The sequence below is a fragment of the Schistocerca americana genome, chromosome 4 (genome assembly GCF_021461395.2).
Source record: "Schistocerca americana isolate TAMUIC-IGC-003095 chromosome 4, iqSchAmer2.1, whole genome shotgun sequence".
Taxonomy (NCBI): Eukaryota; Metazoa; Arthropoda; class Insecta; order Orthoptera; family Acrididae; genus Schistocerca; species Schistocerca americana.
The window spans coordinates 730,199,865-730,271,953 of NC_060122.1; the positions used below are offsets into that span (position 1 = coordinate 730,199,865).

The 72,089-nt window shown below is 44.0% G+C and overlaps 1 non-coding gene and 3 pseudogenes across 1 annotated transcript; 3 read left to right on the top strand and 1 right to left on the bottom strand.

Annotated features, from left to right (window-relative positions):
• Nucleotides 1-19,839: 19,839 nt before the first annotated feature.
• Nucleotides 19,840-19,957, top strand: LOC124614153 (annotated as a pseudogene).
• Nucleotides 19,958-40,392: 20,435 nt separating this feature from the next.
• Nucleotides 40,393-40,510, top strand: LOC124614115 (annotated as a pseudogene).
• A 7,746-nt stretch (nt 40,511-48,256) lies between these two features.
• On the bottom strand, nt 48,257-48,331 carry Trnat-ugu. Its single transcript has one exon. It is a non-coding gene; the product is annotated as a tRNA-Thr (tRNA).
• Nucleotides 48,332-49,470: 1,139 nt separating this feature from the next.
• LOC124614137 lies at nt 49,471-49,588 on the top strand (annotated as a pseudogene).
• Nucleotides 49,589-72,089: the final 22,501 nt, after the last annotated feature.

The following is a 72,089-nucleotide window of genomic DNA, read 5'->3' on the forward strand; positions in this document are numbered from 1 at the left end:
ATTGCGATTTAATTTAAGATTAGAAACAAATTTCACCATACAGTTTGTAGTGACAGTCACTAAGCAAAATAGTTACACAGTTCAGGTACAAATTTTGTGAAGACGGATTTCTCTCTCTCAAAACTTCTCACTCGATAGACTCAACAGTACACAGCCAAATTGGCAGACATAGTGCCTTGGATAGACCTAAAGTAAAGCAGTTATAGATATAAAAATATGTAACACAATTCGGAATTAGAATTTGATTTTCAATTTTACAAGATGCTAGAAGAATAGCAGGAAATTTTGAAGCATGACAAAATATCTAATTCATTTATAGACTTATGTGTACACATTTTATGTAACTCTGTTATCATCTTGAAACAGTTAGTTAAAATACATGAAAGCAAGATTTCCGGTTTTAAAGAGATATGTCACACAATTGATACACCGATTACAAAATTTAGTACATACGTTCATTTTAAATATGATGTGTCGGATTACCTGCTTGGGTAAAAATAAAAATTCTTACATATTATGGTGTAAGAATGAAAGAGTGTGCTTTTGAAATTCTCATTCTGTCATGTGGGTATATGTTTTATTAAAAATTGTAGATAATGCCAGTACAAATTCTATAGTTACTGCAAGTATTTTCCTATTACATCCAAGGCTATTCCTCTATACCTGAGGTAAAATAAAAAATATGTCTTATTTAATCGGAAATTATTTGCCAAATAAAATTATTTCAGCACCATTTACGAGAGGTCAACAACGGCGGTGCGTGAGGATTCTTTAGAACCTCTCAGATAAGTCAAACGTGTAGAATAACAAACAGTACCTTCTGATCAAAGACACATTTCAAGTGAAATGGCAGGGGAGCTCTAAAGACACAACTGGATTTTTTGTAGTACCAATTTCTTTAATGAGCGTCGAATAACATATGAAAATTACCAAAATGCTTGTAAATATATTGGCAATTTAATTTCATTTCCACTTATTGCTATTGCTACACAGTGAAATCCTTCTTAGTAACCATTAACGGGAGGAAGCATTGGTCCTAACCTAACTTTTATGCTGTATGTACAAAACGTCTTAATTTTGGTATGAATAGTCATAGAAGTGCGGATATTTAGACTGGTAACGGTTTTGGAAATTGGTGAAGAACGATGCAATCAAACCATTTACTGAAAATCGTTCTCCTTGTTTTAAAATGTTCATGCTAAATCGTGATTACTTTCTGGACTGAATTAATTCCATGTTTGAGCGGTAGCTTTGAAATCAGTGATTAACGGCAAGATTTGTTCGTGTGTAGTAAGAACGCTTCAGGGGAGACACTGCTGAAGGCGGTTTGATGATTTCGCACGAAAATGCACTTTTTGTAGAAGCACATACAACACATTCTTAGTAAAACGTGGAATAAAGTGTTATTCTGTGGCAAACTATGGAAAGTGGATGCTTACAAAATAAAAATCACAATCAGTGCTATTGCATTATTCCAGGCACCGGTACAGTTCCTTAAATGCATTTAGACATTAAAAAGAAATCACAGCTTTGGCAACACAATGAGTTTACATTCTAAAAAAAAAACTTGTGATATACCACTAACATTCACTTTATGTTAGGTGTTAAAATTCAGTTTAAGTTTTGGTGCGAACAAATAGGAATTTCGTCCCGATCTCCACTGATTTTACAAGATGGCGATTTCCATCATGCAACACAGAAACGTCGATGGGGCGCTGTCTTGAAATAATTTTGTGTTTATCTGCGTTTCCTTTCTGGGTCAACAATATCTATTTCGGGCGTACGTCATGCCAGTAAACGTTTGACATATTTCTTACTATTACTTCTGCGAGAGAAGATCCCTTGCCAATTACATTGGACTTGGCACAGCTGATTTGCGCATCTGCCTCAGTCGATCACAAAATGCGATTTTGTAAACGTCTATATAGCAACGACTCGGTGTTGTCGTATGACTACAAACGGATATTGTTTCCGAGAGTAGCCGCATGCACTTCCCTCCTAAATGCTGCACCAAAGCTTGCAACCAACAACTCTACCAGAACGCACGACAATAGTTTTCCTTACTCTTATAACATGTGTGAAATGAACTTTTGTGAGAGACTACATTATGCAATGGATGGAAGCATATGGTTGCAAGAACTACTGCAGACCACATTATTGGCAGTGTCATAAGCGACTTGGTCGTTGTGGTGTGGATTACAGAGCAACATCTGGAAATTTTTGGAAGGTACTGTTGCTGAGTTCCCCTGAAAGGAAAACTGATATAAATTTACTCTTCCCTTGTAAAGTAAACATCTGCAGTAACACCAGTGCAGATGAAAAATAGATATTTTCAACATTTTCTTCTCGTTTTACTGTGAGGATCAGTGTAATTTACAATTACAAAAGAGTTTACTTCTAGTGCAGTTTTAGGACGTAAACAGATGGAAGAATAAAATTTACGTATTTTCCTCTTCATAGTCTCTAGCACCAACACCATTTGATTTTCCTGTCTACTAAGTGAGTGAAATGTTTCAAAACTTCTACCGACGTATTAGTTTTTCCTTTGATTGCTTATGTGAATAGTGCACTCCGTTGTGCGGCTAGTTCTTTCTATGTCATTCACTTATATGAGTGGATTGATAGAAGGAAGCCATTCCCGTCTTTCAGGAAGCCTGTTGTAACTAATTCCACGTATCTTTGATTTGTATTCCCCTCTGACGTCTAGCTACTGGTGCACAGCCAGAGCCAAGCTAATTCGACTGCTATTTTCTCTCAAGGTAATTTCCAAAACTATTTCTTTCTTGTTTACACGTAATTTAAAATGACCTTCTGGCTAATACTGCTGCGGAAGCCCATGCACAACTCGCCATCGAAGCAAGTGCAACGAACATCCGCTCAGTATAGCCTCATCAATAATGCTACATCTCCACAAAGATTTCAACAGTATCTTCAACGAATGGTCTTACTTCCAATACGCTATAGACTCTCCATGAAGGTTTTGTGAGTCATAAGTCTGTTTGAGGTTTCATTGTGATACACCCAAAAAGTATCTCTTATATTGTGTTATTGGAGGTAAGAGTTATAGTAAGCTATACAAGAGAATTTAACTGAATGTAGGAAGGAGAAATGAATAACTGTAGTGGGAAACCAACATTGAAACATTAGCAGTAGATGGTCGAGGATGCTAGCTGGAGTATATATGGAGTGGTTAAAAGTTAGCTCAAGTTATAAATATTTGGAGAACGGAATGAAAGAGTTGTAAGTCTAGCAAAATTTCACAACTGATTGAACAGTTTACCGTTCACTGACCGTTGAATAATAATGAAATAAGTGAGCCATGATGTTACTATGCGCTCATGCTCTATATGAAGGCTCTGGTATTACTTGACTTGCCTGCAGCCTCTGAACCAGTTTCGTATGCTGCATAGGCCTACTTGCATTAATCCACCCTGTGTTAAGTTTTGACGTCTCACAAGTTCTACATTTAACACGAAGTCACTCTCACCTGAGTGTGGAGACAAATAGAGAGGATACGCTCATAGGTCTCTGTAGTGGAGAATATCTTGAATGTTGTCATCACCAATACTTATGGATACAGAGCATCCACGAAAGAAATCCGGTTTCTTTTACTAGTCAATCCATTTATCTGTATTCCATTAATCAGTGATTACCGTGAAATACAGAATTTCGTCGTGATTCTCATCTTTGTTACAGTCAGATTCCTACAAGAATTCATGATTCCATTCTGTAATCTACAACCAAATATTTTTAATTTCGGAATGAGTGTATCTTCATCCCAACATTTATCTGACACACTCATGTTTGTACGATAAAAATCTTTGTTGCATCTAAAGTTCCATCGCACATGAGCACTTCTGATGGCTACGTATCTACGTCTGCAAGTGAATGTTGAAATAAAGAAGCATTCATCGCACAACTGAAAACAGCTAAAAGTGACAAAACAATTCAAAACTTCGAGATCTTTATTGCGTCTATGGGGCCTTGGCACAATAACTGACGAAGGTTTTCTCTTCTTTAGTTCTTTGAAAGCACTTTGGTGACCTTGTTTTACACCATAATAGGACAGATTCCTCGTTACTGTTGAATATTCAGGTCACGGTTGTAGTGGAGTTACTAAGGCTACTCCATGATATCGAAGCAATACAGAGCCGGGTAGCCAGATTTGTTGCTGGTAGGTTCGAACAACACGGAAGTTTTACAGACATAGTTCGGGATTCAAATGCGAATCCCACGAGGGAATGTTATGTTCTTTTAGAGGAACACTACTGAGAAAATTTGGAGAACCAGCATTTGAAGCTGACTGTAGAACGATCCCACTGTCTTCAACATACATTTCGCATGGCAGTCAGACGTTCTGACCACACAGCGGACATTAGCTGTGGTACAGGGTGCCAGCCATACCAACCGTACAGTGGCTTGTAAAATTGGATGAACGGCCTTCTCTGTCTTGCTTTCTGGTCTGGTATATAATTTACGTAATGTGAAAAAGGACTTTTCCTGACTGCAAATGAAAAAACTCAAAGGAGGCAGGTACTCTGTTTGAAAGTGGCATTTACTGTAAGTATTGATCGCTGGAAAGTTGAAGTACCGGGTGTCCATGATTAAATTGCATTTACTCACAGATGTGCCAGGCACTCCCTCTGCCAGGCACTTAAATGTGATTTGCAGAGTATCCATGTAGATGTAGACGTACCGGGTGATCAAAAAGTCAGTATAAATTTGAAAACTGAATAAATCACGGAATAATGTAGATGGAGAGGTACAAATTGACACAAATGCTTGGAATGACATGAGGTTTTATTAGAACCAAAAAAATACAAAAGTTCAAAAAATGTCCAACGGATGGAGCTTCATCTGATAACAATAGCAATAATTAGCATAACAAAGTAAGACAAAGCAAAGATGATGTTCTTCACAGGAAATACTCCATATGTCCAGCATCATTCCTCAACAATAGCTGTAGTCAAGGAATAATGATGTGAACAGCACTGTAAAGCATGTCCGGAGTTATGGTGAGGCATTGGCGTCGGATGTTGTCTTTCATCAGCCCTAGGGATGTCGGTGGATCACGATACACTTGCGACGTCAGGTAACCCCAAAGCCAATAAACGCACGGACTGAGGTCTGGGGACCTGGGAGGCCAAGCATGACGAAAGTGGCGGCTAAGCACACGATCATCACCAAACGACGCGCGCAAGACATCTTTCACGCGTCTAGCAATATGGGGTGGTTCTAATGAAACCCCTTGTCATTCCAAACATGTGTGTCAATTTTTACCTCTCTCTCTATTCTGTGGTTTATTAAGTTTTCAAATTTATTCTGACTTCTTGATCACCTGGTAGATGTTGAGCGTGGGCTGTAATTATCGTATGGCAGCGAAACTTGGTAGATACACGAATTCCTTAATCTGGAATGGATATACTCGAGGAAAAAATAGTTCCAATTGTAGCCACCAGGTGCAAGTCTGGCTCTGTATAGCTTCTCGTTGACATCTCTGATGCTCGTACTGAGCATATCGTGTAAGGCGTGGTTAACAGGAAACTTTACATGACGCCTTTCTCTCTCGTTCGACCTTCTCCGTCCATACCTCAGTCCTAATCCATAACATGTGGTTCTAGGCGCTACAGTCTGGAACCGCGCCACCACTACGGTCGGAGGTTCGAATCCTGCTTCGGGCATGGATGTGTGTGATGTCCTTAGGTTAGTTGGGTTTAAGTAGTTCTAAGTCAGACGTTAAGTCCCATAGTGCTCAGAGCCATTTGAACCATAACATGTGGAAATAGTTCTATGCGTCATTCTTGCATTCACAGCGCCAGATTTGTACCTGGTGGCCAAAAATGTAACTATTTTTGCTGTGTAATTCGGTTCCGCACTATCGCATTACAATGTCTAAAACGTTTCGCTGCCATGGGATAATTACAGCCAACACTGGATCTCCGTGAGTAGCTACAGTTTAATTATAAACACCTGTTATATGCCATCATCCTCAATCAGTGAAAATCCTCCCAGTAAATTTACCATCAGCTGGTAGCAGCCAGTCTCCAGTGGTCACAACTATTACCACCTTTGCTGAACTGAGGACGCCGAGTGTGAATGGGTTGGGAGAACGTTCTCACAGACGAGATGAACGGTGCTTTGAGGTATGTCCCAGCTTCCCCAGCTGGCGCGGCGTCCTCGTCGAGCAGACCAGGCTCCCGCGGCTATCGCAGGAAGTGCGAGGTCTCGCAGCGCGGCTGCGGCCTGGGCGTGATGAAGCGCGGGTGGAAGGGCCCGAGCGCGGCCTCGTTGGTGGAGGATGGCGGCGGCGGCTGCTGGGTCCTGCCGGCACGCAGCCGGGGCGCCCAGTGGCCGCAGGCGAGCGCGCGCCGGTTCAGCGCCCAGTAGAGCAGCGGCGCCGCAGCCGAGTGCGCGTGACCCAGCAGCAGCAGCCGACGCGCCGCCCCCGCCGCCACCCCCGGAGCGCCCAAGTGTGCCGCCGCCACTGCCGCCGCCGCAGCGTGCGGTAGCCAGCAGCCAGCGAACAGCGCCAGCTGCGCCGCCAGCATGCGTGCCAGGCGCCTCCGGCTGCGGAGGGACTGCGGCCTGGAAGGAGACGGTAGTCATAAAACTACCGTAGACTACCGTGGGCTGTTGCGAGTCAGCGCGGACTACGGTAGTATCCCGAGTAGCCTTAGTCAAGAGGCAGCCAAGGTTTCGGCTCGCGGGACGTGCGCAACTTGAGTGCCGAAGTGCTCAGCCTTGCTTCACATTTCCCCCCACCTCCACCACACGCTGTCTGAGCGAGAGGAGGGTGAGGACGGGAAACTGTGAACACGCTGCATTTAAATGGAAGTGCAGTCGCACGGTATACAGCTTGGTCTTACTTGTATTTCACATTTCTCAACAATACAGACTGCAAATAAACAAGTTTTCAGTGTTATATAATTAATTTTGTGGCAACGGCCTTGACGCAGTGCTTACACCGGTTCCCGTGAGATCACCGAAGCTAAGCGCTTTCGGGCGTGGTCGGCACTTGGATCGGTGACCATGCACTGTTGCCATTTTTCGGGGTGCACTCAGCCTCGTGATGCTCGTGCTACTCGACCGAATAATAGCGGCTTCGGTCATGAATACCATCGTAACGACCGGTAGAGCGGTGTGCTGACCCCACGCCCCTCCTATCCGCATCCTCACTGAGGATGACACGTTGGTCGGATGGTCCCGGTAGGCCACTCGTGGCCTGACGAAAAAGTGCTTTTTGTGATATATAATTAGTTTTATCGTGATGAAGACCTAATATGTTTCGTATCTGGCACAAACTGTCGTCATACAGACAGTCGCAGGAGGAGGAGGAGAGTAGTGTTTAACGTCCCATCGACAACGAGGTCATTAGAGACGGAGCACAAGCTCGGGTTAGGGAAGGATGGGGAAGGAAATCGGCCGTGCCCTTTCAAAGGAACCATCCCGGCATTTGCCTGAAGTGATATAGGGAAATCACGGAAAACCTAAATCAGGATGGCCGGACGCGGGATTGAACCGTCGTCCTTCCGAATGCGAGTCCAGCGTGCTAACCACTGCGCCACCTCGCTCGGTTCAGAGTCGCAGACAATTTCACAGAGTTTCGCAATCAAGATGCCACATAATCATGACACTTAGTTTCATACTCGTAAAAAGGTCTTTCACATAAATATGTCGATCGAAATGTTGAAGCACTTTTGCTGCCTCAGTACGGAGACTGGGAAACTCTGCCTGCCGGCCGGAGTGGCCGTGTGGTTCTAGGCGCTACAGTCTCGAACCGAGCGACCGCTACGGTCGCAGGTTCGAATCCTGCCTCTGGAATGAATGTGTGTGATGTCCTTAGGTTAGTTAGGTTTAATTAGTTCTAAGTTCTAGGGGACTGATGACCTCAGAAGTTAAGTCGCATAGTGCTCAGAGCCATTTGAACCATTTTTGAAACTCTGCCTGTGGAAAGCAATGTAGACATCCTTGACAGATTTAACATAAAAAGATTTGTCATTGAAACTTTAATTACCTCTCAGGTCAATCAGTTACATTTCCACACACGCAGTGGTGCTTACAACTGAAACGGCAAACAGTGTCTAAAACAGCTCGGAAACAGACGTAAGGTTCATCAGGTTACCTGAAAGTGGGTGCACTCAGCGACTGTAATTTATAAATGATAGAGCGCAACAATCAGTCGTCCTTTTTTGCAGGTTTTATTACGCAGATCCAGATTTCGGCTATTGCCTAGCCATTATCAATACATTATTTTTTAGTAGAGTAGTAGTCAAAGAACTGTGACTGACGCCCGAACAACAGGGAACTAACATGATGCATGTTTAAGAAATAATGCACTGATAATGGGTAGGTACTAGCCGAAATCTGGCTCAAAATGGTTCAAATGGCTCTGAGTACTATGGGACTTAACTTCTGAGGTCATCAGTTCCCTAGAACTTAGAACTACTTAAACCTAACTAACCTACGGACATCACACACATCCATGCCCGAGGCGGGATTCGAACCTGCGACCGTAGCGGTCGTGCGGTCCCAGACTGTAGCGCCTAGAACCGCTCGGCCACTCCGGGCGGCCCGAAATCTGGATTTAAGTAATAAAACCTGCAAAAAAAAAAAAAAGGGCGACTGATTGCTGCCCTCCATCATTTATAAAAAAAAGATGTATGGTTGACATTGTCCTAAAAATCTTTGTAAAAGTACTCTCGCACTTCTTTCAAGGACACCGTGAATTCTTCAAACCTCGCGTTTTCGTTAACGCCAGTGAGCTTACGTAACTGGACTCTGTCAAAACGTGTCCCTTCTACAACGTGATTTTCTTTTCAAACATATCGCCATCAAAGCAGAAAGAAGTTACTTTGCAGAGTGTCACTGTGGCAGTGTGCAGTCAACTCCAGTTGTAACGCGAAATCTACACTCCATTCCGCATGTTCTACTTTTCGTTCTTGCACTCCTTTCTTCATCATAAATTCAACGATAGAGAGTTTTAAGTCGAGAAGTTGCTCCAGGCATGCCCCTTGACTTAACCAACATACTTTCCAGTAATAGATGAAGTATCCATACACTTCATTGAGTCCCATTGAAAACTGTTTCAGCTGAATATGGAGTAATGTGTGCGACGTCAGAAATTTTATTATTCGTACTATCAATCCCTACATGTGCTCCAGGCCTGTAAATTTAGCTGGACAAAGTGCCTTTTGGTGTACCAGAACGATGAGTTCTGTTTGCCGATCGATGTAATTTTTTGCTCATTCATTCTCAGCTAGATCTTTAAATTCATTCTGCATCGTATTGTACACTGAAGTGCTTAAGAAACTGTTATAGGCATGCGTACACAATACAGGGATATGTAAACAGGCAGAATACAGCGCTACGGTCGGCGACGCCTATATAAGACAACAAGTGTTTCGTGCAGTTGTTAGGTGGGACACAGCATTTCCGAGGTAACGATGAAGTGGGGACTTACCAGTACTACCATTTCCCAAGTGTACCTTGAATATTAGGAGTCCTGTAAAACATCAAACCTCCGACATCGCTGCGGCCGGAAAGTGATCCTGCAAGAATGGGACCAAGAGAATCGTTCAACGTGACAGAAGTGCAACACTTCAGCAAATTGCTGCAGATTCCAATACTGGGCCATCAACAAGTGTCAGCGTGCGAACCATTCAACGAATCAATATGGGCTTTCGGCCCAGTCGTGTACCGTTGGACGCTTACGGCTACGGAGAACACCTCATGAATCCATGGACACTGCGGGTCGGCAGGAGACTTTTTAAGCTAGTGGAGACTGTAATGGGGTGGAGCGTGTGAAACTGGAGTGATATGGGGCCCTTTATACGTCTAGATACGACCCTGGCAGGTGACACGTACCTACTAACCATCCTGTCTGATCACCTGCATCCATTCATGTCCATTTTGCATTTCGACAGACTTGGGCAATTCCAGCGGGACACCGGCTGTCGTAACCGAGCGGTTCTAGGCGCTTCAGTCTGGAACCGTGCAACCGCTACGGTCGTAGGTTCGAATCCTGCCTCGGGCACGGATGTATGTGATGTCCTTAGGTTAGTTAGGTTTAAGTAGTTCTAAGTTCTTGGGAACTGATGACCTCAGTTGTTAAGTCCCATAGTGTTCAGAGCCATTTTTTTTCAGCGGGACAATGCGACACCCCACACGTCCAGAATTGCTACAGAGTGGCTCCAGAAACATTGCTAGGAGTTTAAACACTTCCGCTGCTTACCAGATTCCCCAGATATGAACATTATTGAGCATATCTGGGATGCCTTGCAACGTGCTCCTCACTAGAGATCTCCATCCCAGGTACTCTTACGGATTTATGGGCATCCCTGTAGGATTCACGGTATAAATTCCCTTCAGGACTACTTCAGACATTAGTCGAGTCCATGCGGCACTTCTGCGAGCTCACTGTAGCCCTACGCGATATTAAGCAGGAGTTCCATTTTATTGGGCTCTTCAATGTATAAAGCATGTTCTTGTTATTTATAAACAATTTTTCCACCTATCGATAATAATAGAACATTCTTGCCTTTCATCATTACGAAGAACTTCGTATTGGGTACAAAATAACATCATAATTAAATATATATTTTGTATGCTTGTGCATGTAAACTATACTTGCACCAAAAGTAGCTGCTTTGGTTACATAAAAGCGCAGATGTTGCACAACCAACTACACTCCTGGAAATGGAAAAAAGAACACATTGACACTGGTGTGTCAGACCCACCATACTTGCTCCGGACACTGCGAGAGGGCTGTACAAGCAATGATCACACGCACGGCACAGCGGACACACCAGGAACCGCGGTGTTGGCTGTCGAATGGCGCTAGCTGCGCAGCATTTGTGCACCGCCGCCGTCAGTGTCAGCCAGTTTGCCGTGGCATACGGAGCTCCATCGCAGTCTTTAACACTGGTAGCATGCCGCGACAGCGTGGACGTGGACCATATGTGCAGTTGACGGACTTTGAGCAGGGCGTATAGTGGGCATGCGGGAGGCCGGGTGGACGTACCGCCGAATTGCTCAACACGTGGGGCGTGAGGTCTCCACAGTACATCGATGTTGTCGCCAGTGGTCGGCGGAAGGTGCACGTGCCCGTCGACCTGGGACCGGACCGCAGCGACGCACGGATGCACGCCAAGGCCGTAGGATCCTACGCAGTGCCGTAGGGGACCGCACCGCCACTTCCCAGCAAATTAGGGACACTGTTGCTCCTGGGGTATCGGCGAGGACCATTCGCAACCGTCTCCATGAAGCTGGGCTACGGTCCCGCACACCGTTAGGCCGTCTTCCGCTCACGCCCCAACATCGTGCAGCCCGCCTCCAGTGGTGTCGCGACAGGTGTGAATGGAGGGACGAATGGAGACGTGTCGTCTTCAGCGATGAGAGTCGCTTCTGCCTTGGTGCCAATGATGGTCGTATGCGTGTTTGGCGCCGTGCAGGTGAGCGCCACAATCAGGACTGCATACGACCGAGGCACACAGGGCCAACACCCGGCATCATGGTGTGGGGAGCGATCTCCTACACTGGCCGTACACCACTGGTGATCGTCGAGGGGACACTGAATAGTGCACGGTACATCCAAACCGTCATCGAACCCACCGTTCTACCATTCCTAGACCGGCAAGGGAACTTGCTGTTCCAACAGGACAGTGCACGTCCGCATGTATCCCGTGCCACCCAACGTGCTCTAGAAGGTGTAAGTCAACTACCCTGGCCAACAAGATCTCCGGATCTGTCCCCCATTGAGCATGTTTGGGACTGGATGAAGCGTCGTCTCACGCAGTCTGCACGTCCAGCACGAACGCTGGTCCAACTGAGGCGCCAGGTGGAAATGGCATGGCAAGCCGTTCCACAGGACTACATCCAGCATCTCTACGATCGTCTCCATGGGAGAATAGCAGCCTGCATTGCTGCGAAAGGTGGATATACACTGTAATAGTGCCGACATTGTGCATGCTCTGTTGCCTGTGTCTATGTGCCTGTGGTTCTGTCAGTGTGATCATCAATAGTTTCCTGCCGTTATGTAGACAGGAGTGACACCACCAGCAGTCGACCAATGGTGTAAACGGCCATATGATGACCCCTACGTCGGGTTGAAACCGGCTGGCGGCATTATAACAATAATAAATGCGATTAAGACTGTTCTTGAATTATTGATTAATCATACTAATCGCTGCTTCTCTCCACAACCATGTTGTACAAAAAACCGGTCACGATGGCTGACAACCGCGGTGTGCTGACCACCTGCCTCTCCAGATCCGCATCCAGTGATGCGAAGCGGCTGAGGATGACACGGCGTTCGGTCGGTACCGTTGGGCCTTCTGAGTTTCTTGACTCCTGTATTCCGACTCTGTATCGCATATAGCGCCCCTTAATCTCAATTCACCGATCGGTGTTTATGGATGTTAGGTGTTGTGACATGAAGTAACGCCGTGTGAGTGGACAGGTATTTGATGGTGATGTCGCCTCCCGTTCCGCTGACGTCCTCCGCCTACTGTCGCGGGCAGTCCCCACTGCTGGAGCCGTGGCGAACGCACCTGGCGAGCAGCGGCGGCGGCCGCATGGGGCGTCGCGCGGGCCCCGACGGAGAGCCGCTGTGGTTGTGGCCCTGCCCCCCGCGGCCCCCGCCGCCCCCGTCCCGCCCCCGGCGCCGGCTACTCCTCCGCAGGTCCGCCAGGTCCGCCTGGATGCGGGAGTCGTCCTCCGAGTCCGAGTCGTCACCCGCCACCCTCCGCATCATCGTGTCGCCGCGCACGAATGGGATCACCTGCGGGCACAAAGTGTGATTGTACACCCTCGCCTCACATCAATTACCTATTCATGCCACCTACTGCACTTGTACTGTTAGTTGAAATCCACACATATTATGAAAATGTGTAAGTAGGCTGTTTAGGTTTCTATGTTGGTAACGCCACGTGGCGCTCTGTATGAGAATCACTGGCTGTGCTGTGTGCAATCTGTGGCTGGTTGGCATTGTTGCAATATTCGCTATTATAGCGTTCGGCAGTTGGATGTGAACAGCCCGTAGCGTTGCGCAGTTGGAGGTGAGCCGCCAGCAGTGGTGGATGTGGAGAGGGAGATGCCAGAATTTTGAGCCGACTATCTGGACGTATGTCCGTCAGAGACAGTAAATTTGTAAGACTGGATGTCATGAACTGATATACATATTACGACTTTTGAACACTACTAAGGTAAATACATTGTTTGTTCTCTGTCAAAATCTTTCATTTGCTAAATATGCCTATCAGTAGTTAGTGGCTTCAGTAGTTAGAATCTTTTATTTAGCTGGCAGTATTCGCGCTCGCTGTATTGCAATAGTTCGAGTAACGAATATTTTTGTGAGGTAATTGATTCGTGAAAGGTGTACGTTATTGTTATTCAGTGCCATTATTTTGTAGGGATTATTGAAAGTCGGATTGCGTTGCGATAAAAATATTGTGTGTCAGTTTAGTGTTGATCAGGATAAGTAAAGACCGAAATGTCTGAGTACGTTCAGTTCTGCTCAGCAGTTTGAAAATCAAATAAGGTAAGGGGTATCCAAGCACAGTAATTCATAAATTTTTCTAAGGGGATGTTTCAAATGTAAATATTTGCGACAGCTATTCGGAAAGCAAGGAACGCTCGGTCGAGAAATGCAAACCACAGTTGCAACAGTTAGAAGCATCTTCCAGCTACTTCTCTGACTTGGACATTTGTCGTAGAGTTGTACCAGCTTTCCAATACCCTCGTCATAGAAGGCAGCCTCCTGTGCTTGACGACAAGTTTCTAAGCTTGACAGCAGCTCGTTGTCTGTGCCCAAATGTCTTTATAGCCACCGGTTCACTTGAGCAGAGATGAAAATCAGGGAGATTTATTTATTTATTTATCGCCAAATTATAGACCTGTTACCTGATGTTCAAAACAGATCGTACATTTTACAATTTTTTTCTTTTTTCATCTTTTTACTGTTTCCTTTTCTTTTCTTTTATCTACAACATTACAAAGAACGATACTTTTCAATATAACAATAATTTAAGGTTGAAATATAAATAAAATTTTGTTGTTTTGAAGAAGACTACAAAAAGATGATAGGATAGAGGAGAGATTTGTTAGTATCATCACCGAATGTGGCTGACGGTGAATACCTCGGAATGGTTTCTTCGAGCCGTTCACCGCCAGTCGCACACACACAGAAACACAAGCGCGCACACAAACATACACACACACATACACACACACACACACACACACACACACACACACACACACACACACATACATACTAATGGTTATTATAAGAGACATGATATTGCTTATCCTATTTATTACTAATCCTATGTATTAACTACTGTAGGTGCCCATCCGTGTACAGCATTTGGTGATTTCTTGGCTAGATCGCATGCACCTTATACTTATTTACTGTCACATATCGGCTTCCTCCTCCTGTTCCTCCTCATTGTCACTATTTTCGCTGTCACTGTGAGTATCGCTGTCCACCCTCTGTAGATTGTTGTTACATTACACATAGGCATGTCTGTTATGTCGTGTCCGCATGTACTCTTCATGCGTTGTTTTTGAAATACTGTTTGTCAGTACGTTTAATTGTGCCCATTGTTCTTCGTCTCTTATTGCTGTGCATATATCTATGTCTGTATCTGAGTAGTCTAAGTGTAGTGTATGTCTATTGTTCGCGTATTGCCTTCAGAAAAAGACGGTGTGCTCTGGGGAACCTTCTTCCCCGCATGTGCATGTAGGTGTCTGTCTCAGACTCACGCGGCTTAAGAGCGTGGGATAAGGTCCGTGTCCGGCTAAGAAATGCACCATACCGCGGCTGGGATCGATATGTCTCATTCTCAGCCGCTCCCTTATGTCAGGGAGGAAGTCGTGCAGTCTACGTCCCTTATCACTTACATCCCACTCACCTTGTACTCAAATGCCAACTTTTAGGGTGATGTATAGTCTGCATCAGCACACCAGTTACTATGTGTACCTTATCTAGTCTCCCCACCTTTAACCAGTATCCTGCAGCTTTGTATTTGATCGTCATATGTATGGGGCATATTCCTAGCACCACTCACAATGCCTCGGCTGAGGTGTTGCCGAAGGCTCCAGATAGCCTAATCATGGAGAGCAAGACTCGGGCTGTATGGCTGGTGATCGAAAACTTTGCATCGGAAACATGCAGGAGAGCCCACATTGCCCGTGCAGTGCGCTGTCGAGAAACAGCATCAGGAAGGAACTGATAGGCAGTTTCGCTATGTGGGACTGTACGAAATCTGGCGACCTCTCTCTGGAGGCACTCACACGTGGTGGGAGACCCAATTCTCTATGTATCTTAACGCGCTCACTGTGCACTCAGATCTGAAGACAATGACGTGACGCTATGTGCGGGCATACTAGAGACACTGCCCAACACATCTGTGAGAAGCTCCATCGGGTTTCCAGTGTGGTTTTTGTTTTATTTCAAGACAGATCGTTCCTTACTTTCCGAATAGCCCTCACGAATCTTAATATGACTACTGTATTCACACTTTTGTACATTTGGCCTATTTCTTTGTACAGTTATTTCATAAACTCAAAGGTGTTTTCACGAATACATGGCACTGATTTTTTTCAATACATCACTGCTAACACACTTCATTGTTTGTTTTCATTTCTAGTAGAAAATTGGTGGAATGAATGCCCGGACAATGCCGGGACTACCAGCTAATAATAGAATAAAATACCTTGATGAGAGTGGGAGCTGAAGCAATGAATTAAAAATTGTGCAACTCACGGGTTTTGGACCAGTCTCCTGTTTATTAGGCGGATGTAGTACTACTACACCAACGTAGCACTGTGGCTAGCACCGCTGCACGGACTGGAGTGCTCCAATTCCCTTCCTAACACAAACATCAATTCACGACTTCAGACCATTTTCCCCTTCTTAAATCGCCAGTACTGCTGAGGTTCTGCAACGCTGGAATGGCACCCCAGCTTTGTACATAATGGGGAAATCGTGCCTGTACCTCAGCTGAGACTTATATGTGTCCAGTGGAATGTAATTCCCTCAAATGAATAAAATACGATCTCTAGATTCCCATGAAATTGCGGTTGCATACATTAATCTGAACAGAAATATTCTAGGTCAAACTGGAAAGAGTCAGTCCTACATGCAGGTTTCGACGTCACAGCTGCAATATAGGTGGGGGTAGCGTCGAACAATCTATTACTTTGTCTGTTTAATAAAGAGAACTTATAATACACGAACTTTGTTAAAGAATTGCATGTATTCTTAAGCATTTCTGTGCACAACTTACAACGAGGAAAACCGAGAAATTCGTAAGCTCGGAAGGAATATCGCATGGATCTAGCATCGGAAGCAGTTCATCAGTCTCCCACCTAACACTGTCCGTCTACAAGTGGGCTCTACTATCATCTAGAAAACGGTTGGCCTTTTTATTCATGCGTGGCTTCAGACAGTCTGCTGCATGAGATGTCTGGAAGCTATTTTGAATGCCAACGAGTTTCGTAAGCCATATTAGAGAGGTAAAGTGTTTTTTCTGTCCACTTATTTTTCTCTCGAATTGCCAATTGTCGCAGGCATTTTGGAATACACGGGACCGACAGAAGACTTTGTCTCTGTGAAATTTCATGATAAGGTCGATGTATACGAGTTCTGAGACAGAAAACATGTCTTTTTTGCCGAGTTTGACATAAACGGTATCGCTCTCACATCCTATCCCAAGAAGAGGGCTTTATAGAACATTCCCTCAACAGGCGACCGTGAATCAAGCGTCGCTAACTGGCGCCACACTGTTCCTGTGCCATCTTCGTCGCGCAGATAAGTGAAAGTTCAAAAAATATATCTACAAATACACTACCTACAAAAAAGTAAAGCATCCAGAAGATTCATTTGGATGTTACTTCGTAAACGCACACACCATCAGCGATGTGTAAATAAACAGAGCTTCAATTTTCTGTGAAAGGTAGACTGGAAACCAGAGTACATTAGTGTTGTTCGCTTTTCGTGTTGTTACAAGGCCTAGCAAAGCTTATAAAGGGTATAAATATCATTAGAAGTTCAGTGGCCGCTGTCAAGGAAGTGAAGATGCTGCGTACGATTGTGAGACAATATTATCAGCATATGACAGATTTTGATAGGGACATCACTGCGGGCACTGCGGGTCTCCATTTGGCCAGCTGATCAAATCATGCAAATCAATGAACGATATGGATGTGTCCATGACGCGATGTTGGACTGCATGATAATGTGTGGCCAATCATACTTGTCGTATGAACCACCGCAACGGAAGATCGCCATATGGTGCATTAACCACAGTGCAACCTTTTCATATTTGCGCCTGCCACCTGAGAACTTGTAATGGACTCACTGCAACAGTGTGTGTCATCCACCATTGTCGGAGACAAGCGAGTTACTGCACCGTACGGAGGCTGCTGCAACACAAACAGCAGCACTGGTAGTGGTGTCGAGAACAGCAAGCAAGGACAACTGACCGACAGCGTCGCATCGTTTTCCGCGACGAGTAGCGGTTATGCATCACCCCGAGGATCATCGTCGGAGAGTGCAGCAGCGACGACGGCAGAGGACACATTCTTTCGTTGATATCAAGTGCCGCAGCATAATCACACTGAAGCGCCAAGGAAACTGACAGAGGCATGCGCATTCAAATACAGAGATATGCCAACAGGCAGAATACGACGCTGCGGACGGCAACGCCTGTATAAGGCAGCAAGTGTCTGACGCAGTTGTTAGATGGTTACTACTGCAACAGTAGCAGGTTATCAAGATTTAAGTGGGCTTGAACGTGGTGTTATAGTCGGCGCACGAGCGGTGGGACACAGCATCTGCGAGGTAACGATGAAGTGGGGATTTTCCCGTACGACCGTTTCACGAGTGTACCGTGAATTTCAGGAATCCGGTAGAACATCAAATCTCTGACATCGCTGCTGCCGGAAAGAGATCCTGCAAGAACGGGACCAACGACGACTGAAGAGAATCGTTCAACGTGACAGAAGTGCAAACCTTTCGCAAATTGCTGCAGATTTCAATGCTGGGCCATCATCAAGTGTTTGCGTGCGTACCATTCAATGAAAAATCATCGATATGGGCTTTCAGAGCCGAAGGCCCCCTCGTGTACCCTTGATGAATGCACAGCACAAAGCGTTATGCCTCGTCTGGGCTCGTCAACATCGACAATGGACTCTATGACTGGAAACATATTGCCTGGTCGGAGACAACCTCATCAATCCATGTTAGCAGGTAATCTGTAACGGTGTGAGGTGTGTGCAATTGGAGTGATATGGGACCCCTGATACGTCTAGATAAGACTCAGACAGGTGTCACGTACGTGAGCATCCTGTATAATCAGCTGCAACTATTCATGTCCACTTTAAGTTCCGACTGACTTGGACAATTCCAGCGGGACAATGCTACAACCCACACGTCGAGAATTGCTACAGAGTAGCTCCAGGAACACTCTTCAGAGTTTAAACACTTCTGCTGGCCACCAAGCTTCCCAGACATTAACATTATTCAGTATATCTGGGATGCATTGCGACGAGCTGTTCAGAATATATCTCCTCCCCTGTGTACTCATACGTATTTATGGACGGCCCTGCTCGATTCAAGGCGTCAGTTCCCTCCAGCACAACTTCAGACATTAGTCGAGTTCATACCACGTCGCGTTACGGCACTTCTGCGTGCTCGCGGGCAGGCAGATGTACCAGATTCTTTGACTCTTCAGTGTAATTCTGGTGTTATAGAGTGAGGAGCCATTGGCTATGGGTTCAGGTCCACGGCCGGTGATGACTGAGGGAATTCTGATGGCAGACTGGAACGTCACGAATATCCTGTGTCCTCATGTGTTATCTCTCACACGACATTGTCCTGGCGCCATTTTTCAACAGGATAACGCGCGTCCACACACGGCACTCGCCTCGAAGAACTGTCTGTGTGACGTTGAGGTACGCCTGTGGCCAGCAAAATCAACAAATATGTTCCCAGTAGAACAGGTGTGGGATGAACTCACATTTAAACTCCCTCCAAGTGTCAGTATCCAGGACATCAAGTACCAGTTACTATAGTGGAGGGAAAGCTGGCCTCAGGAGAAGATACAAATTCCTTGACACACCAACCAAACCACTGCATGCATTAAGTCAGGGAGCGAGAGGGTGCAACGTCATACTGATGAATGGTATCACACTATTTTTTAATTTGGCTCGACTTTGCAATCATAGAAATTAACATCACATACTCTCTGAACCCGAGAAGTGTTATTTGATTCTCCTCCCCTTTTACTTGCTTCTTCTTTCTTGTTTTCAGGCGATGTTCGTTACACGTCCCGGGAGAAAAAGGACCTAACACTAGAGGTCCAAAATGAATCTACTGGTATGAAAAATTGGCCGTAACTTTATGAAATTTTGAGGATTTACCTTCGGAAGACACTGACAAGAAGTCGGAACGGGACGATACGATATGTGTTAAGGCATCAGGCAACAGCGTCCATGGAGCTAGAGCAAGCTGTCAAAGGTAAAAGTTGTAAGGTCAGACAGTTTTTGTTTTGATGACACAGCCTTACGAGTAACGCCCTGCTCACCTAGTCGAGACCCATGTTGACTGCCTGTAACAGTAATGCACATTGATGTTTGTGTTTCAATCCTGCGTCGCCGTACCAGTACCAGCGCCTTACGGCAAGTCATGACAATAACACTACTAAAAACGTAACCACTTGCAGCGTACAATCTGAACGTCATCCGTATGAAACTGGACATCACACAGTAAATAGTTTTCCCTCTACACTGGCTCAAGTAGCGAACGTTTAATTACAACCACCCTGTTCATCACTGGGCAACGGCCTCGCCGCAGTGGATACACCGGTTCCCGTCAGATCACCGAAGTTAAGCGCTGTCGGGCGTGGCCGGCACTTGGATGGGTGACCATCCGGGCCGCCATGTGCTGTTGCCATTTTTCGGGGTGCACTCAGCCTCATGATGCCAATTGAGGAGCTACTAGACCAAATAGTAGCGGCTCTGGTCACCATCATAACGACCGGGAGAGCGGTGTGCTGACCACACGCCCCATCCTCATCTGAGGATGACGCGGCGGTCGGATGGTCCCGATGGGCCACTTGTGGCCTGAAGACGGAGGGCTGTGCTGTTCGTCACTGCTTGCTCCACCTTACCGTTGTACAGACCAGTAAGAAGTGTGTCGTTTATTCAATCCAACGATATCAATGTAGTGTCAGAGGTCCCTGATGTACGACCCGGTGATCACACACTATATACTTCGACAAGGAACTTTAGTACTGCTACGTCTGCTTATGACAGACCACGTAAACTCTATGATCATTATAAGTCTTCCAGAATCCGAATGATTTGTTGACGGCTGGATGGTTACCATCTGGAGAAAAGTTGTTCTTGTACTCACGATTCATGATTACTTGAAATCAAGATTTTGTCCAGTTCCGAAGGTTTCGTATCATACTAGTACAGGGTGTTCAGCGACGGAGTCCCCGACTTCAAAATTAAGTGGCTAGAAAACTAAGCTCTATGGACGAGAGCAACAAATCTTATATTTACTGTGAAATTTATAATAATTTTATACATCGCAGTACATACTGCCTCTACATAATGCGCCGCAGCACAGGTAGATCGGCTTCACCACTGAAACGTGATAGGTGGTTAGAGTTCGTAGCAACGTGTTTTTCTGGTACTGGAATACCAAATGTTAGAATACAGTAGTTCGGCAACAAGGCGCAGTTGTCAAACACGATTTAATGTTCCTAAAGGACCCCATGCGAAAACCATTCACAAGCTCTCCAATGAGCTGGCAGTGTTGCACATAATCTAGCATGGAATGTTGCGCCAGGCAAACAGCAATAAACCTGAAATGGTCGCCACGGTTTTTGAAATTATTCACCAAACTCCAGGGAAATCCATCAGAAAAATAACAGAAGAGACTGGTTTGAAACGTTCCACCATGCAGAAAATAACGAGACAGAGCCTACACATGTTTCCATTCAAAATCCAAAGCCGTCAGTCCATACATGAAAGAGTTGTGCGACAGAGGGCTGACTATCCAACGAGCTTCTCACAATGTTCGATGATGAAGGATATGTTGTTGCCTGCCTCTGGTACTCGGATGAAGCATACTTCCATCTGAATGGAGTCTTGAATAAATGAAACCGGCGATATTGGGGTTCCGAAAATATCCACTGTAATTCACAAACTGCCATTTGGACTGCGGTTGGCTGCAGAGGTATTATTGGCTAGTGAGCCTAAAATCACAGTTTTGAGTGGTTAAAGCAAGTTGTGAGCAGATCACATCGCAATAAACAGATATTTCCCTTTCTTGGTGAATGCTTCGGGAACTGAGCCATAGCGTTGGGATTTTAGAAATTTACTGACAGTGTTGGACTGGCCTCCATGTTCTTCAGATTTGACTACACGTAACTGCTTTTTGTGAGGCACATGGAAAGACACTGTCTACCAAAACCACCCGACCACGCTGGACGAGTTTGAATCGACCATCCATGTGGCACCCGTTGAGATACCATAGGCTATGATGGCAAATTTCATTGCTCGTTTGCGCTCTTACCGTGAAGTCTTTTCTCTGTGATGGTTGTTATTCTGCATACTCCAGTGACGATTCTTTAGCTCTTTGTGGAGTCTGACACACAGTAAAGTACTTCTTTACGGGAGAAAACTTGAGTCGAACTTCTGTTCCGGCTAGTGACCAAACGGAAATCTTAACTCACGTTCTGTCTTGTACTGAGGAAATTTCAGCAGTACGAGTTCGCGGACCGCATACTGTCCCGACCGTGTAGGCAGAGAGTTGCAGCACGACTGCTGTCCGTACTTCAGTAGGTGATATGCTCACTCTGGTTTGGTAGATAGGGAAACATAGTAAATGTAGGTCTTTAGTTTTTCACTGCTAATCAGTAACAGCCGACTTCTTGTCCGTCTAATAAGAGGGGCGTGCTGTGTGGCGGGGGCGGGGGGGGGGGGGGGGGGGGAGGGGGGAAGGGGGAGGGAAGGTGGGCTATAGGGGTGGTCTAACGAAAGTCAAACATTGACTTCTGCTAACCTCAAAATTACGTGTAAGGTAGAATCAGACATTGGGTACCCCATATTTATACAATTTTTTGCACAGTACATGATTGCTGAGAATAAATAATTCTCGGTATCGAGTTGTGATTCATTTTAGTAACAGCTCCATAGTAATAATTGGTTTGATGTGCTAAATTCACGTAAAACCACAATATGTTACCTCGTTTTCTGTGAATCCCTAGGTGTAAGTTGTCAATGGCAGTGTCGTTTTAATCATTTATAGGCATGAGAATGCCACTGCGGAGACATTAGGCAACCACACATACACATGACATATATTATGTATTCCAAAAGGGCTTACAAACTTACGTATAAATTTTGTTAGAGATTTCACAATAAAAATACTGTCCATCCGTCCTAGTTTTCTAGGTATCTAATTTTAACATCAGACACCTCTTCACCGGGCACCCTGTGTTGCATCTGGACAGAATCTTGATTTCCAGTAATCGTGATTCAAGAATACCGCGTGGTTATTATTAAATTTTTCCTGTTTAACACGTTATAACAAGGAAATGAATTGTCGTACGAAGACCAGCCTTGGTAACATTAAATTTCAAGGACATGGAAAAGAGAAATAATGCAGAATCAATTCAATTTAAACAGTTTTAACGTGCTGCTTCGATACGTCGTACCATCACATATCTGTACCATTTCTGCTACAAAAGGGGCTCAATATGAAGCCCATCGGGGTCGAGAAGGGTCTGAAAGCGCAGAATTGCATTTTTCACAGCAGAACGAAGCATGTCCGTAGATATGCTGGATACCTTTCTTTAAATGTAGCTCTTCAGATCAGCACATGTGTGAATGTTTCATGGTAAACCTCGTCCTTCAGGTAGCCACACAACCAGAAATCACAAGGAGTGAGATCAGGTGATCGTGATGGCCAAGCATTTGGAAACGATCGGCAGCTAATTCGATCGTTTCCAAATGTGCTTCGGAGGTGCAGGCGCACTTCAAGTGTGATGTATAGTGGGGCCCCATCTTGCACGAAAGCTTTTGAGTTCAATGCGTCTCTCTCCTGTACTGCAGATATCACATGCTGAGGAAGCGTATTGCAAGGACTCTGACCAGTGACACTGCACGTCTTTGTCCTTGAGCGCCAACATGTTCAAAAAAGAATGAGCCAATGATGGGAATAGCCGTGAAGCGAGAGCGTACGGTGGCACGGTGATGTTTGGTTTGTGGGGCGCTCAACTGCGCGGTCATCAGCGCCCATACAAAGTGCCAATTTTGACACAGTCCATTTTTTATTCACAATCCAATCCAGTCACTGTCACAAATGATGATTATTATGAAATGATGAGGACAACACAAACAACCAGTCCCCAGGCAGAGAAAATTCCAAACCCGGCCAGTAATCGAAACCCTGTCCCCGTGATCCAGAGGTAGCAACACTACCCACTAGACCACGTGCTGCAGACATATACGGTGACACGGTCACCGTACAGAGAAACTTAATGCACAGTGACTGAAGGTGGAGATCCCCACACTCTGCAATTCAGACTGTTCACCTCACCTGTCAGAGAAAAATGAGTTTCGTCAGTCCATAGAATGGTCCAGGGCCAGCCTTGGTCAGCTTCAGTCCTTACGAGAATGTGGAGAGCGAAGTCATCTTGTCTATGTGCGTCCTATGGTGAAAGGTGCTGTACGGTATTACTCTTGTATAGATACAATTTGAGAATGATTGGATGCACCTTCCGTATAGTAGACTACGGGACGTTCAACTCTTGTGACACTGCGCGCGCGCTGCATGACGATCGGGGATTGCGTGCAGCGTTGTCCCCCATAGCTACAGCGATTTCATCAACCACCTGTGGTGCAACCGGTCGTTGGCCTCTTCCCAGAGCGACACCCGCTTCTCCAGTTGCTTCGAACTTCTTCATCACGCTACGCACAGCAGGTGGAGGAAAAGGACCCTTCCGTAATCCTTTCAGCCGGCGATATTCTCGAAATGCAGCTTCAGCGTTACTGTTGTTTTGATAATAGAGCTTCACCAATAATGCGCTGCTCGTTTTGTCCAAGCTCATGTTTATACATCAACAAAAGCACTGCGACTGGTCAGGTGTGTGAAATTTTAAATCACGATGGCTGATCACAGTACCTGGTGGCCATAGTTGGTACTGGACGTTGGCGCTGTCTCGCATGGAAATCGTATATCCCACACTGTGGACATTAATGCAACGAAGTTTGGTACTCGGACGGTAATTAGTTAAAAATGGTAAGTTTTATTTTAACCGCACGGTAGTAAAACGGGAACGAACTGAGTGTGAAAAGCGTACTACAGAGAACAGCGGAGTGCTGAAATAAATGGCATGATCGTATTCAACGGATATCAGAAAAACGAACGCCTAAATTATTATACAGTTATATACTTCAAGAAAAAGGAATGCAGAGCGTCCGAAGAAGAGATTGAGACTTTATCTGCATTCTACACTACGGGCCATTAAAATTCCTACACCAAGAAGAAATGCAGATGATAAAAGGGTATTTATTGGACAAATATATTACACTAGAACTGACATGTGATTACATTTTCACGCAATTTGGGTGCATAGATCCTGAGAAATCAGTACCCGGAACAACCACCTCTGGCCGTAATAACGGCTTGATACGCCTGGGCATTGAGTCAAACAGAGCTTGGATGGCGTGTACGGGTACAGCTGCCCATGCAGCTTCAACACGATACCACAGTTCATCAAGAGTAGTGACTGGCGTATTGTGACGAGCCAGCTGCTCGGCCACCATTGACCAGAAGTTTTCAGTTGGTGAGAGATCTGGAGAATGTGCTCACCATGGCAGCAGTCGAACATTTTCTGTATCCAGAAAAGCCCGTACAGGACCTGCAACGTGCGGTCGTGCATTATCCTGCTGAAACGTAGGGTTTGGCAGGGATCGAATGAAGGGTAGAACCACGGATCGTAACACATGTGAAATGTAACGTCCAGTGTTCAAAGTGCCGTCAATGCGAACAAGAGGTGACCGAGACGTGTAACCAATGGCACCCCGTACCATCATGCCGGGTGATACGCCAGTATGGCGATGACGAATACACTGTTCCAATGTGCGTTCACCGCGATGTCGCCAAACACGGATGCGACCATCACGAAGCTGGAAACAGAACCGGGATTCATCCGAAAAAAACGACGCTTTTCCATTCGTGCACCCAGGTTCGTCGTTGAGTACACCATCGCAGGCGCTCCTGTCTGTGATGCAGCGTCAAGGGTAACCGCAGCCAAGGTCTCCGAGCTGATATTCCATGCTGCTGCAAACGTCGTCGAGCTTTTCGTGCAGATGGTTGTTGTCTTGCAAACATCCCCGTCTATTGACTCAGGGATCGAGACGTGGCTGCACGATCCGTTACAGCCATTCGGATAAGGTGCCTGTCGTCTCAACTGCTAGTGATACGAGGCGGTTGGGATACTGCACGGCGTTCCGTATTACCGTCCTGAACCCACCGATTCCATATTCTGCTACTAGTCATTGTATCTCGAACAACGTGAACAGCTTTGTCGTGATACGAGAAACCGCAATCGCGATAGGCTACAATCCGACCTTTATGAAAATCGAAAACTTGATATTACGCATTTCTCCTCCTTACACGAAGCATCACAACAACGTTTCACCAGGCAACGCCGGTCAACTGCTGTTTGTGTATGAGAAATCGGTTGGAGACTTTCTTCATGTCAGCACGTTGTAGATGTCGCCAACGGCGCCAACCTTGTGTGAATACTCTGAAAAGCTAATCATTAGCATATCACAGCATCTTCTTCCTGGCGGCTAAAGTTCGCGTCTGTAGCACGTCATCTTCGTGGTGTAGCAGTTTTAATGGCCAGTAACGTACTTGTATCTGGAACAGGCAAGGATTGAGTGAAAACTGAATGTGATGATGACGATACGAGTGGTCTACTTGTGCTGTTGCGGTACCTTGGAGGGCGCGTCGTTGGCGACGGAGGCGACGATAATGACGTGCCGGGGCCTGCAGAGCAGCGGCATTGGCAGCGGCACCTCCCCGCGGGCGGCGGCGGCCAGCAGCGAGGCGCGGCCCAGCGTGGCGCAGACGGCGGCGTGGCAGGCGGCGACGGCGGCGCAGGGCAGCGCGTGCACCGCCAGCAGCCGCGCCAGCGACAGCCACGCCGGCGCGGGGGCGGGCGGCGCGCCCACCGCCAGCAGCGGCGCCGCCGACAGCGCCGCCCCCAGCCAGGCGGCGGCCGCGACGCGCGCCCCCAGCCGCCGCCACGCCGCGTACAGCCGCGGCCGCCGCACCGCCGCCAGCCGGTCCGCCGCCAGCAGCGCCAGCAGCAGCGTGCTCGCCGCCACCGGCACGCCCTGCGGGGAACCCATCCGCAGCAGCTGACAAAAAATACTGGCCGCTGCCAATCCAGCCGCACATCACTTTTAGGTATGGAAATGATTCCAGTCGCTTTCAATGTGACAGGTAGAACAGTCACCAGACTGCTCTAGTGTCGTTCATATGGTAAGATATGTAAGAGGCATGAACAGTGTCAAATCAAAATGTCCTGACACCCAGTGACCAAAATGGTACTGAAACAGAGGATGACAGACTAAAGGCCGAAATACTAAATGTCTTTTACCAAAACTGTTTCATAGAGAAAGGCTACACTGTAGTTCCATCTCTAGATTGTCGCACAGATGACAAAATGTTAGATATAGAAATAGATGACGGATAGAAAAACAGTTAAAATCGCTCAAAAGGGGAAAGGTCGCTAGACCTGATTGGATACTGTAACACCGAAAATGCAGGGTGCAAGGCACCTGCTACCGATATATAAAATCGTTTTTGAATTGTATGTAAATATTAGTAATTTAAATGCTGTCTTTTAACAAGTAAGGACATTGCTTCACTGTATGTGTACATTTAGGTAGAAGTCTGTTGATGTTTCATTGTATTTATCTGTGTTTTACCGTGAAACTTATAAGCACTGGGAAAAAGTCAAAGGAACTGTTATTTGCATCGACTAGCAACGATAATAGCAGTGCTTGTGCGTTGTAAAATCTTTGGGTAGGAGGTTGTTGCTCAGAGCACGCGGAGAGAGCTGGAGACGGGTTCCAGCGCTTGTAGTGCGCGGAAGTGTGGTGTTAGCGCTCTCGCAGCAGAGAGCGCCGGCCAGATGACTATAAGCAGGAGGAAGGACAGTGGACAGGCGGAAGAGGCTGTATTTATTACGATTGCCCGTCCCTGTAATTAGCTGTTGCCCCACAAGTTACTACTGTCCTCAACAACAGCAACAGTTCCAGACTCGTTGTCGGCTCTGCGTTTCGTCGCACGTATTGCAATGAAGTAAGACTGTTCGTTGGTAGAAAGTATTAATGGATAACCCAGCAGCACAACTGAATGTGATTTGGTTCAAAAATGGCTTTGAGCACTATGGGACTCAACTGCTGAGGTCATTAGTCCGCTAGAACTTAGAACTAGTTAAACCTAACTAACCTAAGGACATCACAAACATCCATGCCCGAGGCAGGATTCGAACCTGCGACCGTAGCGGTCTTGCGGTTCCAGACTGCAGCGCCTTTAACCGCACGGCCACTTCGGCCGGCGAATGTGATTTGATTATTGAACTTTATTTAAATAATAATCAGTTAATTTCAGGGCGATTGTGTCCTCATTGCCCCGAGACATTGTTACCAAGCAGCGTCCTTCATCCCTTTTTTCCTTATATGTAACCGAAGTTTGAGAATCTATCAATGGAAAAAATCAAAATCTAAAGAAAATGCACAAATTAAGAGTGTGGAAGTTTTATTTATTTTAAATATAGCTTGGAGCACATGGCTATTTGGTTTGGTACGTATTCTAGTATTTAATTCTGTTCAAGTCAGTAAAGAGGCTGAGGTGTTCAAACAATAATATGAAATTCAATTTGAAAATTAAGTAACTGCAAAGTAAAAAGTGCTTCCCTTCCTCTAAATTTCTTTGATGACGTTATGTTGAGGTCTCTGAAAGTCATTGTTCACATAACGAAGTTCAATACTAACATACAGTTTAAGTGCATATTTTCAAATCATTACACGATTGCCCTTTTCAGAATTTAATGACAAACTTAACGTAAAAGTGACTTCTCAGTTTTCTTTTATCATTACATACTCACTTAAAATTAGTGTCAAAAAAACGTTACAACCTTCAGTTGCCACGGCAGTGTTAAATAATAAATGTTTTTCTTTCCTATCATACTTGTACAGGATTTTGGATGTAAACCGCCCAAGTGGGCTGGTGACCGTAATTATTTCCTTTTTGTTCATTAGTGTAACTTTTGGATTCATGATCAGTGGTACCCCTTTAGTGTCCAGTGTTGTTCGTGAGTGAATGCACAAAATAACTTTCATTTTTCCAAATTGTAGCCCTGTTCGGGTTAGTTACTTTTTAATTTTTAGTATATTTTTTCTATCAGAAAGATCGGTTGTACACTTTCCCCCTACTTATCGGTATTACTTCTTCGGGAAAGATAGCCTTATCCAATTAGAAAAATTCCATCAGCTATACACACGATCCACGGTCAAACTTTATATTGCAAACAGAATAGGCCGATTAGTAAGGGGGAGATTACAAAACCAGTTCGATTTTACACAGAGTACGCGAAGGAACTTGCCCCCCTCCTTGCAGTGGTGTACCGTAGGTCTCTAGAAGAGCGTAGCGTTCCAAAAGATTGGAAAAGGGCACAGGTCATCCCATTTTTCAGAAAGGGACGTCGAACAGATGTGCAAAACTGTACACCTATATCTCTAACGTCGATCAGTTGAGAATTTTGGAACACTTGTTATGTTCGAGAGTAATGACTTTTCTGGAGACTAGAAAGCTACTCTGTTGGAATCAACATGAGTTTGTAAAAAGACGATCGTTTGAAACCCAGCTCGCGCTTTTCGTCCACGACACTCACAGGTCCATAGACTCGGGTTCCCAGGAAGATGCCATGTTTCTTCCGCAAGGCGTTTGATACAGTTCCCCACAGTCGTTTAGTGAACAAAGCAGGAGTATATGGACTGTCAGACCAATTGTGCGATTGGATTGTAGAGTTCCTAGATAACAGAACGCAGCGTGTCATTCTCAATAGAGAGAAGTCTTAAGAAGTAAGAGTGATTTCAAGTGTGCCGCAGGGGAGTGTCGTAGGACCGTTGCTATTCGCAATATATATATATAAATGACCTAATGGATAACATGGGAAGTTCACTGAGGCTTCTTCTGGATGATGCTGTAGTATATCGAGAGGATGTAACAATGGAAAATTGTACTGAAGTGCAGGAGGATCTGCAACGAATTGACGCGTGGTGCAGGGAATGGCAACTGAATCTCAATGTAGCCAAGTGTAATGTGCTGCGAATACATAGCAAGAAAGATCCTTTATCATTTAGCTACAATATAGCAGGTCAGCAACTGGAAGCAGTTAAATCCATAAATTTTTCAATTTTCCTCTTATTGCATTTCGTTTTGCCTTTTATTATTACAGAACTACAAGTGTAAGAAGACATAAGTCTTGTAGATATAAGTAGTTCCATTTTATTTTCTCCTTTGAAAAAGTTTAATTTCATTGTTAATATTTCACGTATCCATTTCTTGTTTTTCTTCTCAATTCGTTTTTGTTGCCCAGTGGCTGAAAAGCAGATTGACTGTACCGGTGACAGTCTGTCTCCCCCTCCCTTCTGGGGCGAGGGGATGAAATAACAATAAAGGAAAAGGTCAAAGGTTGAGTGATTACCGTGAATGACACAGATATGCCTCGTAATCATATGAGACAGCCTTATCAGCTTCTGACAATGTTTCGTCCTCATCGTGGGTCTCCATTTCAACTGCTGGTGCAACCTGCAATGTGGGGGGTACTTGGATGTGACAAGGGCCTGACGCTCGACTGAAAGCGAGCGCGACAGCTGGCTTACTCGTTATCAAGGTTCCCGTCGGTGACGTCTGACCGCCATAAGGAAGGATCACTATATTGTGCACCAGCCACATCGTGGCCATTCACAAGAGCAATTAATGGTGTGCCTCCAACATTCTGTGCCATTGGTGGAAGATCAGCAACACCTGAACTGGAGAATTAGCGTCCCATATGTACTGTTTTCAGCGATTATGTGCGGTTCTGCACTACCCCAGATGAACATCATTGGCGAGTACGGTGTCGTTCCAGGGAGAGACACGTCTCTTCGAATGTTTCGGAGAGACACAGTTCTTACTTTACATCACGGTTGGTAGTGGTTCAGGGAATTCTGACGACACCAACGACACATGTTACTCCACATGCGACAGTACCCTGGTGGTAGTTTTCAGCCGGATAATGTTAGATGTTGAGGTACACCCATGGACAAAAAGAGTCTTACGTCTGTCGCTGATAGCACTTGCTGAGACCAGTTAGGACATCAACCCACCCCAGAATTAACATCCAGGATAACAAGGAAGAGTTACGACAGTTGCCGACAAGCTTGTCTCAGAAGAGGGTACAACAGCTCCTTCTCAGCGTCCATACAGGGCAACGTTATATGCTCGATACACACGAGCGAGTAATAGCCGCCCGTGCTCACAGTGAGATCGTAGCATGAGAAATCATTTCAGTGCACACACGACGGGATCGCAGCGATAAGCATGCAGCGGTACTGGAGTGGAAGCCAACGATTATGCACGTAGGGACAAGATTGCAGCCGGTGTTTGATTGTTTCATTTGTGATGAAACGGAACTAGTTGTACCATTCCACATTTTCTCAATACATTTCCGGTACAAGAGAATTAATAGCGAGAATGCTTTTACTCGGCGGAAATAAATCAGTGGGTAACAAGCAGGAGAGAATGTCAAGTTTCCCTTCATCCTTTCCCTTGTGGACCTGGGCTGCATGAATGAGAGTGTATGTGAAGTAGCAGAAAGCTTTAGTCAGAGGCTGTAGCAATGCATGAGTAGAGTGGTTCTGTGGTAATATTTTACCAACCCCCTAGCGCAAACAAGCTTGGAAAGGACAAAGTGTGCAAGTATAGGCTCTGTCAGGTTGGCGAACCACTCTCTCCAGCCCTGCTTTTGAACCTGCAACGGTCAGATGATGTAGCTCGCAGGTCACTGGTTCCTGGATAGTGCCGTGGTGCAGACCTTGAAGACGTTGCTCTCGATTTATGGTAGTATTATCAAAGGTATTAGAATATTTCAAATCTGTTCGCTACTAAGGTTCAGATGTTGAAATCAAGTGTGACATTACCACGAAAACCGCATAAGGGAGTTTATTTTCGTAATTTCATTAAATTTGGTCAGGCACTTGCCATGTGCCTTAAGGTCACGGTCGTATTATTGCTCAGAGCACAACAAAAGTTAACTCATTTAATGTATTTTAATGTGGTGTTTCTTTCACAGTGATATTGTGGGGCATTTTTTTAATTTCTGATATGTTTTCTTTGTGTGCTTGGTTTCCTGCCTCATGGTCGGCTGTAGCAACCACCACATTATTAACGCGGAGTTTCGATCCAAAAATGTACAGTAGCCTCACTACAGTTTCGTATAGCTCAGATCGGAAGCAGTGAATTTGTGTGGAGAATAAGAACTCTGAATTATGAAATGTGCACGTATTCACTTTGGCGCGAAATTGGGTCAACGGTCTTCTGCCTTGACCGTGTTCACTTGTGTGTTTTGCTGAACTTGATCCGCGTGACCAATAGTAATTAAATGTGATATCAAAAGAAGGCATGGCTTTAGGACTAATTGTGTGCTTGCATGAAACTTCATTGAAGCCAGGACTGCGCTACCCTCTCCCTTTCCATAATTACGTGGCGAAAGTAAGTCCTGTTGACTAGTGAAGAAGTCCCAACTTTGGAAAGAACACGACTCCGCTGCAGAAATCCCCCTTTCAGACTGGCCCAACATCTGTCAGCTGCCAACTTCAGAACGGATACTAAATGGCACGAGAGCTGCAGTGATAGTGCCTCCCTTGAAAACCGTGAACTTATCGGTCCATCAGAGAAACCTAATGGCTTTGAACTTCCACGACAGCTATGGAAAAGCCTAAACAGAATCCGAACAGGACATGGACTATGTGCACACAATCTACACAAGTGGAGAAAGCTTCCCAGCCCTAGCTGTGACTGTGGGGCACCTAATCAAACAATACAGCACGTCGCCCAGGACTGTGAATTAAGAGCCTACCAGGGTAGTTCGGCTGACTTCTTCAACGCCACACCGACCTGCCTCGAATGGATCGCCAATTTCGACGTCAGAATTTGAAGACTTGTGTAGCGCAAAATATCTGCTGCGATATTACCTTTTATTGTGTTTATGCATTATATTTTATCTGAATATGTATCCTTCACTTATGTAGTCTACAGTGTATTTTATCATATAATTTCATAATGTAATAAGTGTAAACCATGTGTGTAGCGCCATACGCTAAATAAAATAAATAATTTATATCATTATTGAAATGTGTGCAGTTATGTATTTTGTCGCAGCAATACAATAGAGCATTGATTACAATGAACTTAATGTATTCTAAACTGTTATTCATTAACGGAAGATGTGTTCATTGAGATGAATGAGCTCTCGACAGGGAAGCATTTGGTCCTTACCTCTATTTGAATTTATAAAAACCCATATTCGAGCAAAACCACTAACTCTCGTACACGAAGACAAAGCAGTTTAACACTGGTGTTTACGTGTTATATCATCTCTGTCCTGATTAGATTTCCCAGCAAAATCATCACAAAACTTAACACATACTTGAAACTATGTGCCTCTCTTCTTAAGCCTACCATGATACCCCTTGCAAGACGTGTATTCTTTTTCACCATTTCGAAGAAAAATTCCATATCGAGTCCGGCTTCATACATGCTAGGCTGATGGCAGCTGTTGCTACCCGATTCACTTACGACTGCTGCTTGGCTGCGATCGGTGAGATTGCTGCGATGCAGCAGCGGCTGGCGAGCATTATTCCCGTGACGAGTTGTTTCACATGCGCTGCTGAAACTCGTGAGAAAATGGCGCTGCGAGCTCGCGATGATAAATTGCTCGTGTGCGTCGAGCCATGCTGATAAGCGGACTCAAATGGCCACAACTTCGCAAATGTCACTCGATTTTGTAATCACTGAAATAACATCACGCGGCATATCACACCTCTGTTTCCGGTTGCTTCTCTTTTCTAATCAGTAATTTTTACGGTATTTAACAGATCTGAAGATAGAAACAGTCTGAGACAGCAAAAAACAGCGATCTACAGAAGGAAACTGCGCGTGTTATTAAAGCTGTGTGCTGGGCCGAAACTCGAACCTGGGAAGTGGCCTCTCACGAGAAATGCTGTTACCGACTTAGCTATAAAGGCACGCTATAAAGGCATGTTTCACGACGTGCCTTTAAAGCTTCACAGCCTCAGTCCTATTTTCCACTGAATTTCTGTGTACCTTGCGGGAGTACTGTGGAGTGGAGGAGAAGATACTGCAGAGAAATAGCTTAGCCAGAGGCTAAGAGAATATTTCCAGGATGGATCTCTCACTCTACAGATAAGGGTGCACTCTGAATCTATGAGGGCGGGTTGCGATTAGTTCAGTACCTAACAGCCTTGCCCGCCAAAGGCAAGGTTCCAAATTTGAGTACCGCCGTCGCACATGTTATTAATGTGCTACAAAGTTTCGAAACATCGAACGCTCCGTTGCAGAGTGATATACTCATTCTGAAAACATAACTGGTTCTCTATATTTGAATTCCATTCACGACAGTAACAAGGAAACTATTACATTTTTCAGTTGCGTCGTCCACCTATCCAGAGGTACGTCTCAGGAGATGATTATGCTACAATCCAGCCATCTAGTGGATGGCACGAATTCTCGCCTAATACCTGTCTGTTTTGAGCAGTAGTGCTGCTGACAACATGATTCTTATATATACTATTATTTATATATAGTTATCGATGCTGACGCTGATTTTGTGTTTAGAATTTGACGATGCCACTGTGGCTCCAGTATTGAAGCTCATGTTATATAACAGATCTGAAGATAGCCATTATAGACTGAATCCGGGGCCGGCCGAAGTGGCCGTGCGGTTAAAGGCGCTGCAGTCTGGAACCGCAAGACCGCTGCGGTCGCAGGTTCGAATCCTGCCTCGGGCATGGATGTTTGTGATGTCCTTAGGTTAGTTAGGTTTAACTAGTTCTAAGTTCTAGGGGACTAATGACCTCAGCAGTTGAGTCCCATAGTACTCAGAGCCATTTGAACCAACTGAATCCGGGAGACTGATCATGAAGACTTTGTGACCATAGACATGAAGTAATGGAAGTTTAACCTGTACCCAACACACTCTTCGGCTATCATAAACTGCCTATAATGTAACACAGGTAGAACAGTCACCGACAGGTACAGCTGCCAAATTACGTAAGCGAATTATTTAAAGTAACAGTTTATTTTACCTTTCAAATTAGTTCTAAACTGCTGCCGGTTGAAAGGTCAGCCATGTTCGAAACTGCAGCACATTTTGCGTGCATGTACTGGACAACTCCTTCTTGTCTCCCGAGCCGTTGTAACCGTTCTGACCGCCAATTGGATTCCAACAATTCATGTTAGACAATCCTTCTTTTGTAACAATTATCACTTCGAAAAAAATATACGTAATTTTTTTTTCCTTTGCAGGTATATGCCTGAAGTCATAGAACACATCCAAATCACTTAGACAAAAAAATTTGGCACGCTTGTAGGAAGCCAAAACAAGCTAGCCGTGCCCATTGATAAAGTAATGAAGTACTTGTACTGCTCTGAAGAGCCATTGTGCTGTTGAAACTGTCCAAGACCGTCAGAATGAACAATGGACACGAATGGGTGCAGGTGATCAGACCGGATGCTGTACGTGTCACCTGTTAGAGTCGTATCTAAGCGTATCAGGGGTCCCATGTCACCTCAATTGCACATGCCCCACACCATTACAGAGCCTGCACCAGCTTGAACAGTCCCCTGCTGACATGCAAGGTCCGTGGATTCATGAGGTTGTCTCCATTCTCGTACAGGTCCAGCCGCTCGATACAATTTGAAACGAGACTCGTCCGACAAGTCATCACCTTTTACAGTCGTCAGCAGCCAAATGTCGGTGTTGACGGGCGCAGGCGAGGCGTAAAGCTTTGTGTCGTGCACGCATCAAGGGTAGACGAGTGGGCCTTCGGTTCCGAAAGTCCACATCGATGATGTTTCGTTGAATGCTGATGTTGATGGCCCAGTATTGAAATCTGTAGCAATTTGCGGATTGGTTGCACTTCTGTCACGTTGAACGATCAGCATCCTTCTGTAAAATCCACATTTCATCTCTACCTCGGAGATGCTGCGTCCCATCGCTCGTGCGCCTACTATAACACCGCATTCAAACCCACTCAAATCTTGATAACCTGTCACTGTTTCAGCAGCATTCGATCTAACACTGCGCCAGACACTTCTTGTTTCTATAGGCGTTGCCAACCGCAGTGCCGTATCTGCCTGTTTACGTATCTCTGTATTTGAATGAGCATGCTTATTCCAGTTTCCTCGGTGTTTCAGCGTGTAATTTGTTCTCTACACAACGCTGCCAGAATCCACGCTCAACTGATGGAAGTGTTCGCCAACAGCGCATTATCATACAATGTGGGCAAAGAGATGCTGAACGTGTAGTGGAACTACTAAGGTATTACACTGCCCACTTACGTTGATGTGAGCATCTTTCAAAAGACTGAATAACCACATCTGCACCGCGACCCACCGAGAAAAGTGCAGAAGGGATGCCAATAAGGTTCTGGAAGTTACTGACAGGGATGTGGGGCCCTGCCGACTCCATTATCGTGAACAGCTGTGCAATATTTCTCGGATGAGGATCCACAGAGCGAACAGCCAGTTGGAGGTGGTCCCTTCAGATTCTCGATTGGGATCAAATAAAAGGAGTTTGGTGGCCAGAGAAGTACACTGATCTCATTCGAGTGCCCTTATAAGCATGTATGTACGCTGCGAACGATGTGACACGTCACGTAGGTCTCCTGGTAGATGCCATCGTGCTGAGGAAAAATGTACTGCATATAGGGGTGGATTCGGTCCACAATGATAGGCACATGCTTGTGTAGAACTATTGCGCCTTACATAATGACGATATCACCCAGGGAATGCCACGAAAACATTGCCCAGACCATAACGCTGCCTCCTCTAGCCTGGAAACTTCTGACGATTGTTGCAAGGTGTTTGCTTTCAAACGTTTCATGTCAGTGGAGTATAAAACATGACTAATGTGGAAAGACCAGCTGTCAGCTGCGGTACCGACGTCCAAATTCCAGCTTTCGTCGCCGATGGACAGCAGCCAGTATCCAGCATGGGGTAATGAACCGAGCGCCTGCTGCAGAGGCCTGTACTCAGCAACGTTGGCTAAACGGTTGTTGAGGAGACACTGTTGGCAGTCTCTTGGTTCATCTGGGTCGTCCGTTGCTCAACAGTTGTAAGACCAGTCGCCCGAAGACATCTCCACAGCACCTCCGTCATGTATGGCGCATGGTACACCACAGTTGCTTCGGTGACGGTTTTGGATAGCCCCATATAGCCATGCACGGTATACATTAACCACAGCTTCACGAAAACATTTTACAATAGCTGTAAAAAAATGCTTCCAGCCTTGGCCCGAAAGTCAGTTATTATGGATCACGATCATCGCTCCGTTTCGACATCACAACAGCTACACTCTCTTCCGTGTCCCATTGGATTTGCTTTATATACCCTCCACTGTTTGTGCTGTCACCTGGTATCTATGAGTGGTAATTGGGTGTTGACGTCGAAAATGGAGACCACATTAATGTGAGTGGACCGTGCAAGAGACTATACTCGTAAGCGTCGCAAGAGTAGACTTTCCGAAATCTCCTGACAAATTTATGAGAGGTTGTCAAGACGACGGTCGTGCGGTAGCGTTCTCGCTTCCCACGCGCGGGTTCCCGGGTTCGATTCCCGGCGGGGTCAGGGATTTTCTCTGCCTCGTGAAGACTGGGTGTTGTGTGCTGTCCTTAGGTTAGTTTGATTTAAGTAGTTCTAAGTTCTAGGGGACTTATGACCATAGATGTTAAGTCCCATAGTCCTCAAAACCATTTTGTCAAGACGAAGCGTCGCGGTAAGCTGTTTAAGGGAGTAGCTTTGCTCCACGGGGCAGCTCCTCTTACTACTTCTTTGAGCTATCAAATCTCATCCCCCGCATTCTCTACCAACGCTTCTTTGTCTTTACTAATCATTTACACAACTTCGAGATGATTTTGGATAAGGAACGCTTATCACCAAAGTCGAGACTTCAACAGCCCATGTTCCCGCCATGTCGTCTGTAGCTGAGAAAAATGTGTCGCAGTGAAGGGTGCATAGGTGCATCTACAAGCGACGGTATGGTGTATGGCGGAGGTTATCTTGTACGTCAACTAGTCATTTCCTTTTCAAAATAATGGATAAAAAACCATAATAATAGAAAAACTCCACAACAAAATGCAAACAAAAACCACAGATACTTCTTAGCAATCCACATAACATGCACTCCAAGCCAAATCAGTGTGCCACAGAGGCCAAACCTAAATATGCTGCTCTCCCATACATAGGTCCACTATCATACCAAATAGCAAACTTATTTAAAAAGAAAAATATCACGATCAGCTTTTCCACAAATAATAAATTACAACAAAATGTAATCCATGATGTAAATACCTCCAAGATTCCCTACAGTAAATAAGGAATAAACAAATTCAAATGCGATACATGCCCAAAATTCTACATTGGACAGACAGGCAGAAATTTTTGAAGTGCGATACAAAGAACACATTGATACTTCGGCAACTTGAACAAATCTGCATTTGCAGCCCATATTGCTGAAGAAAACCATTCAGTGAGAAACATTGAGAACAACTTAAAAATTTTACATCTAGCAGAAAAAGGAGCCGCTATGAACATATTAGAAGAAACAGAAATACATACTCACGCAAAAACAGCACCCCAGACTATATCCTCAATGAACAAACCGAGTTAGCTAACACCCCTTTCCTGAAAAACTTCCAAAAATTATTTTCCACCCTCCAAAGCAAATAATATTCCTACGCCTATGCAGAGCAAGTAGCAAATTTATATGTTACTACAATTCTCATGATGCTAAATGTAAATAAATAATTTACTGTCTTACCCATACAGTACAAAAAAAAATGGAACAACTTTATAATTAATGTAACAGTATTCGCTCTAAAACTCACAAAATAGATGCCTCCCTGTACTAGTTAAAAGGCGTTTCAGTTACATAAGTGAATATATGATCTTCCAAACATGGGACATATTTATAATATTACGATATATCATAGCATCTTTGACACTCATATGTTTGTAAGCACTTTGCACGTCTTCGGGGTCCTCACGCGAAATGTACGTCGACGATAGCAAAATCGTGCTGCAGTTAGCTGCAGATACCTGTTGTCTAAACTTTCTCGTCACTGTTCGGAACGTCGTCTCTTGTCCATGGATTCCCATTTGAGTTCATGAACCATCAACGTAATACTCGTGTGTTGTTCATAACAAACATAGCAGGCCCCTTCTGAATTCCTTTGAAGTCTTCTTTTAATTCGATCTGGCGGGGACACCAGACACTGCACCAGTACTGAAGAATGTGTCTTACGGGTGTTCCGTGCGTGGCCTTCTTCACAGATTAGCTACATTTTCCTAAAATTGTGCCGGCCACTGTGACCGAGTGGTTTTAAGCGCTTCAGTCTGGAACTGCAGTGTTTCTACGGTCGCAGGTTCGAATCCTGCCTCTGGCATGGAAGTGCTTAATGTCCTTAGGTTAGTTAGGTTAAAGTAGTTCTAAGTCTAGGGGACTGATGACCTCAGATGTTAAGTCCTATAGTGCTTAGAGCCATTTGAACCACTTTAAGCTAAAATTGTGGCAATGAACCGGAGTCGATCATTCGTCTGTCCTACTACCACCCTTATATGTTATTCCCATTTCTTATCGCTTCGCAATATTATCCAAGATACACAGGGTGGTCAGAAACAATCCGAAATCTTCTAGGTCGTGCTGAGTAGTAATTGTTAAGGGAAAAATTCGAAACCTTGGCTGATTTTTCAACGTCTTCAGAAAAAATTAGACAGATCGTGCCGTTTTCGAGTCAATTAGCATTAGCACACTCCGCAAGTACGTTCCTCTAACGTCAGTACACTGAGGTGATCTGAGTCCCGAGGGTGGCAGTAGCGGCGCTTATATTCACTTCTTTCAGATGACGCTCCAGGCGCACTGCAGTCCAATTCCGCGGACCATTGACCCATGTTTCCTCACCGCCTTCTCTGGTCTTCCGTTCGTCTTCGTTGTTCCGGCGTTTGTGGTTAACCCAGAAAACCAGTAACATTGCATTCGAGCATAACAAGATTGTTTTTCTTAATCATCGACAGTAAATTACATTTTCCATACTCAGAGCAAGCAGCCGTTCATCACACCAAATAGAAATTCTAAGTATCCTTCTACAGTCACCCCTGACGAACCGCTGTCTGTGATGAACACTCGCTATAGAGAACAACGTACCGGGTTTCATTACTTTAGAAATCTTCGATACACTCACGTATCTGAGGACCAATTCCGTACTTTCGGACCTTCGTTAAGAGCTTGCGGTGGGGAACTGTGTCAGATGCTTTCTGGAAATCTAGGAATCTGGAAACTGTCTATTGCCCTTCATCCATAGTTCGCAGAATATCATGCGAGAAAAGGGCAAGGTGCTTTTCTCACGAGTAGTGCTTTCTAAATTCGTACTGATCTGCCGACAGAAGCTGTTCTTTCTCAGGAAATTTATTATATTCGATCCCAGAATATGTTCAGTAATTCTACACTCAACTGATGTTAAGGATATTGCTCTGTACTTTATCGGGTCAGTTATTTTATCCTTTTCTTATATAATAATCACCTGCGCTTTTTTCCAGTCTCTTGGGACTTTGCACTGGGCGAGAGATTGGCTGTGAATGTAAGCTTTGTAAGAAGCCAATGTTGCAGAGTACACTTTGTAAAACCGAACTGCTGTTCCATCAGAACCTGGAAACTTATTTTTTTCGAACTCTTTCAGTTGCTTCTCTACGCCAGGATATGCTAATTACTATGTCCTCCATATGGGAATCTGTGCAACCGTCAAACGACGGTATCTTCCCACGATCTTATCGCGAGAATGATTTCTGAAACGCAAAATTTATAACTTCAGCTATCCTTTTCCTATTGTCACACCAGAGTGGTCGAAGAGTGACTATACAGAAACCTTCAACACAAGTAGTGATTTTTCGTATGGCCAAAATTTTCTCTGGTTCTCGGCAGGGTCTTTTGCTCCGGTATGACGGTGGTAGCCAACGGACTTACCACAGTGGTAACACCGGTTCTCGTCAGATCACTGAAGTTAAGCGCTGTCGGGCTGGGTTAACACTTGGATGGGTGACCATCCTATCAGCCGAGCGCTGTTGGCGAGCGGGGTGCACTCAGCCCTTGTGAGGCAAACTGAGGAGCTACGTGACTGAGCAGTAACGGCTTCTGTCTCGTACGCTGGCATACAGCTGGTAGAGCTGTGTGCAGACCACATGCCCCTCCATATCCGCATCCAGTGACGCCTGTGGACTGAGGATGACACGGAGGCCGGTCGGTCTCGTTGGCCCTTCCAAGGCCTGTTCGGACGAAGTTTAGTTTAGTTTTATGTCGGTGGAAGCTATTGACTGCTTCTCACGTCTATCTTTTTGTAGATGCAACGTATTTCTACTAACTTTTGCCTGTCGATTTTCTCACGTTATTTTTTGACCTGAGAAGTAAGTTCCATGGCTGCAGCTAATATTTTTTTAGGTGGTGGTTTACGACTTGCTTAGGTAGTGCAAATGATGTTTCCAAAATATTAAATAAAGTATCAATATGCTATTAAACGAGTTTCCTTTCATATGACTTGCTTTGTTTAGCTGTTGCCCCTATGAACACACTAGCAGTCAGTCCGCAGCCTCTAGATGCTCCCAATGTGCTACTGCTTTGTTCACTGGCCAGACTATGGGTCTGAGAGAGCTGCCGGGCGTTATCTGTGTGGCTGTGTTATTGCGCCCAACCGGCGGAGCTGCGGGCCCTGGCATTGTCCCCGCATTCGCATAATTCAGATCTGCGGAGCGGCGTCTCGCTGCGTTATTAATTAGCAGACGTCGCACGCTGGCAGAACAATGGCGCAAACATTCCGGGCCTCCGGGCCAACCAGATTCACTGCGGAGCAACAGGTAAAAGCGGTCTGCTGACAGCTCTTCGTTGGTGCTAACAACAGGGCCAGCGAAGCGCATTGGCACTGGACCTGTTTTCGTACAAGTTCTAGATGATCCCTCACAGCTTTTTGTATAATACTCCCTCCGACACCTCCCTCTGTTCCTTCTCACGCTTTCAGTTCCTTCCAATTTCTCTCACTACGTGTTTCTCAGCAAATATTGGTTAGTCACGTCATGCAGATTGACACAATACTACCATGCCAACCCACCCACAGTCCCTCCCCTTTTCCTCCATATACCACAGCAACACACAGCTTACCACAATTAGCGTTTTAAGCCAAAATACATTTTATCTAGATAATGATCACAATTGATTCTTAAAAAAGCGACGAATGTCTTTCTGTAATCCGTGAGGTAAGAGAGTCAATGACTTTTCCTTCGAAAAGAATTATGTTGCTGTCTGGTTGCAGAACTAGAGCAGGGGGCAAGGCAGTTTCTGAGCCACTTTGCTAGTGCAGGCTACATACATTCAGAGGCAAACTTGATTCATTTACGACCGCCTCCCCTTAACCTAATGTTCCGTTTATTGATTTATGACTCCCTGGAGGTTGATTTATTAGCCCCTGGGGATAATACGTCCTTCCGAGAACCCCCCCCCCCCCCCCCTTTCACCCTATCGACAATACAAGAAAACTTTCAGGCCTGAATTATTCGAATCGAATAGCCCCCTCCCACTCAATTTGATCAATTGGTCAATTGGTCAGTTAATTAACTCTTCCCACCCCCTTACCCCTTACCCCCCACCCCTAAAAAAACCTCGACATTGGTGGAAAAAGGCCCAGTTGGTTGGATATTTGCCAGGAAATACTACGTTCATGCCCTCTAGTGATCGAGAGGATTCCGAGCAATGTTATGTCAAGAAGTTAGCAGTGTGTGAGTCCTACATGAGAGTGCAGCGTGTTTTGAGATTATTTTTTGGGAACATAGTAACAGTTACGTGCTGCATTCTATAAGGAAGCTTGCTGTGCTTTATACGCTTACGTTGAAGTTATTATATATTGTTTATCTCATTGGAGTCTGTGCCATTACAGTGATTAAATATAAATAAAAGTCTTTGATTTTCAGACTTACGAATTTATGTCAGCTATACGATCGTTGTGTCAGAGAAGGACACATTACAGGAATCTTCGGCAATTTTTACACTGGTGTGATTTTTATCTGTTCTACACTAGGACATGAAATGAACGGTTCGGCAAGCATGGGCATAATTTGTAGTGATTCAGTTGTGCTACCATTGCCTCTTTTAATGCAGCTCTCCATGCTACTCTATCCTTTGCAAACCTCTTCAACTCCTAGTGCCGGCCGAAGTGGCCGTGCGGTTAAAGGCGCTGCAGTCTGGAACCGCAAGACCGCTACGGTCGCAGGTTCGAATCCTGCCTCGGGCATGGATGTTTGTGATGTTCTTAGGTTAGTTAGGTTTAACTAGTTCTACGTTCTAGGGGACTAATGACCTCAGCAGTTGAGTCCCATAGTGCTCAGAGCCATTTCAACTCCTAGTAACTACTGTAACCTACATCTTTCTGAATCTGCTTAGTGTATTCGTATCTTGGTCTCCCTTTATGATTTGAACGATCCAAGCTTCCCTCCACTACTAAATTAGTGGTTCCTTGATGTCTCAGAACGTGTCCTACCAACCAGTCCCTTCTTCTAGTCAAGTTGTGCCACAAATTCCTCTTCTCCCCAATTCCATTCAGTACCTCCTGTTTAGTTACATGATCTACCCATCTAATATTCAGCATCCTCCTGTAGCACCACGTTTCGAAAGCTTCCATTCTCTTCTTGTCTACACTGCTTATCGTCCATGTTTAACTTCCATACAGGGCTACACTCCATACAAATATTGAAATGTCTGCTCGATGTTAACAAATTTTTGTTATTGTGATATCCGCCATCACTCAGCCACCGGCCGACAGCAGTGGACGTCAAAACGCGCAAAGCGCGGCCAGCCGTGCTGCTGCAAAGGTAACACACGCGGACGGGGCATGTAGATTGGCCGACCGGCCGCGTAGTCCATTTCAAGATGATCACTAGAGGGCCGGTGTGGCAAGATGGAAGCGAGTCTCCACTCGGCCCGTGGCTCCAGCACACTCCTTATTCCCGGACTACCAGGATGGTATATAGGCCACTGCAGGAGCATCGTACAGCCCGTCCCACTCCTGCCTTCGCTCGTACTTGTGACTAGTGACCGCACATACAAGAAACCGTGTGGAACTTCGGATGCTGCCTCAACTATCTCGGATGTCGAGTGCCCTGGATTGTGTAACTGCTATGTACTGTGAAGTCCTATTGTGAACCAGTACCGTTGTGAATAAATCAGATCAGTAATTTGGATGTCATTGTCGTTCTGACATAACAGTTACTCAGAAACGCTTTTCTTGCCATTACTAGCCTACATTTTATATCGTGTCCAGTTCAGCATCAACTATTTTACTGCCCAAATAGTAAAACTCATCTACTACTTTAAGTGTCTCATTTTCACCAGCAAGTTTTTATTTCTTCTACCTGGACTTTAGCTCCTACTCTAACTTTTTCTTTTCTTTCCTTCCCTTTACTGCTTGCTCTGTATACAGATTCAATAAAATTGGGGATAGGGTGCAGCCCTGTTTCATACCCTTCTAAACCACTGCTTCCCTTTCGTGCCCCTCGACTCTTGTAACTGCCATCTGGTTTCTGTACAAGTTGTAAGTAGCCTTTCGCTCCCTGCGTTTCACCCCTCCCACCTTTATAATTTGAAAGATAGTAGTCCAGTCAAAATTGTCAAACGGTTTCTCTGAGTCTACAAACGCTATAAAAGTTGGTTGGCCTTTCCTTAGTCTATCTCATATGAGAAGTCGTGGGGTTAGCACTGCCTCGCGTGTTCCTTCATTTCTCTGGAAGCCGAACGGGTTTTCCCTGAGGTCGGCTTCTACAAGTTTTTTCCAATCTTCTGTAAATGATTTGTTGTAGTATTTTGAAATCGTGGCTTATTAAGCTGATAGTTCGGTACTTTTCACACCTGTGAACATTATTTGGGACTGGAATTATTATATTCTTCTTGAAGTCTGAGAGTATTTCGCCTGTCTCATACATGTTGCTCACCAGATGCAGGAATTTCGTCGTGGCTGCCCCTCCCAAGGCTATCAGTAGTTCTAATGGAATGTTGTTTACTCCCAGAGCCTAGTTTCGCTTTATGCTTTTCAGACCTCTGTTAAATTCTTCAAGCAGTATCATATCACCCATTTCATCTAAATCTACGCCCTTTTCCATTTCCTTAGTACTGCCCTCAAGTACATTTCTCTGCTATAGACACTCTACATACTCCTTCCACCTTTCTTATTTCCCTTAATTGCTGAGAAATTTTGTAACATCTGAGCACTTGATATTCATACAGGAGCTTCTCTTTTTTCCAAAGGTCTCTTCAATTTTTCTTTAGGTGGTATCTATCCTACTCCTAGTGATATATGCCTATACATCCTTACATTTGTGCTCCACCACTCCTCTTAGTCATTTTTCACTTTCTATCGATGCCCATTTTGTGACGTTTGTATTCCCTGTTGCTTACTTCTCTTGCTGAATGTTTATATTTTCTCCTTTCATCAATGATATTCATATATCTTGTGTTACTCAATGATTTCTAGCATCTCTCGTCTTTTTCCCTACTTCATCCTCTGCTGCCTCAATCTTTCTCAAAGCTATCCATTCTTCTTCTACTGTTTTCCTTTTCCCTGTTCTTTCAGTCGTTCCCTAATGCTCCCTTTGAAACTCTCTACAATCTCTAGATCTTTCAGTTTATCCAGGTCCCATCTCACTAAATTCCTTCCTTTTTGCTGTTTCTTTCGTTTTAATCTACAGTTCTCAACCGATAAATTGTGATCAGAGTCCACATTTTCCCCTGGACACGTCTTAGTTCCTAAATCTCTGTCTAGCCATTACATGAACAATCTGAAACATCTCTAAGTCTCTTTCACGTATACAATCTTCCTTCTGGATTCTTAAACCAAGCGTTAGGTATGTGGAAGAGGTAAGAGGAAATCAATTAGTGGTACCTGAAGTACCGTATGCGGGGTGTGACGTGGTTGCAGATGTTGAGCGGGATAAAACAAACAAGATTGTCAGTTAGTTCTGGTACCTGAGCGAAGGCAACGGCTCGCCGCACCAGTGGTGGAGGTAGGTCAGCAGCAGCGGCGGCTGAAGGGTCATGCAGCCACCACCGGGACTCCCAGGCTGCAAGCGGCGCCGCCACGCCACAAACCAGCAGGTCTGCCACGCAGGCGTGCACGTGCAGCAGGTTCCGCAGCCGCGCTCCTCCACCTATACAACATGATACTGGTGGTCAGACTCCTTGGTGTCACTGGCGCCACTACGCCACTCACCAGTTGGTCTTCTAAACACACACACACACACACACACACACACACACACACACACACACACACACAAAGCCCGTACAGAAAGTTCCACAGCTGCACTCTGACACCTATGCTACATGATTCTGATATTCAGGCTCCCATGTCCCATGTACCAGTGGCGCAATACGCCACACACCAGCATGTCTGTTACGCTACTAAGAATATGTTGTACAATCTGCTGATGTGCCCTGCCTCCCGTGCAACATGATACTGGTTGTCTGACACTCAAGTAACAGTGGTACCCTGCCCTCGTCACACATGAGCAAGTTGTCACACTTATGAGGAAATGTTGCACCTTCTGCTGCTGTGCCCTGCCATCTGTGCAACACGGCACTAGCAGTAAGCCCATCATGCACATACATCCGAGCACTAGTTTCAGTAGCCATGCTCGTCTACCTATGCAATCCGACTGCAATAGCAGCCCAGCAGTTTTGCTGCATGTTTATCATCTCACCCTTTTATTAATAAAATGGGTCAGGGTGCGGTAAAATTATTGTAGTCAAACCAAGAAAGGAAGAATTGACTATAATTTTGTGTTCAATTTGGACGAATGGTCTAACTTTTAACTTTATAAAAAAATTACTTTTTTGTCAAAAATATTCCATCGAGACGTAATCAGCAAAGGAGAAACTTCCAAGTTGTAGGTGGTACATATTATTATATCATTAACTGGAAATGCCAGAGAGTAGACAGCTCCGACATTAAGGTTGAGCTACTTTTAACATAACTACCAACCTTACGAACATATAATCAGGAAGAAAGAATATTTTGTACGTATTAATTCTTTGTCGTCATATGCGAGAATTTTTTGGGGTTACTCCTCAGTCTCTAAACTGGTAAATTGATTAACATTACATGCGAGTTTCTTATATAGTTGAATCTGTTTAAGCATTTTGGATAAGTAACCGCTGCCTCTAACGATATTTAAACATCTATACACTAAAGCATTTTAGTATAACTAACCTACCGGATTTTGTTAGTAATAAATATATTGATAAATACAATAACTGAAGGAAAAGCGTGAATCTAAATGTGGCAGAAACATTTCAAAGAGACAGCCATAAGATTTTTACGATCAATTTGCAGAATATGTCTCATAGACAACCGAAGTATCTTGTGAAGTAGGTTAAATTACCAAATATGCAGCAACCAGTCGCAAAATCATGTTTTATTTGTTCACTTTTGCAAATCGATTTCAACTGATTAACAGCCATCATCGGTGCTTTCAACCACTATGTGCCCCGAGTAGTAATACTGACCTCTGCTTAAGACAGTAATTCTACTCGGGGCACATATTGGTTGAAAGCACCGATGATGGCTGTTAATCATTTGAAATCGATTTGCAAAAGTGAATAAATAAAACATGATTTTGCGACTGGTTGCTGCGTATTTGGTAATTTTATGGTTTACAGTCGCTGCGCGACTTGGGAACCACATGGAGCCCACCATTGATGTAAGTTACAGTTTCATGTCTTGTGATTGAAATTATTTTTCTTCTTAATAATTCCTCGTATATTGTATGGAAATTCTGGAACATAAATAAGGACGAAATTAAAAATCTGTAAATTTTCTTCATCTATCCATATGAGTTTAAATGGCTTCACGGTCCAACAGTATCAATTCTGACATTACATTCCCTCTAACCTCCAATCTTGACAGACACTCTAGTGTGCCGAGCTGGGTAACCGCGTGGTCTCGGGCACCTTGCCACGGTTCGCGCGGCTCCCCCTTCAGAGGTTCGAATCCTCCCTCGGGCGCTGCCCCATGCATGGCGCAAAATATTTCTGGATGCCTCAGCTGCTCCCATCCCTTTACTATACTCAAACGGAATAATATGTCGGAAATATTACGATTTCTATACTCGATACCCCATTTTCTAGCTTCCACAGCTCCCTCACTATCTCCAAATGACAGAAAGACAATATGTAAATTCAAATAGCAACATTGAACGACAGATAAAAAATGGAAATCGGTAAATAAGCCCATAGTAACGGGAATACCGTCATGGAAAAAAAGGGCTGCGAACTTATGCACCAACCTATCAGAAGTAAAAGCACTAAACGGCCAAGATCGCTTCAGTACAGCTTTTGATTTGATTACCATTTCATCAAGGTATGTTGCCATCACCGGATGTAAGCAATGCGTTTCAATGAATCTCGGCGAAGTGTAGAATATACCGTATTACATCATGATATTTGGAAAACATAAAAACCTTAGTAAGTCGACATGTCAAGCATAAAAATGGCATTACATAACAGCTCACGCTTAATGTAATTTGCACATGATCGGGATCCATTGAAATGTAGTGCACGGCTTGCTTAAAGCGGTAACCAAAATAGACGTTGTACTATAGCGATCTTGGCTGTTTGAAGTTTTTACTTCTTGCACTTCTGCACACGTGGAAAGGCGGCGTCGACTTTGATACGATGACAGCGTATGCCACCTGGGGGATAGTAGATATGAAATGATAATTAAATGGACACCCTAGCTGCAAACAGGCGTTGATGCACTTCATTGGGGACATGTTGAAAATGTGTGCCCCGACCGGGACTCGAACCCGGGATCTCCTGCTTACACGGCAGACGCTTTATCCATCTGAGCCATCGCGGGCACAGAGGATAGTGCATCTGCAGGGACTTATCCAGTGCACGTTCCCCGTGAGATCCACATTCCCAACATGTCCACACCACTACATTCGTAGTGCGCCTAATAGATGAAGTACATCAACGCCTGTTTGCAGCTAGGGTGTCCATTTAATAATCATTTCATTTCTAGCAAAGCTGCATGGTCATCCACGGTAACTGTTCTACCGTCATATATAGATAGTAGATATACTGATAATTGTTTCTACGTCGACCGCCAACACATAGCGTAATGGCATAGCTACTAGAGTGCCGCATGTGTCTACTCTTTAATAGCGAATACTCGCAGCTGTAAGGCACATGTGGTGCATACTAGTGAGAAAATCAGGCAACAATGCCACGGAGAGGCATTCGTGCTTCCTACAGCCGAGTGAGTTTTGGAAGGCGTCAATTTGTGGCCTTACGAATGGCGTGCCGGTCCTTTCGCAGATTTGCCACACAAGTTGCACGTGCTGCGCCAGTTGTGCAACGATGCCGGTGTCAGTGAACATTCTCGCACCTGCAGACGAATTTCTGGACGTCCACGGATCACAGTCACCCTCGCGGATCGTCGTGTAGTAAGGGCAGAAATGGCATATAGCACAGCTGCCACAGCTCAAATAAGAGGGCTTGTGAGCCCAGGCGTGTGAACACGGACTGCTATGTGCGGTTGTTAGCAGTGTGATACGGACATGCACATCCATAGCCCGCCTTCCACTCACGCCACACCATCAACGTGCACGGCTCGAATGTGCCGTCAGAGAACCACTTGGAAAATGGAAATGCGCGTCTTGGTCTTCAGCAGTGGAAGCAGATCCTGCTTGCAGGCAAATGGTATTCGTTTACGCGTAAGACGCAGACCTGGTGAGCACTGTTTCATAGGATGGATTCGTCCGCGACAACTGACCCTACCTTCGCGATGTGAGGTGTGATAAGCTACAGCTCTCGTTCACCTTTGGTGTTTCAGGAGGAGCGCTAACCAGCGCACCCTACGTGCAGAACGTTGTTACACCCGTTCGTTTCGCGTTCTTACAACAGAAATATGATATGGTTTTCCAACAGGATAATACTCGCCGACAGAGTGCCCGTGTAACTGACATGCTGTGCAAGACGTGCAGCAACTTCCCCAGTAAGCACCATACCATGTTGAATACACCGGTTCTCGTCCCATCACCGAAGTTAAGCAACATCGGACCCGGTTAGTACTTGGATGGGTGACCGTCTGGGAACACCGGGTGCTGTTGGCTCTGTTCTATACAGTTCCCCATAGTCGTTTAATGAACAAAGTAAGAGCATATGAACTATCAGACCAATTGTGTGATTGGATTGAAGAGTTCCTTGACAACAGAACGCAGTATGTCATTCTCAATGGAGAGAAGTCTTCCGAAGTACGAGTGATTTCAGGTGTGCCGCAGGGGAGTGTCGTAGGACCGTTGCTATTCACAATATACATAAATGACCTTGTGGATAACATCGGAAGTTCACTGAGGCTTTTTGCAGATGATGCTGTGGTATATCGAGAGGTTGTAACAATGGAAAATTGTACTGACATGCAGGAAGATTTGCAGCGAATTGACGCATGGTGCAGGGAATGGCAATTGAATCTCAATGTAGACAAGTGTAATGTGCTTCGAATACACAGAAAGAAAGATCCCTTAACATTTAGCTACAATATAGCAGGTCAGCAACTGCAAGCAGTTAATTCCATAAATTATCTGGGAGTAGGCATTAGGAGTGATTTAAAATTGAATGACCATATCAAATTAATCCTCGGTAAAGCAGATGCCAGACTGAAATTTGTTGGGTGAATCCTAAGGAAATGCAATCCGAAAACAAAGGAAGTAGGTTGCAGTACTCTTGTTCGCCCACTGCTTGAATACTACTCACCAGTGTGGGATCCGTACCAGATAGGGTTGATATTCGAGATAGAGAAGATCAACGGAGAGCAGCGCGCTTCGTTACAGGATCATTTAGTAATCGCGAAAGCGTTACGGAGATGACAGGTAAACTCCAGTGGCAGACTCTGCAAGAGAGATGCTCAGTAGCTCGGTACGGACTTTTGTTGAAGTTTCGAGAACATACCTTCACCGAGGAGTCAGGCAGTATACTGCTCCCACCTACGTATATCTCGCGAAGAGAGCATGAGGATAAAATCAGAGAGATTAGAGCCCACACAGAGGTGTACCGACAATCTTTCTTTCCACGAACAATACGAGACTGGAATAGAAGGGAGAACCGATAGAGGTACTGAAGGTACCCTCCGCCACGCACCGCACCGTCAGGTGGCTTGCAGAGTATGGATGTAGATGTAGATCTCCGGACGTGTCTCCAGTCGGGCAGCTATGGGACGTTATGGGATGAGAAGTGGCTCCCGTGGATCGTCAGTCAGCTGCTCGTACAGAACTACGTGGACAGGTACGCAGCATAACATATCCCAGGAGAGTATTCGCCTTCTGCATGATCAGCCTGATGCCAGAGTCAGCGCCAGCATTGCCACCCGTGGGGGCTACATCATGTACTAAATATGGATGTTTCAGCAGGTGCTTCTGATGTGTAAGCGTAATCATTTTATGTGATGCATATGCACTGTTGCAAGAATAAATCTTGAGTAATTTTTTTCCGGTACTGAGTGTCGTAATAATGTAGGATGTTCCCCTAGTTGAGGAGTGTCAAGTGTATGAAAGACTTTTAGTAACTGCTGTATTCCACAGAGGTGAAACGTCGTCTTGCGCAGCTCCTCGGCGCTCCTCACCTGTGCAGAGCGCGACGAGCAGCGCGGCGTTGGCGGCGACGCCGACGGCGGCCACGAGCCCGGCGCCGGCCAGCAGCAGGCTCTCGTGCCACGCGACGGCGCCCTCCGCCGCCTGGCCGCCGCCCCCGCCGGGGCCCGCCTGGCGCGCCATCAGCCCGCGCACCACCTGCTGGCGCGCCGCTCCGCGCCTAGCCGCATCTGCACACCACAACACTACCTGCCACCAATGCACAAAATTTGTGCACGTAAAAAGCTGATCACGTGTGGATGTAAGCGTACAGGGCGATTCATTTGCCTTTAACTATGGGTTGTATGCAACCCGCAACACCTTCAAATACCATCTGCTAGATTTTCATATACTCTAGGTCGCTAAGTGCAAACTATTAGTCCTACAGAGAAGAAAAGGACACGATTTTTTTGTAGGAAATTAATATAGCTAAATTTTGTACTGGAGCACGTTTTCGCTAGAGGCCAATTTACGAATTATTCAAGAAAAAATTACAAAAGTGACCTACAAACGAGATTTTTCTTGAATGACTGCAAAACTGCGGTCTACAGCAAAAATGTATGTAGGTACAATATTTAACCACATTATATTTCCTACGAAAATGTCCTCTGGCCGTGCACGGCTGGCGTTTATCCCATTTATTGTTTGTCATCTTGTATTGCTGTACTGCCGCCTCGTTTTCTTATTCCATTTACTGGCGTCTCTAACTTCCTGCCTTACTTGCTCGTGAGCGGCAGCAACAGCGCGTGTCGATAAGTGCACTGTCGCACCAACTCTGAAGCGACAGATAGTATTTACGGGCCGTCGTGTGTCCGGCAGTGAGTTCGGGACGGACCAGCAGTGCAGTCGGGACGCAGCAGCAGTGAAGTCGGGGGACGGAGCGCTGTTGATGCGCCGACAGCCAGTGCTCGCCGAACGCAGGCGACACACATGAACTGTCCGACGGAGGGAGATTGGAGCGGAACGAGCGTTGGTTGGTCGTTCAGCTGGTCGTCTCATCGGCAAACGTATATTTGGTCCTTTCACCGTTTCCGGGCCTGGGCAGTTGCTCGGTTCCCGTGGAGCAACGAGGATATCCCCGCGGCGCGTAGTTTGGCCGATGCCGCTGGTAGCGTCCACGCGCGGTCGGAGTGTGTGCTGCTGTTCCCATTGCTACGGAGTCCGAGGCTCACCGATCCTGGACACGAAGTCACCACTGTTCACATTGGGTCATTTGGATTTCGTTGTCGGCTCTTGGCACATTTCCGCGAGCAACAACGTGTGTTTCCAAGTCGGCAAAAGCCACCCTCCGGTGGAGTTTAGCTGTACTTGGTTATTTTGAATCGAAGTGCTCCAGCGGAATCTTCTGCATTGTGGCCGTTAACGTTCCGGTTACCTGCCCTGGCCGTTAACGTAAATTCAGGCAGTGTGTTTTCCTCATCGTGTTGTCGCTGTCCAGCACGGTGCGTAGTTTGACATCTCAAAGTATAATTGGTTGTGGGAGCCAGTACCTTCTACGTTGTTCCATTGAACTCCCTGTTGTTTGCTGGTCGGGTGGAGTGGAAGTTATCTTGTCGGTGGGTCCGTTGACTGTCTGTCGGTTGGGTTGTCGTCGGATCGAGAGTGGTTGGGACGACTGCCTGTCTCACCTAAGCGAGCGTTAGTGTTGAAATTCCAGACCGACCCTCGGAAACTTCTGGGGACCGTTGGGTGTACTGCCTATTCTTATTTGTTCTTGTTGTTCGTATTTGTATGGCTTCTAGCCAATTTTTAAATTAAGTTTGTTTTACCCTTAAGGCGTAAGATTGTTCGGGCCTTCAGCCTAATTTAAAGAACTGTTCTGAGGTAAGGCCTTTGGCCTTTTAAAAATTTGTTTGTTTGAGTCTTAAGTGATGGGCCTTCAGCCGATTTTTAAATTAGAGTTATTTTGCTCTTAAGGTGAGAGATTGTTTGGGCCTTCAGTCTAACTGAAAGAACTGAATTAAGATAAGGCCTTCTGCCTTTTACATTTCTGATTTTGGTTTACGTCTTAAGTTATTGGCTTTTAGCCCATTTCAAATTAAAATGGTCTTGTCCTTAAGGCATGAGATTGTATGACGCAATCTGCCGGTACTTAAATTCCAAAAATTAATGCTGTTTTTTTTTAATTTCTTGGCTTTTGTATAGTTTGGTCAAATAAATAAAGTTGTATGTTCGAGTGCAACTGACAGCCGCTTATTTTGGCCCCTGAGCGTTTAGCAGGGCGTCTCAGTCCTTTCATTTTTTGAAAATCTCGCAACTGGTTTTTGAAGGCAATGTGGGCTGCACAAAGCCCAAAGGGAAGGACATCTGAATCACCCTGTATGTATACATTACTGTTAAACTAAGATAATTGGTAAATCCTGGAACTAACCGGTGAAACCTAAGATTTACCATTTCGGTGTGGTAAAAGTGCGAAATTTCTTATTATATGCATAGATTTCGAACTTTACCAAGAGACATTTGTAAATCTTAGGATTTAACAATGCAGACTGATAAAAGCTGGATCGAAGGCTCTCGCCTTCGTCGTGCAGGTTCAGACAAGTTTCATTGCTGCCAATTTTGTGTTCAGATAAGTTTCTCTGTTGCTAATTATGAGTTCTCAGTCCGTTTACCGCTGTGTAGTTTCAGTCAGTGTCGAGCATCGTGCGTACGGCCATCTTTGCGACTCATTTTAGAGGTGTTTCTTCTGCAGCTTTGCAGCAGAATGAGTGATGTTATGCGTAGCAGATTTTAAGTGAATCAGTGAATGAGAAGAAGAACAACAATTTTTATGTAACTGCTGAGCAATATAAGTGAAGTGAAAAATGCAAACATCGTTTCCAATAAGAATGTTCACTACAGGCGTTTGAAGCGATATGATGTTCTCAACATCGGAGGTGAAGAGAAACTCATAGCGCCGGTGTCTGCTGGAAAAGAAGAAATTAGCTATTACTTTCATTTTAATGAACTGTTTAACGTACTACATGAGACCCACGTTGCTATAAGCCATGGTGGTCGAATACGAATGATTGTGGAACTGAAATGAAAATGGAAGTGAGCGTTTGGCGTCATTGGCCGGAAAGCCCCTTACGTGGCAGGTCCGGCCGCCTTGGTGCAGGTCTTATTACATTCGACGCCACATGGGGCGACCTACGCGCCGGATGAGGATGAAATGTTAATGAAAGCAACACAACATCCAGTCCCTGAGCGGAGAAAATCCGCGCCCCAGCTGGGAATCGATCCCGGGCCCCTCAGCTATCGTGGCGGACATTGTGGAACTGCATCGTAAGTACAAGAATGCGGCTGCTCAAGCAATCGTTACTTATTTGAGATTATGTGAACCATGTGAGAAAAAGCAAAAAACATTGAAAAGGGGTATTATACTGAAACCTATCATACGCACTGAAATGAATACACGATACCAAATTGACTTAGTCGACATGCAGGCAAACCCAGGCAATAAGTCGAAGTTCTTCCTTGTGCACCGAGATCGTTTGCAAAATTTGTTATCCTCCGCGCACTAACTTCGAAAAGGGCTTATGAAGTAGCATATCATCTTTTGGACAGTTTTGCCACCTTTGGATCCCCTGGTATCGTCCATTCTGATAATGGTAGAGAGTTTAGTAACAAAGTCATTCAAAGTTTATGTGGGTTGTGGAGTGTTCACGAAAGGCACAGTCAGTCTCAAGGATCAGTCGAAAGAGCAAATCGAGATATCGAACATATGTTATCAGCTTGGATGGAAGCAAATGAAACTTCAGAATGGTCTGAAGGGCTGAGGCTTGTGCAAGCAATGAAAAATAGGGCTTGTCACGAAGGGATCAGATGTTCTCGATGTGAAGCCATGTTTGGGTTCCAAGGAAAATGGGATGTTCCCCGTAATTTAATAAAAAATATAAGCACTGAAGCAGACTTTGAAAAATGCTAAACACCGCCTCCACTGACTCACAGGAAATTGAAAATGACGGCAAAGGGATTGATGACAGTGAATAAAGTAATGGAACAAAAAGAAATGAGATAGAAAGTGAGGCTGCAGCAGGTGAGGTAGCACCAGAGACACAGGATTCGAGGACAGTTAACGAGACACCGGCACCAGCTGATGGTTGTGATGAGACGCTGGCAATTTCCAACAGTGTTAATAAAGTGAAACGGATTCGAGAAGCTGCAAAGAAGGTCTTCAATTTCTGGCAAAGAAAATGAAAGCAGCCTCATGTAACAAAATTTCAAAACCTTCAGTTGGACAGAATGTGAGAATTAAAGCACCGGATGTAAACAGGGCAAAAATTGATGCAAAATCTATAACAGCAGTAGTGATGAATTTTGTCAACTTGGTACCAAAGCTGGTAAACTGCACTTATTGTACGCTAGGAACGAATTTACACTGTGCAAGGAAAATTTTTCAACGTCGAAGAAGTAGCAAAAGAAGAAATTAGTCTATGGGAAGTGGTTGTCAAACCATATTTTGTTGGAGGACAAGGGCTCAAAAAGTGCAATTGCTTAAAAAGGTGTTCAACTAAAAACTGATTGTGTAAATCGTCTTCCATATTATGTAATTTGAAATATTTCAATAGTCAGCCTTGTAATAAAAATTAACATTCACAGGGTAACATTTTTTACAACATTTTTCGCTGATATGGAATATTTCTCATTATAATAACATTGGAATGCAAGAATGTTTAAAATACGAGTACATAAATTTACAATAAATACAATCTAATTAAATAAATACGGTTTTACCAGTTGGTATGGGTACATCCTAAGATTCACCAACGTTTCATGGTAAAAGTTCGAAATCTATGCATTATAACTTGAAATTTCGGACTTTTACCATACCGTGATGGTAAATCTAGTTAGTTCTAGTATTTACCAATCATCTTACTTTTACAGTAATATTTGTAGAGGGTGGTCTGAAACGTCTGAAGAGTTTGTGTATTGAAGGGTAGGCTGTGTTGGATAATAGCTGTTAAAAAAATGCGATACATTCTGCCGTTTTCGAGTTAATTAACGCTGAAGTGTGGTTGCGCATGCAAATTCAAGCCGCCCGCCAGAGACCGTGTTTGCTGAACATATTCTTTGTTCGGTTTCCTAAAACCTAACAAGACAATGATACAAAAATTGGACGGCAGTAAGGATCGAACCTGAGCAAAACACTGAGTAGTATCGTGAGCTGTCGTCTCTGCAATGAGAACAACTGATGCCAGTGGTATCTGGCTGATCATTTGAATTTGCACGCACAACAGCCTCATTGGCTAACGTCAGTGCTATTTAAATCTGTAACTTTAGACGCGAATAAGGTGCTTCAATTTTCCTTTCATGCAACACCTGGCTGGACTAGAGGCAAGATACAAGATATGCATATAGAACAGGGTGCCTGCACCCTGCTCCTCTCAGGGGTGGACCCATAGAAAAGACACCTATAGAGTCGATGGGAAGCATCAGAGAACATTTTGTCTCGAACAAAAGTTTTCACAATGCCGTGAGATATCACTCCTAGACATTTCATCCTATATACAGGGTGTAATATATACTCACTTCACTGTGTTAGCTATTTTTTTCATTTTTGTCTAATCATCTTCTCACAATCACATCACATAATTTACTACCTGATTTTTCTGCTTGGTCGTAACTCCACCGCGAAGTGGACTACACCTCTTACTGTAGGCTGTCTGTTTTGCGCCCACACATCCGCACAAATGCCTGGTCTACTGCCCAGGGAAAAATAAATATTAAGGGCTTGCTCTGTACTAACCAACCTAAAACTGTGCTACTCATAATAGCTACAATTATTAATCTTCAAATGAAGTAACACCGATATAACATTATCCAGTACAGTGATCAGTTACCAATAGAAATATCTGCACTTACACACCTAACACCTCGTATATATATAGCGTGATCCACCTGCCCCTACCGATGTCGTCTTAGGCAACCCTCATACTTAGCATCCAATAACTACGTGCGAGATTTGCATATTCTCTCGCTAGCTACTGGCATACTAATAATCCTACAGAAAATAATCAGAATTTTCTGTAGGAAACGTTTCCGCTGGAAGTCGTTGACTGCCAGGTGGGATGACTGATACAGCGCACACTCAGCCCTGTGAGGGCAACTGGGGAGGTTCTCGACCGATTCGTAGCGGTTTCAAGGTCAAGAAACTCGAGAACGTTCGGGAAAGCGGTGTGCTGGCCACATGTCCCTCTACACACTCGATGACGCCGTTAGCAGAGGATGACACTGCAGTCGATCGGGCCTGATTGGCTCGCCATGTCCAGAGCCCTGAACTATACGTTTGACTTACCTTTAGGTAGCCTCAGTGGATGACTTTTTAAGACGTTAATTCAGGAGAAGTTGAGGACCAAAATCTTTAGAGACGATTCGATCACGAACAACTCTCATAGGAAATGAGTAGCTCTATTAGATGTTTGACAAATGCGCCGTCCAGAATCAACCAACAATACCGTTTATCTGTCTCAAGAAGCGAAATAAACTATGTAATGATGTCTTGGTACAGAACACTGTCCACTGTAGTTTCAAAGGAAATGGAGCCCACTAATCAATGACGCGATACGATACAATACACCACACAGCAATTACCTGAGAGTGAATGATGTGTGGGTTTTACCAGATTCTTGTGTTTTGACCATTCAAGTACCCGCTATGGTGAAACCATGTCTCATCAGTGAAGAAAACACAAGCCAGTACTTCACTGTCTCGGATGTCAACAAATGACAGAAACCATGTACAGTACGCTAGGAACTACTTTTTATCTGACACCTTCATTCCCTGCCCATTATACAAGATGTGCATGAAACATTAAATTCTGTGACGCTTCTGAGCACTACCATACGAAACATGAGGTTGGACTGAAAGTCTGCTGCCGGACGCAGCTAACATTCCTCACCTCAGGTATTTTAGCATCCGTCGGAATGGCCGACCCTCCAATTCTCTTTTTGTCCACAAAATGATCCACATTCCTGTAATCAGACAATTAAATTCGTTATAATTGAACTGTTCGCCAAAGCGGGATCTGACTATTTCCCACTAATCGCGTACACAACATGAGCGTAGGAACGATTGGTAAAATAAAGTTCAACAATAAAAACTAGCTGCTCTTGGAAAAACGAAATGTTTAACAATTAGTGAACTGCGCAATACTACAGAAGTTACGTTATCTGTCCCCATTGTACTGGTAGCTAAGTCTGTAATAGCAGTGATGCTGGGTTGTCTCATCGAATGAATCCAATGAAATTCCTATTTACAGACGCATTTACTTTCATGTGTGTGACGCATTGTACACTGTGAGCAAACCGGATAAAAAATTTGTCACGCTACTAGATTTAAAGGAAGATTTTTTCGAAACCCCGTAATTTTCCACCCATTACGATGCCTAAGTTTAAAATTTGGCTCGAAGGTTCGCACAATTTTCCTCTGTAATGTTGCAAACGCGTGGCGTTCCGCGACGTCAGCTTCGGGCTCGATGACGTTTGAGACACATGCGAAGAAAAATAACATGTTGGGTTAATGACGTCACATCGGGGCCAAACGTCACCGCATTTCTGCCCATCGCCACCTTGGATATGTCACAGACCACCTGTTACCCACATTTCCCTTCTTGTTTTGACGCCTCAACAAATGAGGTTAGAATGGCTACGCACAGCGTTAAAATAACGCGATATCTTACGAGTGACAGAGGAAAAATTTCCAAACACACCACCGGTCAGAAAAGGTATGAAAAGGCCTGAATTAAGCCACCCCTTTCCCTAGGGTGTTGATTCCCACATATTTCGAGGCCGAGAACGGAAATTCGTAGTGTTGATGACCAATAAGAAGACTTTTTCACAGCCTTTGGCACTTCTACGTCGGGCGTTTGTACCCTTTCCTAAAGGCATTATGGGGCTGCATCCTCATTAAATGTGAGCTGGCCCCTCTGGAGAGCAGTGCAATTGCAGTTATTATTCTCGTGGAAAAGTTGGATCTACTACGGATTGTTCAACACCACTCGATGAAATGTGAAAGTGATCCGAAACAGCAAAGGGTGCTTGTGCTTTTTCAACCCTCCTATTTCGCTTTCTTCTGTGGGATAATTAAGCGCTGGGGGGCGGGGTAGGGGGCGGGGGAGGGGTGGACCGGATTTGCGATATTTTCACTTGCGCGAACAAAACGACAATATGTCTGTTCGGCAAAACCCTCTGTGCCATTCACCTGCTTATGTTGAGCGCTTTAAAAATGTACCAGTTCGCCGGCCGGTGTGACCGAGCGGTTCTAGGTGCTTCCGTCTGGAACCGCGCGACTGCTGCTCTTGCACCTGATAGCACGCCATCCACAGTCGCAGAGTCTCGAAGGACTACTGTTCTCCAAACGCCTAGGACTTCGTCACTGGTCCTGTCTATAAAGGTACATGTTTAACATTCTCAGCAAAGGTGCGCTTTGCCCAACTTGGGGTAGTCTTAGAGGGACCACTTGCCGTTTTACTCACACATTTGTCAGTGTCGCAGTCCTCTGTGATCACGCACCGGAGGATACGAAATAGGAGAACTGAAAAAGCGTAAGCATTCTAGATGCTCTGGATCACGTTCAGGTCTCGTCGAATGGTTTTGAACAATACTTAGTGTTCCAAGCTGTACACGAGAGCAATAATTGAGGTCGCGCTGCGCTCCAAATAAGCGTGATCACATTTGATGGGGATGCAGCCCTACAGTCTCCTAAGAGAGAGAGGTTGAAATGACCGAGGGTGTCAGAAACGTTGCGAAGAACGTCCTTCTCTTCCTCATTACTCATCTCCCTTCGAAGTGTCGTTTTCGACCGCGAAATGTATGGAAATCAACGCCCAATGGAAAGGGATGGTTTCACTGCCGTACTTTACGCTGCCCCTTGCGGCACTTTCGTATCCATTCGGAGCGACGACGTGTCTGGAACGTTTTACTCGGACACTCATAAGAAAACTGCGTGATTCCAACCCTGGACGTCGCGGTTCTGACCTCTATCGCAGAGGCGTCAGAAGAAGGGGTTTAATGTGGGTAAGAGGGGATGTGACGACCTTCCGATAGTGCGACACGCCCATGATGGCATTGGGCAAAATTTTTGTCAAATCAGATGCCCATGTGATATCATTAACCCACATTACACATCACATGAATGTCTGAGCCGTGGCCTTTTTATCGCAGTTGTTGACACCGTGCTGTTTGAACCGCCGTCGAGCCCGAAGGAGATGTTGCAGGGCGCCACGCCTTTATAACGTTACAGAGGATGGTTGTAGGCTCCTCTGAGCCAAATTTGAAAATTTAGCATCGGAGCATGTGGGAATTCCGGGGTTTAGTACCTACGACCTCTAATCTTTATTGATAATTGGATCCCAAAGAGCCACCTAATTCCGGTGATGTATCGCGATGATCCACTTCATATTTCAACTAGTCCCATACACTTTCTTTGGCGTGACAATAAGGTGATTCGGTGGACCGGCAGAGGTCTGTTATAGCGTCTGGTGTTCGTCTTTGATTTCCGTATCACAGCATCAAATTTATTTGACATAAATGTTTGAGATATCAACTCAGGCAAACAAATATGATAGCGTAATATCGGCCCTAAAAGAAATTCGCAGGGAACATATGTATGAGCGTTGTAAACTCGGCTGTTGTAAGCTTGGAAGGCGGGAAAGTCTACGCTGAACTCATTATGAAGATCCAGCAAAAAGGGTGACACTTGGTCAATGACAACGTCAAAATATTCTGCTTTATATTAACGGTAACCTTAGCAGTGGACCCGCGCTATTGTATGAAAAACTGCCCCAAAAAAACGCAGACCCTCCTCTGCCTGAACAACAGCCTCCTTATATTGCCTCACTGGACTGTCTGTGCACTCAACTCATTGCTTCATCTGAAAACCGAGGCGGGTCCCATACAAGCCTACTTTCTGCTACTGCCCAGTTTTCGAGCTTGTTTTTATTTTTCTTTTTTAGGCCCTTTCGTGACGTAGAGGTTTAATTGCTGATGTGACGAATGACGTTTAGCCAGGCACAGAACTGCAAAAGTCCACTGCAGTTTGCTTGTAAAGGTTATCGTTCAATCTCCAACTGTCTAGAATAGCTCTAAACTACCTTCCACAAAGATGATTACATTTTCTAACGTCTTATCAACAATTAGTCTCCGAAAACGGCATTACCTTCTCTTTACGTCCTCGCTTAGTCGACTACATACTGTAAGTCGATTCTCTCTGGTCACTTTCCTCAACATTGCAAGGATAATTAATTGTGAAAGTCATTTGCAGTAACACTTTCTGCTTCCCGCGCATCATGCCAACAACAAGTCCGAAGTGGCCGTGCGGTTAAAGGCGCTGCAGTCTGGAACCGCAAGACCGCTACGGTCGCAGGTTCGAATCCTGCCTCTGGCATGGATGTTTGTGATGTCCTTAGGTTAGTTAGGCTTAACTAGTTCTAAGTTCTAGGGGACTAATGACCTCAGCAGTTGAGTCCCATAGTGCTCAGAGCCATTTGAACTATTTGAACAACAAGTCCAATTAACGCCATTACTCGACTTTTACGATTCACTGCTCTCCTTCAACTGACTTCATTTGCAGATTTCTATTATTTTTCCATATTTGACGTTGATATTAATTTCTCTACGTATAGCGTATAAATGACAAAAGTTTGTTAATGGTTCAAAATGGTTCAAATGGCTCTGAGCACTATGGGACTTAACTTCTGAGGTCATCATTCCCCTAGAACTTAGAACTATTTAAACCTAACTAACCTAAGGACACCACACACACCCATGCCCGAGGCAGGATTCGAACCTGCGACCGTAGCGGCCGCGCAGGTCCAGACTGTAGCGCCAAGAACCGCTCGGCCACCCCGGCCGGCCAATTTATGTTAATGTAAACAATATTAATTGAGTAAAAACGAAGCAAAGTAGAAAACACGCGATGAAAAATCCCGTCTAGGACTACAATCACAATTTGTGCCGTAATGATTACAATTTTTACAAATTTTGGTATTTTCGTTGACGTTTCCAAAGGCAAAAAATAGCTTCAACTGAAAACTTATCAATGTCAGGCTTCTAACACAAGACCTCCAGATGTCCAAATGCCGGGCAACTGTAACGGTCAGACAATGGAGGAGTAATAAATCAACAATAAACTACCAGCTAGGGAGGTTTGAACGTTTAATAAGCTGTGTGACACTGTAAGTGCTGTTGTAGTGTTGTTAGGCGAATGCAGGTCATCATTAGAACTGTCGTACAATAACTGCTCACATGCACAAGCTACAACCCTCTTACGGAAAAAAAAGAAACTGTTGTCTAGTTTCACTCCCGAACCCACAGAATAAACCAAGCAAAAACAAAAACTGGGAAGTGCGTGGAGTGCATTGCTGTCTTAGTGTGCGGCCGAGATGCTGTGACGCTACTGATGATGTACTGCCATTGCCCGTCGGCGGCATACAGTACCCTTCGCAGTGTTCACTTGTAAACTACTTGGAATCGACATGCAGCATTATATGTTGGGTTTGAAAGCGACTGCCATTGACTAAGCGTAACACTCGTCTCGGTCTCTGTCGCTTACGCTCTGTTGGCCATCATTCCTTCCGCCATGGTACATGGCTGAGACTAGTAACCATTGCTTGTGCACAAGATGAACATTCCGCTTTGATGCAGCAACAAATCGTCAAATCCGTTCGTGGTGTTACCATGTGCTAGTTAAAATCAACAACTTCTTTCTGCCATTTTGTCGCGTCTACGCGTTGAGATATGTCACTCGACAGCTTCAGTTCAACCGAATGACACATGCTGCCATGACGTAGTCAATGGTTGTGTCACCTATCGGTTGCCACGTGTATAGCATCCACAGTGCACCGAAGCGACGTGCATGCACATTTTAATCTAAAATTTTGACTCGGTGATCTTATATTGTGTCTGGATTCACAAGCTGCTATTGGCAACACCAGTAACAGTTAAAGCAGCATGCAAAGCGGACAACTACTAAGGATTTCAGGATTTTTTCGTGTCAAATTTGAGGCGAAGATCATTCAGATACGAACGTAGGAAATAAACAGCTCGTAGTCCAAAACTGTCATTTCTCTGTAGGAAAACAGTACGTCTATTGATTGTACACTAGTTGTAATACTAATTCCACATACCCCTTCAGGATCTGGCCCCAACGAGTGGATCCCTGCCAGTGGTAATAAAACTGTAAGATAGTACCCAAATTGAACGAGGCAGATGGAGAGATACCAGAACAAATTTGTCGAGTTTGCGAAAGTAAGTGAGCGATGAGGTTATCAAAATTGATGGATAATCGATAACTGAATTTGTTAGGGAGAGTGAATGTTACAATTGCAAGTAACGTGAACCAAAATCAGATCCGATAACTAAAACCAAAATTCTCTTACATAAGAACACATTTTGAAACACAGTTCCAAATTCAACCACATCCCAAAACTGGTGAGGTAATAATTGTATCTGAACGTCTGCATGCCGAAGGCTTCAGTGTCAAGATACGGTCTGCCGATCCAGTGTACTGTGACTGCCAAACGTAGGACTACGGGCCATACAAATAATATCGGTGCAAGATTTGAAGTCTTCACAATGTTATAGTGGCGAGGGATCAGAGCCACTGCATCAGAGCCACACTAATGGCAGTATGTCTACTGAAAAATGTTATTCTTTAATGGTACCACGATGACTTTATTAAATCTGTTGTGACTGTGTAAATATAGAAAATGCTCTGTGCGACTTGATCTTCGTATCCCTCAAGGGTAAGCTCAAGGTCACCAACGTGGTGGCCGCCGACAGACACTGGAAGTACATCATCAGTGGCCTCATAGTCAGCTTATAGCTATTACCCGATCACTTCACAATTGCCGTTTAGGGTGGGAGCAGTGTAAGCTGTTTCCGTACTCTGCTATTCGTTGTTCTGAAGGACGCGTCAGCGGTCTAGTCGCACTCAATCAAAATGTAGTATGGTTCCTGAACTGCACTTGGTGTACGGCTGCGGATAAAACAAACTTAAAACTGCATTGTGTTGACACATACTTCTGTCGAAAGACAACAGAAACGAACAGAAGGAAAATAACTTCTTTTATGTCCTAAAAATTCAGCAGAGCGTGTAGGAGAACGCGGATTTTTGTTGTGCATTCACTTTTAATATGTTCTTTTACACGAAACCATTGAAAATGAAAATAAAAGAAGTTGTGTTACGATCTAACAATTGAAGCGAAAGCGTCACTCATTAGAAATTAATGCGTACTTTTACAGAGATGCGTTCAAAATTAAAATTTCGTTTTACGATCTAATAACTTGAATGTGTAGGATATAAAGAAAACATTTTCGGTGTTAATACGTGAATCTATAGGAAGGCGTAAGAAATAAAAATGAAACAAAGATGTCTGTGGACGAATTAATAACTAAAAACAGACGAACAAACACGGAACTGGATTTGCTATTACACAATTGTACATAGTATGGAAAAATCAAATTTGTTTTATAATCTAATTGTTAACGTGTAAACCATTAGAGTCTGTCTAGCTAGATGCTGCATAATAAGTGCACGCAATACATTTAATCCATGTAAGGGCTGAACAGTTTTGTACCGCAGCTACTGCTCTCACCATAGCTCTTTCTAAAGTTAATAGCAAAGCTTTTTGTATTTATCAACAGAACTGAATTACCCTATTTACTAACACTTTTTCATCTGACCGTACTCTCCGATAACGTCTATTTGCGCGATAACTATACATTTCATCAGACGCCAAGAATACGCATCAGTTGTAATATACTACAGTATCAGTATGACTTGACTGTACAGCGCTGAGCGGCCGGGGTCATTCGGGTATTGCTTAGCATTGTCGAGCGACTTCGGTCACGTCTGCACATAAATGAGGTTTAGTTCCGCGCTCTGCTATCGACAATTGTAAAATAAACAGGTAATACGTAGTTTCTAAATCCAATGAATATGCTGTAAGTTATAATAAAAATCACATTATAATCTTAAATTTTTAAAACTAATATGAATAAACAAACAAACTCACCAGTCAGCAAAGTTTGCGTCTCGTTTTGATGGCAGAAAACTCGTTGATCATATTTTCATAGTTCAGACGGTTGTCAGTTAGGGGGTTGGCTTCGATGAGAAGAAGGGACAAGGCGTTCAATCTCTCCTCATGCAACGTAGAACGTAGGTACGATTTCAGTCTTTTAAGAACCGAAAACGAGCGTTCTGTTGAACAATTTGTAAGTACTATACATAGAAATATCCTAAGAGCAATGTCACATCCGGCAACACGGACTGTAACCTCTCTTTTCGTAAAAATGTACTCATTTCGACTGGTATATCACAAATCTCAGAAGATTTCAAAAGTTCCACGAAATGCATACATTCACTAGGGAGGGAAGACTCTAAATCTGTCATATGACACTTTGAGTTTTTCTGCACGTTCAGCAATACCATCAGGTGAGCTGTTCTTAAGGTTATTGAAAACTGTGAAGGAGTCCAACAGTGTTTTATAGCTTTCCTTCCTCCTCAGTAATTCCGCGTACAAGTTGTCGAGTACTGGGAGAAATGTTTCGACTCTAAATTTTTCCCTTCCAGTCAGAAAAACTTCTCCAGAGTCCGCTTCTTCGTCATCATAAAGGTTGCGTTTTCGTGATCTTTTATAGGGCCATTCATAGTCTATATGTCACAATCTCGGTGGATTTATTTTCATAATAATCAAACATGTCACGAATAGATGCAATAAATCCTACGAGTGATTCATATAATTCGTGCACTATTTTAGTGTCAATATTTGTTTCAGATTTACACTATTAAATCTCTGGAGTATGTCCTTCCAAACTGTCATCACGAATACTGTTTCTAGTTTGCTGAGTTGATTCAATAAAGCTGAAGCCCCATTTCGCACAAGTGGTTTTTCAAACGTATTATTGTCAATATGTGTGAGGGCATTGACAACGTCCTCCCAGTTTTCATATGGACTTACACACGCTTCCTCTCTTTTGACCAACGTGTTTTTGATAAACTTTTTACGTTTTGCTTCTTGGTTTCATGCAAGAAAGAAGTTTATCCCAGCGCTGTGTAGAAGCAGAGAAAAAATTATAAAGATTTTGCACTTCATTGATAAATGAACATGCTTCCTGACATCTTGCAGCACTAGTGCCGATCAAATTCGAAGAATGTGCTGCACGAGGCACATAATGCGCTTTCGGATTTCGTTCTTTAATGAGTGCCTGCAAACCGGTGTAGGTTCCTGACATATTGCTTGCGTCGCCACAAGACTGGCCTCTACAGTCAGCAATATCAAAGGAAGTTGTATGCAGGACATTTAGTATGCCCTCAGCTAAGTTTTCGGACTTTTGTCCCGGGTTTGGTAAAAACAGAAGGAAACGTTCAACGGGTTCACCATTCTCATTCACATACGTTCAACAGGTTCACCATTCTCATTCACATATCTTAATATGAAAGATAATTGATCAATGTGTGAAATGTGCTCAGTAGAATCTAATATTATAGAGAAATATTGAGCCTGTTTTATTTCAATTAGTATTCATTCAGAAAGAAGCTCTATTATTTCATCACAGATCGTTGAAGAAAGATAACTTGTATGTTCCTGCCCTGGATTTCCATATCGTTCAGTGTGCTCGGGGAGAAAAGATCAAACGCGGGTATATGTTCAGGAGACACCATAAACTGACCATTATGTAATGAATGGAATCTTTCAACATGTCCACGTTGGGGAACTCCACGACTTGTGAGCTTCTTCACAACTGCAAACACCCTTTTTAACACACAGCGCCAGTACTTTTTTTTTGTCTCAACATAAGGCTTGAAATTGTTATCTATTGTTCCAAGTGACTTTTTTCTTGCTAAGAGTGATAACTCAGAATTTTTGTGTTCAAGTGAATTCTTGTGTTGACATAAAGCATTAGAAATATTTTTCCAATTTGTAATACCATTAGCAGCAATCGCGGCCTCACTTCCAAACAATTTACGTGGTGCACAAGAAAACAGCACCGATGCTACAGGAGTATACTAGAAAATCACGCAAGGTTGATTCGCCATTTACGAGTTTACGGTAAAATACATTTTTGTTCAAATATCTGGTTTTGTCGCCTATTGATCTCCTTGAATTAGAAAAATCACCGTTACAATTTTTATTAATGGCACGTTGTAAAAGAATGTCGATTGTTGATTAAATGACACACCATTCTGCAGGATCATCACTAACGAGGTTATTTCTTTTTGCAATGTCTGACTCGACACAAGCGAAACTCGAAATCAGGAGCAATTTGCTTTTCTCCAATTTTATCTTCCGTGTATTGGAACCAGCAACATTTTTTGTGAAAAATTTATATACTCTGCCAAGCGTTTTTACAACATTGGTTTCTCGTTCTCGCCTTTCCTTCGATAATTTCCGACATGCCACCCATCTTAATTTTGCGCGTTTGATTTTTTGCTGTTATTCGTGTTAAGGCACTTACAAAATTGTCAGCAACAGTCAAAACAAAAGAAAGAAATTGTAAGAGGAAAGCAAGAAAGACCGTATCCAGTTCCAATCGTAGTACACCGCACATGAGCACAAAGCTTTCTACTTTAAACATGGCACAAGAGCATGAAGATTTTTCCTTTAAACACAGAGCGATGAACTGACTAACTCGGATTACTCGATGTAACTGTGCTATGAAAGAACAACAACGCAGAATAATTTAATTTCATTGTCGTCTGTTTCTCTGGTGTCAATGAACAGTAGAAGCACACCAGCCGGCTGGAATTCGTCTCGTAAAGAAAATGAAACAGTCCCTTTTTTGGCTTCTGTTTCCCGCCTCGCCGGAATTTTAGCTGCCACGCAAATATGTTCTGAATATTCTTGACAATGTCTTTCTAATTTAAAAAGCAAATAATTTTTGCAATTTCTTGCAGTCAGGTGTGCTGGAACGTCTCTTATACCATTTATTCCTATGACATTTTAGCGGTTTCTGTGAGCAGAAAAGACAGACTACAAAGATTAAGTAGTCTTGTTGGTAGTTGGTGTGGTGTGTTGTCATTTGTGTGAACACTGCTGTTTTGTCTACACTCAAATGCACCTTTTGTTCCAACATAAAGTAAAAATAACCTTTCCTCGAAGAAAAAGACCTTAGTTAAGAAGTTTAACATAAATTTTTCAGTGCCACGTACTATTCGATAGCACAGTGTGGGAACTTTGATATCGTGCACACTGCAGCACAATAAATGAGACCAGCAAAAGTTGGTTTTTCCTTTTTTTGCTAAAAAAAGTAACTAACTAAACAAATAACCAAAACTTTTAAACTGTCGTTAAGTGTATATCAAACATTATTAGAGATTCTGCTTATGTTCTGTTTGTATAAACATGTGTTTAAAAATGTAAAACATTTCCAGTATCAACATGTTTTGTTAAACGGGTGTCGTTAAATCAAAGCTCAGCTGTTGAAGACCACAGAGCTTTCACATTAATTACAGTAATGGAGGGTAGACTTGCTACTTCCCTGAAATTTCTACAAGAAATTAAGTAGAGTCGGGTTTTACATACTGAGGCCCACACATGTTGCAGTATTTAAGAAACTGCTAATTAGTTTACCACAGCTTTTCAGAGGTCTCGGTATTTTCAAAGGGAAATTATTGTAGGGTTATGTAGAAGCCGACAACATTCTTGGAATAATAACGTTTCAAACAATGTATTGTAGACTGCAGTACTGACAGCTTACTTGAAAATATTTTGAACAATCATGAAGATGATACAAGATAGAAACCCAATCTTAAATTTCCATTCAGTCGCCAAGTAAACTGTATATATATTTCCAAACACGTATCGTCGAATTTCGTTCCTAAGGCTTATTTAAACTAGCAAGTTCTTTAACAATATTAAAAAATTTTGTCGTTTGTAAGCGCAATTATTCTAAAACGTAAAACGTTAAATTGAGTGCATAGTAAAAAATGTCGCCCCCCTTAAGGTGCCGCTCCTAGGCCCGTGTCTAGTGGGCTTATATGTAAATCCGTCACTGGTATTAGCTGCTCGCCCGCACACCAAGGCTACAATCCACTCCGAGCGTTTAATTTTTTAACTTCATTTGTTTTGTTTTGTGACTTTGAAAGCGAAACTAGATGACAATCTTTTTGCCTAAATGGTTTGTAGTTTGTCAACGTGAGTAGTTACTGTATGACTCGCATTCGCCTAACAGTACTAGGACATCACTTACGTTGTCATACGGCTTATCAGATGTTCCTGTCTCCTCAGAGGATAGTTTATTGATAATTTCGTATTGCTCCATTGTCTGACAGTCACACTTGTTTTGCGTCCGTGCATCTAGGAGTCATCAGTTCGAGAGCTGGCATTGGTACTTTTTCAGTAGAAGCTATTTTTCGCCTTTGGAAGCGCCCACATAAACATCAAAATTTGAAAAAAATTTTAACCATTAGGACACAATGTGTGACCATAGCCGTAAATGGAATTTTTATTGTCTTTATTGCGTTTTCTTTGTTTTGTTTCTTTTTTGCTTCAAATAATATTGATTCCATAGTGAGAAATACACAAATTTTACATGATTGTAGGCTAAATATTGTAATTTAAGATCAGTGTCTAGAAATATTCAAATCAGTGTAGAGTATGGTAAAATAAGGGGAAGATAGAGATGAAGATGAAGGAGAGTAATGATTCGATGAAGTCGAATAACGGCCCTTTGGGGTTGGTTGTTGGTACGATACACGGGAAGCAGAAAATGTTACAGTAAAGGACCCTCAAAATTAATCATCTGTGCGGTGTAGTATAAAGTGAGTGTAGAGAGTTGACATATAGTGTGTAATCGAGCGAAGCCAGGAGTGTGTGTGTGTGTGTGTGTGTGTGTGTGTAAGAGAGAGAGAGTGAGAGAGAGAGAGTGAAGTACAGTTTTAGAGGCTTTTTGGTGATAAGCTGCGGGAGAGTGGTATGTTAAGCTAAGATACAAGACATTAGAATGTAATTATCTTTGTGGAAGGTTGTTTAGAGTGAGCCTAGATTGTCGCAGGTTGAAGGATAACCTAAAACAAGCAACTGCTCAAGTTTTTATGTATCAGGTTTGCAACACATAAACAAGAAAGGACATTATTTGAAAGTTCATTTATACAAATAGTATTGTGGAAGAAAGAACGTATGCAAATGAGCAAACAGAGAGGACTTAGTACACTGAAATAAGTATGATTTCAATCGATAAACGACCACCCAGCTTAACTTCATAGAGAACTATCTGTGCGATCTATACTGATTCAGTCAGTGCTTATACGAATGTAATACCCAGCCTTATTGAAAATGCTATCATTAACCGAACTACAAAGAACAGATTTTCATAAAGTGACATACTATGTTGCCTCATCAATTATTTACTATCGTAAATAATTTTAAAGGCGAATGTCATTATATTTAAGGAATAAGAGTCGATCTCGTAAATTTTGGTTCCCGTGGAAGGAGTACAATAAACACAAGGGTTAAGACTAATTTGTTATCCCGCACAGTCATTTTCTTTTATGGCTGGTTGTAGCTGGCATCGGCCATTTTCTTATGATGTGAGGAAAACTGGTCATTTTGTAGAAATAAATGTGATTGAGCAGCTGGATGTGAACAGCACATAGCGTTGCGCAGTTGGAGGTGAGCCGCCAGCAGTGGTGGATGTGGGGAGAGAGATGGCGGTATTTTGAGAGTGGACGATCTGGACGTGTGTCCATCAGAAAGAGTAAATTTGTAATATTGGATATCATGGACTGATATATATCTTACCACTTTCGAACACTATTAAGGTAAATACATTGTTTGTTCTCTATCAAAATCTTTCATTTGCTAACTATGCCTATTAGTAGTTAGTGTCTTCAGTAGTTTGAATATTTTGTTTATCTGGCAATAGTGGCGCTCACTGTATTGCAGCAGTTCGAGTAATGAAGATTTTTGTGAGGTAAGTGATTTGTGAAACATATAGGTTAATGTTAGTCAGGGCCATTCTTTTGTAGGGATTTTTGAAAGTCAGATTGCGTTGCACTAAAAATATTGTGTGTCAGTTTAAGCACAGTCATATATAATTTTTCTAAGGGGACGTTTCATATGGCGACCCTGCCAGGATACCTCACTGCAATCTTCTGCTTTTTTCTTGTAGTTTGTGTAATTAGTGTAACTATTGTTTATTGCTAGTGCATAATTATAGAGAGAATTTCCTTTGTAGTTGTAGTTTTTCATTGTTGTACAGTAAACAGTTGTGGCATGCATGTAGATTTGCACCAATTATTTTGCAGCTGCGCTTGCAATTAACTAGATATTATTTTAAATGCTATATTAATGTGTTTTCTTATTTTGTTCTTCAAATTGTGCTTTTCTGTGTTATCGTATGAAATATTGTGACAACAATGGCGTGTGAAAAACGTAATACTAGGCTCCAAAGTAAACTGAGAAATGACAGTGAAGACGAAAGCAGTGCGTCAGCACCACCATGTAATGAATTAACTAATGTTCAAAGTAGTAATTTGGCAATTGTGCATTGGGAAATGGAGTGGGCTGCAAATAATGGTGTAGACAGTGAAACAATTAGTGAACAGGGAAGCATTATCAATCGATCGGTCAGCAACAGCTCTCCTCAGGGATCGGAAATGACAGGACACAATCTCGCAAATACTGTAGATTCAGGCTTCGGGTCCTCACCGTTTTCTCAAATAAGTCAAGACACATTTTCTGCCATTCAAAATGCGAACATTGCAGGTTCACATGCACTGCTGAGTAGCACTGAGGAACATGTTTCAGACTCCAGTACATTGTTATTACAGTTAATGCAACAAATGGGACAAAGGCTACAAAACTTAGACACAATGCTTGAACAAAATCAGAAACAAATGGAACAAAATCTTCAAAAGTTAGACACAATGGAAAAAAATCAGAGACAAACACAGCAAAAGCTTCAAAAGTTAGACACAATGGAACAAAATCAGAGACAAACACATCAAAAGCTTCAAAAGCTAGACACAATGGAACAAAATTAGAGACAAACACAGCAAAAGCTTA